Source organism: Vipera ursinii, assembly GCF_947247035.1.
Source record: "Vipera ursinii genome assembly, chromosome: 2".
Classification (NCBI taxonomy): Eukaryota; Metazoa; Chordata; class Lepidosauria; order Squamata; family Viperidae; genus Vipera; species Vipera ursinii.
Window position 1 is genome coordinate 135067212 of NC_139513.1, and position 72089 is coordinate 135139300.

At 41.2% G+C, this 72089-nt stretch overlaps 2 protein-coding genes across 8 annotated transcripts in view; one reads left to right on the forward strand and one right to left on the reverse strand.

The window, feature by feature from the left end:
• Nucleotides 1-1300: 1300 nt before the first annotated feature.
• Nucleotides 1301-32686, forward strand: CACNG1 (calcium voltage-gated channel auxiliary subunit gamma 1). The gene is made up of 4 exons (XM_083350877.1): nucleotides 1301-1709; nucleotides 24150-24224; nucleotides 31983-32120; nucleotides 32366-32686. The coding sequence occupies exons 1-4, from the start codon at nucleotides 1466-1468 to the stop codon at nucleotides 32590-32592; spliced, it is 684 nt and encodes a 227-aa protein (XP_083207003.1). The 5' UTR covers nucleotides 1301-1465; the 3' UTR covers nucleotides 32593-32686.
• Nucleotides 32687-45102: 12416 nt separating this feature from the next.
• Nucleotides 45103-72089, reverse strand: part of HELZ (helicase with zinc finger) — a 180531-nt gene continuing 153544 nt past the window's right edge. For all 7 annotated transcript variants that reach the window (XM_083355431.1, XM_083355429.1, XM_083355430.1 and 4 more), the window contains 5 exons: nucleotides 70748-71318; nucleotides 69648-69882; nucleotides 65246-65756; nucleotides 48576-48828; nucleotides 45103-48132 (listed from right to left, as the gene is read on the reverse strand). In XM_083355431.1, the coding sequence (XP_083211557.1) occupies nucleotides 47801-48132; nucleotides 48576-48828; nucleotides 65246-65756; nucleotides 69648-69882; nucleotides 70748-71318 (1902 nt within the window). In that variant the 3' untranslated portion in view covers nucleotides 45103-47800. The remainder of the gene's footprint in view (nucleotides 48133-48575; nucleotides 48829-65245; nucleotides 65757-69647; nucleotides 69883-70747; nucleotides 71319-72089) is intronic.

Consider the following 72089-nt stretch of genomic DNA (forward strand, 5'->3'; position numbering starts at 1 on the left):
CATGCAGTGAGAGTAGCTAAAGAGTAGTCTTTTAGAAATATTCTGCCAGATACCAGACCTAATTTAAAATTTTGCATTGTCAAGATGGGTTCAGTAACCACCTCTGACCTTTCTTTCTACCAATGTGAAAAAAGACTAATATTATTCTGTGTGTTCAAGGAGTAAAGACAGATTTTTATAAGATACATGCATGTGTACATGTTTGTTTGTGTGTCCTTTTTTTGGGAGATCTCTTAATTTTTTTCTCTTTTTTGTTCTGTTTTAAGTTACTTTGTTTATCTATATAATAAAGCAATAAAGATAACATATAAATAAGCCTATTTGTTTCTTTATATATTTTTATTGGAGCAAAAATTGTGCAGTAGTCTTCCTTATATTCATCTGTTTCCCAGTGATCTGCTGACGAGCAAACATCTGGCCTACATATTTCCCAATCAGCATGAAGTCACACTGTGCTGGTCAAATGTTGTTCATCTTGTGCCCTTTTTTCCAGAATTCTAAAAAACATTTTCACAGGAACATTTAATTCACTCATTCATCAATAGTTTCTGCAGTCTTGGTACATTTCCTTTTGTGCAGCACAACAATGACAGCATTATAGGTCAGTGTTTTCCAACCTTAGCCATTTTAAGCTGTGTGGACTTGGGAAACGCGATTCTAGGTGCTGACTTAGAAACCAGGAGGTTGCCAGTTCTAGGCCTCGCTTGGGCATGAAAGCCAGTGGATGAAATCCATTCGCTCTCCCTTCCCTTCCCAGTTCCTGTAAGCAAAGTATTATTCAGTAAGAAAAATCAGCTATGTTAAAAAGTTCTTTTGATGGCACAATGTACTGGGACGAGACAAAAAAACTAAGCAGTAACTGATGAATTCCTAATGTTCATTCCGGCTCCTTGCCCCTCTGTGAGCAGCCAAAACAGACGGCTTGTATCCGAAAGCAACCACACATACAAGCCAACATTTAAGTCTAGAAAGATAACTCAGCTTTCCTTGATGAAATATTTGACTTAACTGGAGAGTAGGACAGACATTTCCAGTTCTACTGCTACAGCCAGATAGTATGCATGACTATGCTTGAAGAGTACGCACAAACCGCAGCGTCATGCAAACTGGGGTAGAGGGGGCTTGGTGAAGGAGTCGTTTCTTATACACAGTTCTGCTTCGTGTCTGATTTCGGAATGCCCTACCTACCCTGTCATTTGAGCAGCCCTGGTGACTCCACCCCTTCTATACATTAATAGCAGTTCCTCCATCCAAGCCAGTCCTGTCATCTGATAAATCCCAACAGGTGTACATGCAGCCGACTGCCCGTCTTCCCCCAGCCCCCAACCTCCTCTCCTCTGGGATGGCAGGGCTGACATTTGAACATGCTTAGCTACGCCAAGCCTTTCGGGAGACACCTCGCTGCTCCTTGCCAGAGGAGCAGAAGCAGCACCTAGCCCCTCTTTCTACCCTACGTTTTCCAGCCATGACCGAAGGCAAGGCTCTCAAAGTCCGAGTGACTTTTGCTATTATTTTGATAGGGGTTGCCTTGATGTTCACAGCAGTGGTGACCGATCACTGGGCTGTGCTGAGTCCTAAGGTGGAGGAATACAACACTACCTGTGAGACAGCTCACTTTGGGCTATGGCGGCTCTGTATCAAACGGATCTACGTTGAAGAAAACAAGATGGAGAAGGAACAGGGTTGTGGGCCCATAAGCCTGCCAGGAGGTACGTTAGTTGCTCTGATGCCTATGTAAGCACCTTGGCAGACTTGCTTTAGGCCATGCAGTTCAGCCACGATATTGCTTTCAGCTTAACTCCCTGGCCTGTTTGTTCTCACTTCTTTGAGGTTCTGTCTCTCTTGGCATAAATTATCCAGGCTACTTCCTGGTGGTTTTATAGAGGAGGGAAAAATGCATTAAAAGAAAACCAGAGAGAATGGGCAGTCACAGACCTAATAGATTATTGGCATTCAGCATCAAGAATGGGAATGTGATTGAGTGCAAAGAAAGGTTCTGGGAAAATATCTCCACGCTTCTCACGTAATTGATCAAGGTTTGAATAGTTCTGCACACTTAAAAGCCTAGATCAGGGGTGTCAAACTGCCGGCCTGCGGGCCGGATGCGTCACGAAGAAACCGCGCCCACCCCATTGCCGGCAATGGGGGAAAAGTCGCAATATGTTGTGACACGTCACATGATGTCGTGAGTTTGACACTCCTGGCCTAGACCCCCCCAAGGATCGAGTTTGAATCATATTGTGCATGGTTGATACATAGTTTAGGTTTTGATTATTTCCAAGAGTTGTGATGCCAGGAAAAGAGCTCACTGTCAAGCTACTCCTTTGTATGTTTTTACTGTTGGTTTGGCTTCAGGAAAAAAATGGGAATGGGGGGATCTTTTCCATTCCACTAGACTGCAAGAGAGGTGTCAAGGTAGAATAAATAAAGGCTACTGGAGTATGAATTCTGCATTGGGAATAGGACTACATAGATTAACCATACAGATAGTCATTGGTTTATGACCACAACCGAGACAGGGTGGTAAGTCAAGTTGGACATGATTTTATGACATTGGACAGTTTTTATAACGCTCGTTAAGTGAATCACCACAATGTGTGTTTTTTATTGGAAATCAGTAAACTCGGTCACAAATCATGATCATATGACCATAGGATGCTGCAACCAGTCATAAATGTGAACCAGGTGCCAAGCACTTGAATTGCAATCACATGACCCTGTAGGAGGGAGTGTTATGACAGTCGTAAGTGCAAGTACAGGTCGTAAGTCGCTTTTTGCAAGGCTGCTGTAACCTTGAACCATCTTTAAACAAATGGTCATAAGTCAAGGATTACTATATACTGCTGTGAAAAAAGAACTATGAAATTTTCTAGAGTTGAGAATAGGATTCTTTTGGGGGGGGTCCTTGACCCTGTAACCAGATTTACAGAGCCTTCAGAACAGATAACTCTCTTCAATAAAATAAGACCCAGGGTGATTGTATTTGCAGAATGAATAAGGCAACATAGGAAGGGGGTATCTATGCCCCTGTGTCTTTCTATATCTATCTAACATCTAGATCATCTATCTATCTATCTATCTATCTATCTATCTATCTATCTATCTATCTATCTATCTATCTATCTATCTCTATCATCTATCTATCTCTGTCATCTATCTATCATCTATATCAGACATGTCAAACTCGTGACATCACACAACATATCAGAACTTTTTCCCCATTGCTGGCAATGGGGTGGACGCGATTTCGTCGTGACACATCCAGCCCGCGAGCCGGCAGTTTGACACCCCTGATCTATATTATCTATCTATCTATCATCTATCTATCTATCTATCTATCTATCTATCTATCTATCTATCTATCTATCTATCTATCTATCTATCATCTATCTCTTTCTATCATCTATATCTATCTATTATCTATCTATCTCTTTCTATCATCTATATCTATCTATCTATCTATCTATCTATCTATCTATCTATCTCTATCATCTATATCTATCTTCATCTATCTATCATCTATCTATTATCTATCTATCTGCTGCTCATGTAGTTTCAAAGCAATTGGGCAGCTTACAACATTAAAAGCAAAGAACCATTTAATAAGTAAAGGAGCCATTTACAGGTAGCCTGGAGGTCTGATGGCAAGGAACAGGATTCCGATTCCTTTCAACCTCTCATTAGGCAGGTGAGACCCCCCCCCTGCCCCCAGCTAGCTTTTCTGCCTTGCAATAGCTGAGGCCAACTGCAGCCCTCCATTAAGCTCTGCTCCTGCCGAAGGACCCCTACCATCTGTCACAGGCATTCAGAAGGGAAGGCATCCTGGTGACTCACTAGTGCAGGGTCAGGAATTCTGGGAGTTGAAGTCCACGAGTCATAAAAGAGCCGAGGTTGCCGACCCCTGCACTAGTGCTTCCAGCAGCCCCAGCATCTTGCTAGGAAGAGCCTTCCTGCAGAGGGATGTGTTGGAAAGGACTTCCAAAGGAACAGCATCTGCCAGGGGTCCCAAAGCTAAGAGGCTCCAGCCTCCCAGGGGCCTCTCATGCTGCCATGTCCTGTCCTGAGGTGAACATCTCAGAGGGAAGTAGGGATGGGTGAGATCTCCCAGATTGTTTTCACATTTTTGCCAAGGGAAGGGAAGGGAGAGAGAGGGAAGAAGCAATTAGACAACTTGTGCTATTTCTGGTTCTTTTAATGGTTGGGGAGAAAACCTGATATCTGAGAGACCACTTATCTCCAACTGGTGCTTCCCGCCCAGTACATTCCAGCAGAGTGAATGTACTCCAAGTCCCCTCCATTGGACATTGCCATCTGGTGCCAACTGAGGAGGTGCAGCCCCTCCCCCCCACCCTCTGGAACAGCATCCCCCTAGAGATAAAGAGGGCACGCCCCTCCTCTCTCCCGGAGTGCCAGAAGGCCTTGAAAATCTGGCTTTGGTCCTAGCCTGGACCTGATGTTTATTATTTGTGCCATGGCCCTTCTTCTGTTTTGTCATTTTTGTTGTCCATTCAATTATTTAAATCTGGGCTTTCTGCGTGATTCAATGTTTTTACCTATAGCTTTGCATAGGTAAAATGTTTCCTATAGCTTTGCATACCACCCAGAGTCCACTGGAACTGGGCGGCCAATACATTTAAAATAATAAGTGTTAACAAGTGCATTTTCATTCACTACAATGTGCTGTGCCTGTCCAAACGTCTTCAAGTAAAAGAAATACTGGGGTGGGGTGTTGTTGCTGTTTTTGAATGTGGGTTTATCCAGCATTATGCTCAATGCCGTGACAATGTTGACGCAGGTCTTTTACAAGTAGCTCCTGACTTAACGACCATAACTGGAGCCAAAATTTCTGTTGCTAAATGAAAGAGTTGTTAAGCGCGTTTTGCCCCATTTGACAACCTTTCTTGTCACCGTGGTTAAATGACGCGCTGCAGTTGTTCAGTTAATAACCCAGTTGTTAAGTGAGCCTGGCTTCCCATTGTCAGAAAGTTGCAAAAGCTGATCCCGTGACCCCCAGGAGATTTCAACCATCAAAAATATGAGTCAGTGAATTTTGATCACATTGCAACAGAGAAGGCCCCAACGGTCATAAGTGTAAAAAACAGTCATAAGTTAATTTTTTAGTGCCGTTGTAACTAAATGAGAGGCTGTAAGTGGAGGACTACCTATATTATGCATTCTTCTTATTTTCAAGAAAAATCTCTTGCACTGTGCAACCTCATCGCCTATCTTCATATGTCATGTTCTTTTCCTTTCAAAGTATAATTCTACCATCCAGTGATTGCAAGGGTGCGACTTCACATATTAGTCCGTGGCATAGCCCTATTTTCCCATCAAGGGAAATTGCCTTTTCTTAACATGCTTATCTTTCTCCTAGCCAGAACATTTAGATCCACACTCAACTTTTTCCAGTACCATCCCTTCATCAATGCTTTTGCAGTGAAAACATCTTCCTTCTCACTCTCTCTGCTGGTGGACCATAGGTAGTCCTCCATTTATGACTAAAATTGGGACTGGGATTTCCATAAGTCAGGGCGGTCACAAAATGATTTATCACATGACCAGACCTGATTTTACAACAAATTTTAACTGAGGTTATTAAGCAAATTACACAATCGTTATGAGAACCCTTAAGCAGTCATTAAGCAAATCCCCCAATTGTCCTTGATTGTTGGAAGCAATTGCTGGAGAAGTTGCAGATCACAGTCACGTGAATACAAGATGCTGCAACTGTCTTTGCCCTCTGCAACCTTCATCTGGGGACAGCTTTGTATGAATGTGCAGTTAAGTAAGTCTGGACCACTGCATTGCATTGCACAGACAGCCTGGGGAACTGCAACCGTAGGAGTCTGGTCCACAGCTCTTTGCCCGGCAAGGCAATAGCTAGGGCGCTTCTCCAGGAAGCCTCACAGAACATAAAAAGAATAAAAATACTATGTACAAGCTTCTTGTGGGCAGGAGGAGCAGAACACCCACAGTGGCTCCAGTCCCAATTTGACCTAGCAAACACCCAAAACTGGCAGAACCCGAGACACTTTCTTAATGAGTCCAGACTATAAATATATGTCGATAAGGAGCCTGAAGTGCAGATGCCTTTGCAGAAATTGGTGTTTAGTTTCTCTGGGTATGGACGGTGTTGCTCAGCTGTCGAAGGAGTCTAAGAGTTGCTGAGCAGAACTCAAGACCTGACTACTTCAACTAGTCAGTGAAGCAGGCAAGAGGGAAAATTCTGTTTTAAAACGGGAAACGCTATGGTTGTTTTTATTTATTTGTATCTTGCCCTTATTAGTTTTATAAACACCTCAAAGCACCAAACATATCCAAGATTACCTTCCTCCTCCTATTTTCCCCACAACAACAATCCTGTGAGGTGGGCTGGACTGAGAGAGTGAGTAGCCCAAAATCACCCAGCCGGTTTTCATACCTAAGGCAGGATGAATAATTCACCGTCTCCTGGTTTCTAATCTGGTGCTTTAACCACTAGACCAAACCAGCTGTAGATAACTTTAAACTGTCATAAATACAGATTGGGAAAGAGTAATTGTTGTGTAGTGGGTTCTTGAAGGCATTGACCAGACCAATCTAATGCAACGTGTTTTATTGCAAGAATAACAGAACTGAACTCAACCAACAGACTGACAGATATTTATACATGCCACCACTAGGCGGTGACCAATCAGATTTAAAGCTTGTTTTCCCGCTCAAATATAAACTTCAGTTTCCCTCCAAAACAGTTTTGTTTTTTTTTTGAGACACATTTTTTTTGGGAGACACATTTAAACAAAAACACATTAATGGTCAATATTAATACTTAACAGTAATCATTATCAGTTTATGGCAGAAAACAGGGGTTATAAGCTGTTTTGTAGTGAGGGATAAGTGAGAAAACGGTCTTAGTCCAACAAAAGTTGATCTAGCTCTCTTATTATTATCTTTACAGATAGTTCTCAACTTACGACCACAATTGAGCCCCAAATTTCTGTTGCTAAGCAAGGCAGTTGTTAAGTGAATATTTCCCCCATTTTACCACCTTTTTTGCCATAGTTGTTAAGCAAATCACTGCAGTTGTTAAGTGAATCATGGGGGTCATTAAGCAAATCTGGCTTCCCAGATTGACTTTGCTTGTCAGGCTGGGAAAGTGACAAATGGTAATCAATTGTATGACCCTGGACAGTGCAGCTGTCATAAATATATGCCAGTTGCCAAGCCCCCAAATTTTGATCATGTGACAATGGCAAGCGTCCAAATTTTGATCACGTGACCATGGGGATGCTGCAACAGTCGTAAGTGTGAGAAACAGTCATAAGTCACTTTTTCCAGGGCTGTTGTAACTTTGAATGGTCACTAAATGAATGGTTGTAAGTCGAGGACTACCTGTACTGACCATACAATGTGGGAGATTTCTCTAGCCTTACTTGAGGCTGAACTGATGAGGTCTGCTTTGCTAGTACTCCTACCAGTATCCAAATATCCGACTTGAAGGGATCATCTCATACAGTACTTCTTCCTCCCTCCTCTCTTAAGGGAGTAATAAGCAGTCCTGAGAAAAAACCCAAGAAATTCACTAAGACTGGGACACACACACACCCCAACCCCTGGGTCAGGGACTGGCACCGTCCGCAGCCTGCCTGGGCCGCACAAGTGAGTGAAGTCCCATCCACGTATGCCCAGGTTGCAGGCAGCATACAAAACCACGCACCTTCGGTTTGTGAAAAAAATGCTTTTCACGGAACCGATCCCTGGCTCCCAAAAGGTTGGGGGCTGTTGAACTAAGGTATTTCCCACGGTCTGAAGGAAGACCACTGTATATTCTCATAGATCAGAATGGAAACTGACGATGCAAATCTGGGTTCTGTTGCCTGTAGCACCCACTCGCCAACCTAGCCCCTTGCCTGGAAATCTACCAGCCTATCAATCAATCATTCCGTTGCATGTAAAGAATTCTTTCTACCCCACTGAAGGATTCTTTGGTTATTTATTATGATTCATAATATTAACACTGAGTTGAAGCACATAACATCACTTTCAGATCTCAAGAGATTGAAAGCTCTCGCCACGATGTGGTAATTATTAATTGCACAAAAAGGCAAAGACGGCTGCAAGAAAAGATTTTTTATCAAAGCCGAGGAAATAAATTGAGCAGCAATGACTGAAGCTGAATGAATCTATAAATCAAGGTGGAGACGGCAGCCCCATCATCTTGCAACAAGAACCACAAAGGCAACCTCTGAAGAGGTTTCACAACAAACACCTGGGTACCTGGAATTCTGTGGCAGCCTATATGGCGGGGGGGCAGGAACGTTTTAATTATTTTCTAACACAGCTTGGAGAGAACCGCAGGAGTTCCTATTTATCTTTCAGAGCACTGCCTTTTCCCATTCCAAGCGCCTGTGATTATCAAGAGAAAGCAAGTCTAAAGACACATTGAACGCTTGCCATTTGTTAGCAGGAAAGCGAGCAGATGATTGCAAAGCTTTCAGCCCTTTAATTTAATTTTGCGAAGCACTAAGTGTCTTGAGAGCACTATAAAAATAATAAAAGATAATTGCGGTGAGCAACAAATTGCAGGATCTGCCATTCTGAAGAAATGTGAGAATTTCCAAAGAGTCTTGGATGACAGGAATCCGAGAAAAACAGCCAGTGTTGTTATTTACAATCCATTTTACTAAAATCCCAAGAATGCCCATCAAATCATTCTCTAAGCATGCTCATTGACCCTGCACTCTCCTCCCTCAGCAAACCAATGTTTGTTAGGGGCCATCAATTCTAGTCATGCTTCTCATAGTTAACTCACCTTCTCTATAATTGCCTCTTTGTTTATTGAGCAGATTTGAAAGGCAACGGAGACCCGTGAATCTCTTTTCTTGACACATTGCCCCACCCAAATGCAAGTACATGCTGAGATACAACAAAGGCACAAAATACACTCCAGCTGCACTGTTAGGAATCTGGTTTATGAGCTTTAAATTCAGCCATTGATTTGATAAGGAAGTAGATTGGCATTATCACTCAGTGAGGATGCTTAACATAGAAAGTGTGCACAAGAAAAGATGGATGCATGGTTGATGCATGGATGCATGGAATAAATAGATTGATAAATAAGAAGATAGATAGATAGATGATAGATAGATAGAGAGATAGATAGATAGATAGATAGATAGATAGATAGATAGATAATAGACAGATAGATGATAGGTAGGTAGATGAAGAAAGAAAAGAAAAGAAAAGAAAGAAAGAAAGAAAGAAAGAAAGAAAGAAAGAAAGAAAGAAAGAAAGAAAGAAAGAAAAAGAAGAGAAGAAGAAAGGAAGGAAGGAAGGAAGGAAGGAAGAAGAAAGAAAGAAAGAAAGAAAGAAAGAAAGAAAGAAAGAAAGAAAGAAAGAATAAAGAAGACTGTAAACAACACCTCAGCCCTGAGAAAGGAGGAACGCTGAAAAAGAGACTCAAAACAACTCCACCATGATCCTGTATCATACATGTCACTAACAACTGAAGTGATTCACTTAACAACTCTGGCAAGAAAGATCTTTGAATGGGACAAGGTCACTTAACAACTGTCTTGCTTAGCAATGGAAATTTTGGATTGAAATGTGGTCGTAAGTCAAGGATTCCTGTATGCTCAATAACAGGAAGTAGAATATTCCATAGGAAGAAAATAAGCCTTTAAAAAATAGAGTAACAATTAAATAATCATTAAGGGGCAATGCAATGGATACTTACAACTTTGCCAGTGTGTTGTCTATTTTTCCCAGGTCAAAAAAATAATTCCAGGTCAACCAGTTAACAAATATCCATTCTTTATTTCCTTTTCAATCAATTCATATTTATTAAAAATAAATCCCCTTGACACAGGGATATTCTTTATCGTGAACTTACACAAGTATTATCTCTACATAAGGAAAAGAGGGTTTGTGCTTTCCAAATTAAAACTTTAACCTGAAAAAAGTTTCATTGTCCCTAAATCCACATAACAAAAAAGGAATACAGTTTCATTTATTTGAACGTGGTCATACTGTCCAGGCTCACGTGCCTTCCGTCTCCTTTGGAGAGCAGATATGCTTGACTTCCAGCTCTTTTATAGCATTAAAAAAAGAAAAGAAAAGAAATTGGGTTAAGAATTAGAATGTAAACTGGTATTTCATGAGACGGTGCTGGCAGGTTTTCAGAAGAGGGCTTGTGTTTCACGTTTGTACTGGACCCAAAGTACTGCTTGGCCTCTAATTTGAGCAAAGGAAATGAACTTGCCGATTATGATTTTTGCCAGTTGAATGTATTATTTTTTCCTGAAGTTCAACTCTTCAGAAAATATAGCTTCAGATACATAATCATTAAATTAATTTCCCTTCCCTTAAGCTTATATATATTTGCATAAAGTAGAGCTGACATTGATTTGCAAATCATTACATTGTTTTAATAAGATAAGCAAAGTATAAAGTCATGTCATGATTTGCCTTGACTTTTGCAGGCAAGCAAGGGATGAAATCCAAATAGCTATTTCCAGCCTTGGTATGTCTACCCTCACTTGGCAATAAACCACCCTGTGTTCAGTGGTGCTTATAAAGAGAAAAGTATGATGCAGCCTTAGGCTTACACAAGGCCAGCCCTCTATTTGCTCTGTCTGTCCTGCATACACAAACCTACCACAGCCGTACCATATCATAAATCAAATTCAAAAGCAGCTTATTAGGAGATGCAGGGCACCCTCTATCATCTACCATCCAACTCTCTATGTCTGTCTGTCCGTCCGTCCGTCCGTCCGTCCATCTGTCCGTCTATCTGTCTATCTGTCTGTCTGTCTGTCTGTCTGTCTGTCTGTCTGTATATCTATCTATCTATCTATCTATCTATCTATCTATCTATCTATCTATCTATCTATCTATCTATCTATCGTTGAAGCAAAAATCTTCATCAGGGTCCAGTCCAAGTCAGGAATAAACAACATGGTGACTGCTTTAGAAAGAAGGTTGTTGTTTATTGAAGAGGAGAGCCAGACAGAAAGATGACTCTGGGAGAAAAGAGAGAGAGCACTTATAGGGAGTGGGTTTTTATACACTCTGGGGCTCTTGAGGTTGTTTCCTGTTCCTGTTTGAGGCTTTGTATTTCCTGTGTCATGTACTTTGACCTGAGTCTGAGTGTGCCCCTTTGGCATCTGTGGGTTGATCCTGTTATGTCCTGTCTTAGAATTTGGGTGGGGTATGTAGATTTTAAGGTTCTTTGTTTTCCTAAGCTTTAGCTGGAGGGCTACAACTTTCCTGAATGGATTGGTACATCTGCATTTCTACAGAGCTGGTTTCTGCTTGGGGGAGGGAGATTTGGGGCTATTAAGAAAAACTGTGCTTTTCTGCCTCTTTAAATTCCTTTGAGGAACTATAATATTCTGCCCTTTTAATATTTCCTTCTTTGGGGGAGGGGGCTGACTTATCTATCTATCTATCTATCTATCTATCTATCTATCTATCTATCTATCTATCTATCTAATCACCTATCAACTATTATCTAACTAATTTATCCTCTCCTGGCAGCTCCTGACTTCACAGATCTAAGTAATCTTCTTTGAATTCCAGCTGTAACATTTTTCCTACTATCCCCATGTCTGACAAGCCATGTTCCACTGTTACATCATCACTAGCATTGTCATTCAATGAATTCTGGAAGACATAGATGCTGCATCATCCAACAGGTAGCACAGGCATGGTTCCTCCTAGGACAGCTCTCCCAAGACTTTCTGTTGCCTTCCTGAGGCAAAAGCCAGGATGCTCCTCTTCCCACTTCAAATGCAGCTGCAGCCAGAGCTGGATCTAACATCAGCCCTACAATGAGGAGAGAAAGAGGTTGCAGGAATGTTCAAGGAAAGCTGTGTTCCCTAGCAGATGGGCCAGCCAGAGGGAGCCACAAGAAGAGTCTTCACTGGTACCATCTCCTCCTGTGGATGAAGTTGGCTGCCTAAGGTGGAACAAATATGCTTTATGTTCAGAAATTCAAATCGCCAGGATGTTTTGCGAACAGTGACCGTTCAGCCACTTAGATCAGCTGAACCACTGGAGATTAAATGATTGTAACTCTGCTTAATATTGCATTAGCAAATTTTTAGCATCTTTCCAAATTTCAAACTGGAGTTGTCTTTAGGAGCATAAATTTGTATTTCATCCATTGCATTCATCTGACAGGTTATTTGGGATGTGGGATACCCCAGTGATGTGTGTTGTGTTTGAGGTGGTAGCTGATAGTGCTTCAGCCTTTTCTTATGGTATTTCTTTCAGATTAAAACTCCAGTTGGCTTTACTTGATTGACACATGTGTACAATGCTAACCTGACAAGATGTCAGGCTTTGCTTGATTGACACATGTATAGAACGCTAACCTGTCATGATGCCAGTCTGGAATAGACAGGCTCATACAGTCATAGAGTATCAAGTGTTAATACTGCACAACAGGAGTCTGAAGAAAGGCCTGTCAGAACTAAATAGAGAGGATTTCATTACCTTGTCCCTGTCAAAAAGCTGGGCAACATACAAGATTTTAGAGTGAAATAGATTGGACTGGATTGGGCTAAGCTGGGCTAGGCTAGACTAGACTAGATTAGAATGATGGGACACAACTTTTAAATAATCAAAGCAGGGGTAAGGAGGATAACTTTAATATGATTCAAAGTTTTGGTTTTTATTAATAGTGAAGCTGAGAATATCCATCCCTCTGGTGGTTTATGGATTGATTTATTGAGGTAGTCATCTGCTTGAGGTATATTAGTATGAATTGTGCAAATATTTGCAATTTATATTCAAACATAACCAGAGCTCTACTGGATCATACCCCGGCTCATGTAGTCCAGCAATCTATTCTCCCAGTGGCCAGCCAACGGCAGAAGGAAGCCCACGAGTCTCCCAGCAAATGGCCTTCAAAAGCAATGCCATCAAAGCTAATAAAAATCAATTCTCATGTCATCTATGAATTGCTGCAACCCTTTTTTAAAGCCAGCACTACATCCCTTGGTAGAAAATTCCAAATGTAAATATGAGTACTGTAATATATATATATATATATATATATATATATATATATATATATATATATATATATATATATATTTGTTCTCTGAGGTTTTCGCGGGTGCCTGTATGTGGATCCTTGGTTTTTCGGGTTTCTCCCCGCGTAGAACTAAAGGTGTAGGCGCAACGTTTCGACGAAATCCCATCCGTCATCATCAGGCTTGTGGTTTCTGCTTCCTTCTTCTGGGAGAAGTATGTGGCTGTTTGTTTTTCTTTTTTAAACTGCCAGAGGGGGTGTGTTCTGTGAGTGGAAGTGTGCTGATTGGGTGGGGATTATGTGTGTTCTGATTGGGTGGGAGTGTGTTTTGAATGGTGGGGGTGTTCTGATTGGGTGGTGGTGTGTTTTGAGTGGATGGGCTGGTCTCAGCTGCCAGCCTTAGACCTGAGCTGGTGAGTTGTGCTGTTTTTCCTACGCAACTGCCGAGATCAAAATTTAATCCCCACATCCTTCCTATTGAAATTCCACTCCAACTCTGCAGCCATCAAACGCATCCTGATGAGAACTGAACTGGCCCTAATCAGAAACGAACTCCACACAAAAAGATTCCTCCTGGACCGAATCAACAGAGACCTCCTCACACTTCACCTCAAACTCAGCAACAAGATCCACCCCACACTTTGGGACAAATTCAAACAAATTGCTGTCTGGAGAGCTGAAACAGAGACTGCCTACAAAACAGACACACACACCAATAAACTCCAAAGACTAAAGGAACGCCAGAAACAAACCCCTCCTCTCCCACAGCAACACATGAAACAAACTGTGCACAACATCTCAGATAGGATTCTCACCAAAGCCGAAACCAACGTCCTGTCTAAAGGATTTAATTTTGCAGTCGCTCCCAAACACATTCCCACGGAAACCATTATATGCGGAGTCGAATCCAGCCTGACCAAAATCAACCCTGATGACGCCAACAAAATCAGACTCGAAGTTACCAACATCCTCTGCACCAGCAAACCACCCAAAAGCAACTTACCCAAAGAGGAACAGACAGCACTACTTAACCTAAAAAAAGACACCAGCATAATCATTCTGCCAGCAGACAAAGGCAACGCCACGGTGGTAATGAACTCATCTGACTACCATACCAAATTATCCAACCTACTCCGAGACTCCACATACAAACTCATCAAGACAGACCCCACCACCTACCTGGAAAAAACCACAAAATCCAAAATAAAAGCCACCCCCATCAGTGAAGAGATCCAGAAAACAATCATTCCCAGAGAAAAATCATCCAGATGTCCCAAGCTCTATGGTCTGCCCAAGATACACAAAGAAGGAACCCCTCTCAGACCCATAGTCAGCTCCATAGGCTCACCTCTACAAAATCTAGCCAAATTTCTTGCCAAACAACTACAGCCTTACGCAAATTCCATCACCTCACACGTACAAGATTCATTCCAATTCATAGAGATCATAAGTAAACTAAAGTTACAGCCCTGTGACCTACTTGTTAGCTTCGATGTCGTATCCCTCTTCACCCAAGTGCCAATCAAAGAAGCCTTGACAGCTATCCTAAATAAATACAACCCCCCAAAACACATCCTAGATCTGACCAACCACTGCCTATCTAACACATACTTCATCTACAATGGACAAAGATACAAACAAATGGAAGGAGCACCCATGGGATCACCCCTTTCACCTGTCATCGCAAACCTCTACATGGAACACTTTGAAACCCTCGCTCTAGAAAAATCCAACCACAAACCCAAACTCTGGCTCAGATACGTAGATGACACCTTCGTAATCTGGCCACATGGCAAAGAAAAACTGGATGACTTCCTCACACACCTCAATAGCCTACACCCCAAAATACAATTCACCATGGAAACAGAAGCTAACAACCAACTTCCCTTCCTTGATGTTTTAGTCTACAAGAAATCCGACGGCTCCCTAGGACACACTATCTACCATAAAAAAAACGCACACAAACCGCTATCTGAATGCACTCTCACACCACCACCCAGCACAGATCAACTCCGTAGCCAAGACACTCATCTCCAGAACAAAACAACTAGCTGACAAACAACACCTAAAAACCGAACTACACAACCTCACTAATGTACTAACAGCCAATGGATTCCAAAGAAACATGATTACCAACTTAATCCGAAGAGAGACACCCACAAAAACCCAAGACAGAGAACAAGAAAAAGGCAAAGCCCTCCTCCCATACTTAAAAGGGACCACAGACAGAATCAGCAAAGTCCTCCAAAAACACAACATCAAAACAGCATTCTACACAGACAGAAAAGTATCCACCATCCTAAGAAACCCCAAGGACATAATTGGGTTAGAAAACCAAGGAGTATATGAAATCCCATGCACCACCTGCCCCACCACATACATCGGACAGACCAACAGAAGAATAAGTGCACGCATTGAAGAGCACAAAAACTCACTCAGAAAGGGAGAACAAACTTCATCCCTGGTCCAACACTTTGAAGCCACGGGACATGAAATTGATTTTAAAAAAACCAAAACTATCGCCAAAATTGAACATTTTAACAACAGAATAATCAGAGAAGCCATTGAGATAGAAAAACGCCCCCACAGCATGAACAAACGAGATGATACCTCTCGCCTACCATCTATTTGGAAACCTGCCTTGATTGACAGACGAGTCCCAACCACCAAGAATGATACCAGACCCAAACTCATGATAACATCACATGACATCACCACCACACAACTATTCAAAAAGCAAATCCGAACCCACAATGATAAAGAGGCACAACCACAAAACAGAAACCTAACTACAGCTGCAACATCAGCCACTTTAAACCCCTCCAAACCACATAATAAGCAAACTGACACCCACTATAAAAACATGGCACCACCACAAACACGAAGGCAAACAAAAACAGCACAACTCACCAGCTCAGGTCTAAGGCTGGCAGCTGAGACCAGCCCATCCACTCAAAACACACCACCACCCAATCAGAACACCCCCACCATTCAAAACACACTCCCACCCAATCAGAACACACATAATCCCCACCCAATCAGCACACTTCCACTCACAGAACACACCCCCTCTGGCAGTTTAAAAAAGAAAAACAAACAGCCACATACTTCTCCCAGAAGAAGGAAGCAGAAACCACAAGCCTGATGATGACGGATGGGATTTCGTCGAAACGTTGCGCCTACACCTTTAGTTCTACGCGGGGAGAAACCCGAAAAACCAAGGATCCATATATATATATATATATATATATATATATATATATATATATATATATATATATATATATATATATATATATATATATATATATATATATATATATATATATATTACAGTACTCATATTTACATTTGGAATATATATATATATATATCCTTCCATCTGTTCTGATTTTTCCAAGATTTAATTTCCTTTGGATCTAGTCTATTGGGAAAGGGAAAATAGCTTCTCCTTGTGAGGCGTCCTTGGTGCTCTCTGAGCTTGCCTGTTTTCTTGCAGATGTTTCATTAAACAAACTAGATAACTAGGTTACCTAATTTCAGTAAAGAAACCTCTGCAAGAAAACAAGCAAGCTCAGAGAGCACCAAGGACCCTTCATTTCAACCCTGAGCTACAAATACTCTCTTTTATTAGCTTCTCTTTATCTACTTTATCTATAAAAAGGTAAAGGCTCCCCCACACATGCGTGCTAGTCGTTTCCTACTCTAGGGGGCGGTGCTCATCTCCGTTTCAAAGCCAAAGAGCCAGCGCTTGTCCGAGGATGTCTCCGTGGTCATGTGGCTGGCATGACTAGACACCAAAGGCACACGGAACGCTGTTACCTTCCCACCGGAGTGGTCCCTATTTTTCTAGTTGCATTTTTACGTGCTTTCGAACTGCTAGGTTGGCAGAAGCTGGGACGAGTAACAGGCGCTCACTCTGTTACGCGGCACTAGGCTTTATCTATACTATACATAATTTTGTACACCTCAAAATTATGTAGCCTTAGCATTTCCCTCTTTTATTATGATTGTGGTGGTTGTGCTATTTTACTGTATTACTCTTTTTCCTGGCCTTTGAGCATAAGCTTCTGTCCATACATTATAGTATTGATTGCATAGCAGTAATTGTTTAATTAAGAAATGCTCTAATTCTGATAGCCCAATCATACCTCCTTATCAAGAGTTGACAATCTTACAAGCAGGGCTTTTTTTGTCATAGAACGCTCAGAACTGAGTTCCGGCACCTTTTTTGGATGGAACCTTGTAGGGTAGGCAAGGCGGGTTGTATGACATGTGTGAGTTCCAGCACCTTTTTCTTTTACAAAAAAAGCACTGCTTACAAGTAAGAAATCTTGGCCAGTAGTAAACAAAAAGCTGGGTTTACCCAGCTCTTTAGGTTCAAATCTGGTCAGTTTAGCATTAGGCTCTATCTAACAAGATGCAGTTCAGTGTTAGAAATGTAAGGTCCTGCACCTCGGCAAGAAAAATCAAATGCAGGTATAGAATAGGCAGGACCTGACTCAGCAGTAGTAACTGTGAGAGGGATCTAGGTGTCCTACTGGACCATCACTTAAGGATGAGCCAGCAGTGTGCTGCAGCTGCCAAAAAAGCCAATGCAATCCTAGGCTGCATCAACAGAGGGAAAGCATCAAAATCCTGAGAAGTGATAGTACCGCTTTATGCTGAACTAGCGAGGCCACAGTTGGAATACTACATCCAGTTCTGGTCACCACAATACAAAAAAAGATGCTGAGATCCTAGAAAGAGTGCAGAAAAGAACAACTGACAAGTCATAAAAGAGCCAAGGTTGCCTACTCATGGTCTAGCCCAGGGGTCAGCAACCTGAAACAGTGAAAGAGCCACTCGGAACCGGTTCCCTCACAAAAGGAAAAACTGGGAGCCGCAAAAAATATGTGCGCATGTGCATACATGCGCGCATGCACAGAACAGGGTTTGACTGAAGAGTGGAGCCAAGGTGAGATATGCACCTGCCCTGCATATTTGAATTGATTGGTTGAACTTTTTTTTATTTATTTTTATTTTTATTTTAATTCCATTTATATCCCGCCCTTCTCCGAAGACTCAGGGCGGCTTACAAGCTTAGCAGTAGCCTTCATTCTATGTATATGCCTGCTTATTAGGGCTTTCACACACACCCCAGCGGCATTATTACAAAGTCAGCTTATTGCCCTCAACAGTCTGGGTCCTCATTTTACCTACCTCGGAAGGATGGAAGGCTGAGTCAACCTTGAGCCTGGTGGGATGCGAACCTGCACTAATTGCAGGCAGCTGGTGTTACTTAAGGAGGCATTAGCCCACTGCTCCACCAAGGTTTTTTAGTCCCACTTTTTTTTTTTGGACTGCACATGGCAGAGGACTGAGAGCCGCAGGAGACGGCTGAAAGAGCTGCATGCGGCTCCAGAACAGCGGGTTGCAGACCTGTGGTCTAGCCTAATGAAGAGAATAATTAAGGGTAACGCGATAGCTATCTTCTAACACTTGAGGGGCAATCACAGAAATGAGGGGGTTGACTTATTCTCCATAACTCCCATTGCTTCTTGCAGTACAGGAAGCAAAGGTTGGAAGCTCATCACAGGGAATGGAGCTAAGGAGAAACTTCCTGACAGTGAGAGCAATTAATCAATGGAACCCTTGCCTCCTAGAGTTTTGGGTGCTCATCTCTGGAGGTATTCAAGAAAGGATAAGGTCTCCGGCCATGAGCAGTGGTTTGGATTAGAAGACCTCCAAGGCCCTTCCAGCCCTATGATTCTATGATTCAGTCCAGTCCTGTGACCACACGGTGGCAGGATGGTGGGCAAGGCTGGGCAATTGGATTCATTCAGTAAATTAAACCAATGTGCTGTATAATTCCAACCTTGAATATGATCACATTTGTTTTTTGGGGGAAAAAATAAAATCTGTTTGGGAGAATGGCAATAAAATATATAAAATAAAACATCTGTTGCACTTGTATTTTCAGCAAAGGCATCATGGACAACCTCTACCGCTTCCTGTCTTTAGCCAGAGGAGGTATTTTGTGAAAAGTTATCTCTCTTCCTCAGCAAAGCCAGCTCGTTTCCCCAGCCCACCTCCCATGAAGAGTCGCCCAAATATTCCTGCAGGCTGTGCAGTCACAAGCACACACTCTAATATTTAACTCCCACATACACACCTGATAAGATTGCAATGATAGGTGATCATTGTCTGCTTTTAATGTATTTCTGCACTTTATTTCTTTTGGCCCACAGTCAAATAAAACAATCATCACTACTGCATATTGAGAAAAACAACACCGAAGAACACAATTTCCACAGATGATATCAGTACAAATGCACTGTCCTTTGTTTTGCAATGTAAGTTCATAAAGAGGAGCTTCAGGGAGCAGTAGAATAATAGACACAAATCTCCTTTGATTTCTCTGCCAAACGGCTCAGTCACACATTTTCTGGGGAGTGGATGGAAAGTGATGAGGTCTCTTAAATGAGATCGCCCAGTTCCAATCGTTCTGACATTAAGCAGGAAGCTGTTTTCCTAGATCATGTTTTAATGTTTTCCCCGCTGCCAAATGCTTAGGCTGAACAATACGAATAGCTTAATTTGCCTTTCCTCCCTGTTTTTGCATCCTCATACCAAAATAAGGGTGGGCAGAGCAGGGCCATTAATATGGTCTTCTGGGGTGACAGTGTTACCTCTTCCACTGGTCCTCCTGATTTAATGAAATCCCTGTTGGCTAATAGCTGACAACTACAGGGTCCTCTGTGGGCAGAAGCCAAGCACTCTGACTTCTGCTCTGAACAGGCTATGGGGATCTGCAGGGAATGGGGCTTTGAAGAACTAAATCTTTTGCTGCCCAGTGCAGGATCCATGAGCTCTCTTCCAATGGAAGTCAGAAGTGAGGACTTCATGGTCATGAAGCTTTTTAGGAAAGCACAGGCACAGTAACAAGGATAAACCTTAACCCCCTCCATCTGCCCCACCAGTGGGCACTTCTCTTCACCGACTGAGTCTCTCAAGCTGAACGGTGTCAATTTCCCTCCATCTGGCTGTGAGGTGGGAAGGTCATGCAAGTTTGTGAAACTGCTTGACTGATCATTGTAGCTTTCGCTCTGAGTAAAACTAAGGAGTGGCTTTTTTATATGCAATCCACGATGGGGCTCAATTTCCTGTCAACAGTTTGGCCTGAAGTATTGGGCACGAAAGTTGCTGCTACTGCCTCCATTATGAGCTCATATAGATAGACCTCATTTAGTGACCACAATTGGGATCATTAACTCAGTTGTTAAGTGAGGTTGTTGCTAAACGAAACCACAACTGTGCTTAGGATATTAGTACAGCTTTCCTTTGTTTTTCAGACCTGCAAAGGTCATAAATGAGAGTTATTTTTTTCATCACCATTGCAACTGCAGTCACTGTACAAGGCAGTTGCCAAATGAGGACTAGCTCTAATGGTACATAGAATGTCCTTAGGAGACAGAAGGAACAGCTGCAGCCTAGACAACCATCTGACAAATGAAATCTGAGCCCAAAGAAATGGGGCAGAGAAGCCATCTCAGAAGGGACCCTTCCTAGATTTGGGAAGATTAAAAGAGATGTGAGAGATACTTTCAGACTTGCAGGAGTCTGAAAGTATTGGTCAGAAAGTATTAGCCTTTTGAGATAGGACTAGAGAAGAAGTGAAACTATGAGGACTAGCTTTATGTTTATTCTAAGGTTATATTGACAGAATCAACAGGATCGAAATCAACAGAATTAAAAACAGAATTAACAAAACAAAAATATGTTGGGCATATTTTTTCTACTTTATTCTGGGGAGGAAGTTGAAAGGCAAAAACAGAAGCTTAAAATTTTGCAGAGCATTCCTTAATAACCCCTACTCATGCCCCTTGGATGGCTTGAAGAGCAAACTGGTTGCCTTAAATTTCTGCAATTCATAAAGCCACAATTTTACCCTTTAACTACTTTGAAAGTACTAAGGAGAAACACGACTCTGAAAAAGTTAGTTGACCATGTCCTAAGGTGCTTTTTCCAGAAGGCATGTGAACTTTCTTCATTTTTTTTCCCTTCGAAAACATTTTGCTTCTCACCCAAGAAACTTCTTCAGTTCATGGTTCTTGCATGAGAAGCAAAATATTTTCGAAGAAAAAAAACTTAGCAAGTCCACTTGCCTTTTGGAAAAAGCATCTTTGGGACAACCATGACCTGGATGTTTGAGAATCCCCGTAGGCATTCACGTCATAATTCATTATGCTATATTATTAACTGCATCCTCCCTAGCCCTCAAGCAGAGGTAAGGGAGGAAATACATCTCTCAGGATGAAAAAGTGGGTCTCCGCTAATTACAGTTTATTCAGTAATCTGTAAATAACCAAACCATGATTTAGTATGCTGGATGAACAGGAAGCCAGCTGAGCAATTCCCACCCAAAGCATACATTAATCTACGTAATGTACATGTAACGTGTAAAAAAAGAACTGGGGAATATTAGAAGTATAAATAGCATTTTAAAGGAAGTTTCAATTAATAGAATTGAAAATCAGATTTTATACCTGTTTTCGTCTCTAACTTCCACTTCCTAAATCAGCACATCTTCTTTTTAGTACCTTATGGTGCATTTGTGAGCCTCAGTGTTGCTGCTAAATATCCTGCAAAGACTGGGTGTTAAGCTGAGAGCATCAAGGTGAAGACATCAAATCTTGTACGGCCAGAAGAAAAATACATTTAACAAGATCATAGACTTGTTATAGGCATCAGGTAGAGAGCAATAGTGCTAGGAGAATCTGCCAATTTTTCTCCCCTGTATACTGTGGATGGAAATAGAAGGTCTATTCTGGATAAAAGATGACACACCTGTCTCAACTGGAAAGATAAGTCCTGGAACAGGCAAGGGAAGGAGATTGAGATGACATCAGCACGAGGAAGACATCTGTCAAACTCCTTGCTCAGTCACTCCAAGGGAATATCCTAGAAAAGCTCATCAGCAATCACACAAAACTGCTCATGTGTTACACAATAAAAGCAGTTCATGCAAACCAGTGAAATTAACCCAAATGGAAGCCTGATGGCAATGTATTGGCTGGGGTGATGTCGTGAGAATGGCACTGTGGAGTCCAAGTTCACCTCTATGCTCAGACGCAGCGGTTCACAAGGTTGGAGGTCATCTCTTCCAACTTCCACCAGAACATTTGTAATAGATGAGCAACAACCTTCTGGATATCATTTCAATATTCCAGTATTTGAGGGGCTGCCACAAAGATGAGGGGGTCACATTATTCTCCAAAGCACCAGAGGGCAGGACAAGAAACAATGGTTGGAAAGTGATCAAAGAGAGAAGCAACCTGGAATTAAGGAGGAATTTCCTGACAATGAGGACAATCAACCAGTGGAACAGCTTGCCTCCAGAAATCATGGGTGCTCCATCACTGGAGATTTTTAAGAAGAGACTAAACAGTCACATGTCTGGGATGGTATAGGTTCTCTTGCTTGAGCAGGGGGCTGGACTAGAAGACCTCCAAGGTCCCTCCCAGCTCTATTCTATTCAACTTTAGCTGTTGGGCAACTCCCAGCCTGTTCCATTGGCTGGCAGTGTATACAGTCAAAAATCTCCTCCTGACCTCCAGTTGTAAACTACTTTCTTGTAGTTTTAACACACTGGCAAAAATAACAACAACCAGAAGTCTGGTAACACCATATCTGGCGAAAACACATTTAATTAAAAGACATGAGTTGCAACTCACTGCATCAGACGCCCAGGGAGGCTAGACCAGGGGTGGGCAACCTCGGCTCTTTTATGACTCATTGAAGTCCATGAGTCATAAAAGAGCCAAGGTTGCCTACCCCTGGGCTAGACTGACGTAGGCTTTAAATTGGATTGAATGGAGAGAGGAGGGGGGGGAGAGGTTGGTTATGCAGATTCAGGTATAATGTGATTACAAGGACTTGATCAATTAATACATGTAATCTGTTAAAACCCATTGTGCTTGTTGAGATTTTCTGAGATTGCCTGAAGCTTTGGCATTGTTGAGTGAGGTCAACAACATCTCACTTTACTGACACTCTTAAAAACCCCACTTTTCCAAAATGTTCATTTTGAGGTCTGAAGTCAAGTGTCCTGGGAGGGTGAAATGTTTTGATATTTTGATATCCTTGTTTTGACTCCTGGTGTCAATGTTTGTGTTCGCTAATTCTTTTATACAAAGTTTGTCATATTTCTTCCATATAGACATTACTAGAAGATGAACCCAAAGATGAGGGTAAAATTTATGTTGCCAAGCAAGACAGTTGCTAAGTGAGTTTGGCCCCCATTTTCTTGCCACAGTCGTTAAGTGAAACATTCAGTTAACTTAGTAACACGGTTGTTAAGTGAATCTGGCTTCCCCATTGACTTTGCTTGTCAGAAGGTCGCAAAAAGTGATCACATGACCCCGGGACACTGCAACCGTCATAAACACATGCCAGTTGCCAAGCGACAAACTTTGATGACATGTGGGGGATGCTGCAATTGTCCTTGTGAAAAATCAACATAAGTCATTTTTTTCAATGTCCTAACTTTGAACAGTCACTAAATGAATGGTTATAAGTCAATGACTACCCGTAATTGCCTTAAATGCACAGGTTAGTACTAGCCATGGATTACATGCTACGATCTTGTAGGCATGGCTGAAAGATAGAAGAAATGAGAAATCTGTGCCAAAAATAAAGGTTCCAATTTTTAAAATTTTGATACATTTAAAGAAATGGAGAATCTCATTGCTCTAGGCCTGAATGTATAGGTGGAATATGTAAGGCCTCAGATCCCACCCACCTCATTGACATATTGGACATTTGAGAAAGGATGTGCAGAGTAAGTTGCCTGTCATAGTGTTTATTTGAAGCAATAGATAATTTTCATTAATAAAAAGTCAGCTTTTAAAACAAAAGAAAAGCAGCAAACAAATGAAACCTCTTTAAAATTGCACCACCCTATATTATTTTCTGCCATGTGTATCATTAGTCCCAGTGGGACTGAATTCTAAATAAAAATATATGGGATTACTCTGCATATTTCCTGTATCCTTGTCTGTTTCAGGATTCAATAAAAATGAAAAGAATTGATTTGGACAAAAAGTATTAATTTTTTTTCATTTTCTTCCTCTCTCCTCCTTCCTTCCAGAATACAACTGTTCCTATTTCACACACTTTGTCTCAGGAGAAAGTACTGACATCTTTCAAGTATCAACACAACGAGGTAAGAAGAATTGGTAAGCAGGCAACCTCTGCATCCAGTTCTGGTCACCACATTACAAAAAAGATGTGGAGCCTTGCAAAGTGGTAAGATGATTAAGGGCCTGGAGACAAAAACATATGAAGAATGGTTGCAGAAATTGGGTATGACTAGTGTAGAGAAAAGAAGGATTAGGGGTGACAATTCAGCAGTATTTTGGTATTTGAGGGCAGTGCCACAAAGAAGAGGGGGTCAGCTTATTCTCCAAAGCACCAGCGGTCAGGACAAGAGACAATGGATGGAAACTAATCAAGGAGAGAAGTAACCTGGAATTAAGGAGAAACTTCCTAACAGTGAGGACAACTAACCTGTGGAATAGCTGGCCTTCAGAAGTTGTGGGTGCTCCACCACTGGAGGTTTTTAAGAAAAGACTGGGCAGGCACCTCTCTGAAATGGTATAGGGTCTCCTGCTTGAGCAGAGGGTTGGACTAGAAGACCACCAAGATCCCTTCCAGCTGTATTCTGATTGATTGAAACTCTGCATTACAACAGTAATACATCTTATGCCAAAATATATCCAGTTCATCAGATTGGGATCCAGCTCCAAACAAAGATGGGATAGTTAAACTGGCTATGGAGGAAGGATATCTAAGGGTACAGATGAAAGAGATGAAGAATCATATCACATACTTATGGAAAGATGAACCTGAAGTCAGCCCCGTCAACTTTGGAGGAATATATTGAGTAGTGTTCCTTATCATAGTATCCTCCACTTGCGTTGGCACCAACACTGAGAATTCTTATGGAATACAGGACAGAATACAAAATAACAGTGTTGGAAGGGACCTTGGAAGTCTTCTAGTCCAATCCTCTGCTCAATCAGGAGTCCCTATGACATTCTGGACAAATAGCTTCTTCTTAAAAACCTCCAGTGATATAGCACCCTCAACTTCCGGAGGCAACGTTTTCCACCAATTGATTTCAATTTTTCAGTTCTAATACATCAGATGGAGTAGTGGGCAAACTTACACCTACATGTGTCAATGGAGATTCTCAGTCATCCAGGTCATGTTTGTTCCAAAGGTGGATTTTCAAAAGACAACTGGACTTTGTTTTCCCTGGAAGACATTTTGTTTCTCATCCAAAAGCTTCTTGGATGGGAAGAACTGAAGAAGCTTCTTGAATGGGAAGCAAAATGTCTTCAAAGGAAAAACACAGTCCATCTGGCTTTTGAAAAAGCACCTTAGGGTTACACCCACATAAGAATTTCTTGCTTGACAGGCTTTCTGGGTAGTGAAAATCTCAGACCTGACAAGCATTTCCATTTGTTCTAAGAAAAGATCACACTTAAAGAATTTGCCAAGGTTCTTCCTCTTTATTCAGAATAAATGAGTGACAGCCAGCCTTTGGCTGCTTTCAGCATGGGAGAAGAGCCTTTAGGTTTCTCTCATTAGAAAAACTTTTCCTAGACTCATATTCGTAAGTGAACTTTTTCAGTAGTACCGCTGGATGTGACCCAATGCTTCATTACAGCATTGCGAAGTTGAAATAGCTTTATTGCAATTGTGCAGTGAATGTGCTTTAACTATCCCTCTGGGTTAATTGTTTCTGGAGTGATATTTTTAAACAGATTAACTTACTATATCTGTGGGGGGGGAAAGGTAGGTATGTCGTACATCCTTGTTTTTAGTCTTAAGAATGATTTAACAGATGGCTCCTACGACAAGAGTCTAGTTGGAATTTATTAATGCAGAGGTCTCCAAAGTTGGCAACTTTAAGACTTGTGAACATCAACTCCCAGAATTGCTATGCTGACTGGGGGATTTTGAGAGTCAAAGTCTGCAAGTCTGGAAGTTGCCAAGAGTGGAGACTCTTGTATTAATCAATGAGCTCCTTGCAAGTGTTGATGTAGGAGATGATCAGACTGAGCCCGAAGAAGGGGGGGGGTCAAATGCATCATCAGTCACTTCATACCTACATCCAACCCACTTGAATTCTGTTGACTCTTATCTAGTGCCAATTTGCTTTGACTCTCTGTTACTAGTTCAGATCCTTGTAGAGAGCTTAAGCTTGCAATAAATCTTTTTATATTCATTTTGAGCTGCCTGGACTTCTGATTTCTTGCTCTTGACAGTTATTTTGCAATGGAGAGCTGAATCATGAAATGATGAAATTGAGAAGATGTATCCAAGCCCTGCTCTCAGCATCCCCATGTGTCTGGCTGACATTAAAGAGCAAAGTGTTGGTTAATGTGGTGGGCAGGAGGCAGTTTCAACCTTATCTGGATCTGGACCCCTGCTGGGACAGAACAGGGAATACCAGCAAGCACATTTTCTTCTAGAATGTACCATGCTTTCTAAATGTCTTTGAAACCATTCTGCTGAGTCCACAAACATCTCTAATAAAGAGGTAGAAAAATTAGAGAGCAGCTGGATTGCTATGAGCTTTTTCTCCTCCCTAATTTAGCTTGCGTTCTGTGGCAGATGATTCTAGAAATGAAACAGTAGATGACAGGACCATTTACATCTGATTCATCTACAGGAGGAAAAAGCAAACTATTATCCAATTTAATTTTGTACGCTAAAACTATTTGTTTTATGCTGTAAGGAAATTAGCAATCTCATCCTTGTTCACTGTATTATTTTCTTGCAGTTCAAGAGTCTCCTTCAGATGTATTTTCAAGTCTGTATGTTCAGTAGACCGCTAGCCTTTATAAGCTTGCTATTAAGGTATTCCTCAACTTACAATCACGATTAAGCCCAACATTTCTGTTGTTAAGTGAGACATTTGTTGAGTTTTGCCCCCATTTTACAACCTGTCTTTTCACAGTTGTTAAGTGAATCACCACAGTTGGTAAGCTGTTAAGTGAAACTGGCATCCCCATTGGCTTTGCTTGTCAAAGTCCAAAGGCTGCAAAAAAAGGATCACATGACCTTGGGACACAGCAATGGTCATAACTATGAGTCAGTTGCCAAGCATCTGAATTTTGATCACACAATCATGGGGATGCTACAAAGGTCGTAAGTGTGAAAAACATTTTCCAGTGCCATTGTAACTGAACGGTCACTAAATGAATTGTTGTAAGTCAGGGACACCCTGTATGAAAATGAGAGCCAGTTTGGTTCAGTGATTAAGACACCAGCCTAGAAACCAGGAGACTTCGACCTTAGGCACGAAGCCAGTTTGGGTAATTCTGGGCCAATCATTCTCTGCCCCAGGAAGCAGGCAAGGGCAAGCCACTTCCCAAAAACCCTTGCCAAGAAAACTGCAGGGATAGAAAAGACTGGTGGACTTATAGTCAAATAATATATTTTAATTTTGTTGATCCTATCCTTAAGTCTAAGGAGGAGTTAGAATCAGAAGGACATGTCTGCCATTGGTTTACATACTTACAATCTAGAGAAAGATTTAAATCAGACAAAAAGAGTTACGGGTTTGATTTTGTGAAAAATGAATTGGAAATCCTACTGTACGGTAACAATGAACGTATTTGTTCTGTACCAGCCTGCTACCGGCCCTGCAGAAAAAGCAGGGACAACCCCTTTACAAACTGCAAGAGGCTGGAATTAAGCCTGCCACATTTATTAACATAAAACAGAGCAAACAAGACACCAACCATGAAACAGGAACTAATCAAGCGGTTGCCTTCAGCAAACCAGCCCTCCCACGCATTCCCCTTTTATACAGTTCAGGGCATGGCTTCTCTCTGCCTTCTTCCGAGGTGCCCCATTGCCTTCCTCTGTTTACTCCTGATTGACTGCCTCCTGCGTCGGGCGTCCTTGAACAGGGCCAGCTGTGGGTCATCTTCATCCACGCTGTCAGGCTCACACAGCTGGGTCTCTGTGGTGACCAAGTGGGAGGGGCCTGGCTGAGGGCTCTCATCAGCAAGATCTTCAACCCCCTCAGCAAGCTCTTCAACACCCCCCTCCTCCTCTGAGTCGTCCGACCCAACTGCCGAACCCACAGGCTGACCCTGAATCACAACAGTATTATTGCAGAGGTCTATAAACTAAAATCATGAGAAAGGCAGGGCTAGATGAATCAAAAGTTGGAATTAAGATTGCCGGAAGAAACATCAACAACCTAAGATATGCAGATGATACCACTCTAATGGCAGAAAGTGAAGAGGAACTAAAGAGCCTCTTGTTGCGAGTGAAGAAGGAGAGTGCAAAACTTGGGTTGAAACTAAACATTAAGAAAACCAAGATCATGGCATCTGGCCCTCTCAATTCCTGGCAAATAGATGGGGAAGAAATGGAGGTAGTGACAGATTTTATTTTCCTGGGCTCCAAGATCACTGCAGATGGGGACTGTAGCCAAGAAATTAAAAGACGCTTGCTCCTGGGGAGGAAAGCCATGGCAAATCTAGACAGCACACTAAAAAGCAGAGACATCACCCTGTCAACAAAAGTGCGTATAGTCAAGGCTATGGTCTTCCCAGTTGCAATGTATGGCAGTGAAAGCTGGACCATAAGAAAGGCTGAGCGCCAAAGAATTGAAGCCTTTGAACTATGGTGCTGGAGAAGACTCCTGCGAGTCCCTTGGACTGCAAGGCGATCAAACCGGTCAGTCCTAGAGGAGATCAACCCTGACTGCTCTTTAGAAGGCCAGATCCTGAAGCTAAAACTCAAATACTTTGGCCATCTAATGAGAAGGAAGGTCTCCCTGGAGAAGAGCCTAATGCTGGGAAAGATTGAGGGCAATAGAAGAAGGGGACGACAGAGAATGAGGTGGCTGGATGGAGTCACTGAAGCAGTAGGCATGAGCTTAAATGGACTCCAGAAGATGGTAGAGGACAGGAAGGCCTGGAGGAACATTGTCCATAGGGTCGCGATGGGTCGGACACGACTTCGCAACTAACAATAATAACAACATAAACTGTTATTGAATTTGAATTTGGAGAATGAATAGGTAAAGCACTACATGATTCAGTGTGCATGGAAGTTTGGATATAATGTAATGCTTGAACTATGGGAGACTATGTGGACAAAAGGTTTAAAATTTACACTAAATTATAATTTAAAAGACATTTTTTATAAGATGATGTATCACTGGTATTTAACATCAGATAAGTTGTCCAGAATGTATAAAAGTATTTCAAATAAGTGTTGGAAATGCAAAAATAAAGAAAGGACCTTTTATCACTTATGGTGGACATGTGACATAGCAAAGAAATATTGGAATAGGATTCACGTCTTAATACAGAAGATTCTCAAAGTGAATACGAAGATAAAACCAGAAAATTTTCTTTGGGGTTTAATGGAAAAAGACTTGGTAAAAATTTGGAACTTTGATGCTATGTATGTTGATGGCAGCAAAATTACTTTATGCAAAAAACGGAAGGACACTTTGATTCCCACAATAGATGAATAGCTGCAAAGTTGTTGGAGATAGCAGAGATGGTTAAACTGCTTTGATTAAAGCAGGGCTTTTCAACCAGTGGTACGGGTACCACCTGTGGTACAATGGCACCTGGCAAGTGGTACATGAACATCCTAGAAAAGTGGTATTGGGGGAGGGGAAGGAGCTGAACCGGTGGCAGCACCGCACATGCCTGAGCGAGAGACGGCTGGAGCTGCAGGGCTGTCAGGGCTCAGCGGAAGCGCCATGATCAGCGCTTCTTCGGGGCTGTCAGGGCTCAGTGGAAGTGCCAGGATCAGCGCCGGACTCCAGCTGGAGCCCAGCGCTGATACTGGCACGTCTGCTGAGCCCAGAAGAAGCGCTGATCAGGTGGAATGTTGCAGCATCACCAGGGTCTTGTGATTTACATTCAGATGTTTGGCAATCAATTCATATTTATGATGGTCAGAGTATCCCAGGGTCATGTGAAGTGACCAAAACCTGCTGCAACAACCCAGCAGAGGGGGGGAATAAAAACCAAACACCCCCCACCCCACCCCTGCTGCCAATCCTCAACAGAAATGCTCACAACAATGAAAACCTCAGACAGGAGGAAGAGTGTCGCCGGGCGGGCGTGCAGGTGTCTTGCTCAGCTGTGGTTTGGGGGGCACTTTTTTCAGTGCCATTGAAACTTTGAACAGTCACTAAATGAGCTGTTGTAAGTCAAGGACTACCTGTACTTAATCAATTTTTTTCTTTTCTTTTTTTTGGGTCAAGTTTTTGATACCTTGCTAGGCAACTGGTGGTATTCGGATGTTGCCATATCCTAAAAGTGGTACAATGGGTGAAAAGGTTGAAAATCCCTGGATTAAAGACAAAAACACAACTACTTTTGTTTGTACTTGGAAGCCACTTTTGGACTTTGTGCTCGAGATGGAAAAAAAATGAAACTTTGATTTTGGTTTTTACCAATTAGATAGGTTTGTTGTTGTAAAAATGGCTAGTTCATACTATTATGTAAAAGTAAAAAGTTGAGTTTTAATGTTATTATCTTATTCTATTGCACCAAAGGGAGTCGGATGTCAATGCCTTTTCTTTCTTTTCCCCCTTTTTCCTATACTTTCCACTTCCTTTTTCCCCCCCCTATCTTTCCTATTATTTTCTTTTGTATTTTTGTATCTTATACTAATACTAATACTAATACTAATAATACTAATAATACTAATACTAATAATAATAATAATAATAATAATAATAATAATAATAATAATAATAATAAAAAATAATAAAAGTAAATAAGAAAACTGCAGGATTTGCCCTGGTAATCTCCCAAAGATACAACACGCTTTGTTGAAGTAATCTATTTGATCATAATGATTGGCTATTTTTATTTTTATTTTTTATTATTTTAATTCCATTTATATCCTGCCCTTCTCCGAAGACTCAGGGCGGCTTACAAGCTTAGCAGTAGCCTTCATTCTATGTATATGCCTGCTTATTAGGGCTTTCACACACACCCCCAAGCGGCATTATTACAAAGTCAGCTTAATTGCCCCCAACAATCTGGGTCCTCATTTTACCTACCTCGGAAGGATGGAAGGCTGAGTCAACCTTGAGCCTGGTGGGATGCGAACCTGCACTAATTGCAGGCAGCTGGTGTTACTTAAGGAGGCATTAGCCCACTGCTCCACCAAGGCTCATTTTTTTATTGTTCACTTCAGAGAAAATCTTGTGAATGCACCAAAGGAAAGAAAGAAAGAAGAAAATGTACAAAACTTCTCAAAAGCATTAAAAAAATGCCCCAAAGTATTTTTAACATATATCCCTGCATGTCATATTAGTTTCTCAGAAAACAAATTAATGTGTATTCTGGAGCTGATTATGATTTTTTTTCTAGACTAGAAGATCAAACAGTGAAGAAGGGAAGTATGTTACCTACTGAATCAGGAACACTACAATTACATTCATAGAGTCACTATCCTGCCATCTGCATTTTTAGTGCTGAATTGTTTCCTTGACTCCCATCATGCATTGCACAGTTAGCTTATGCTTCTCCTATTTCTGAAGCCCTTCCCTTCTGATTGCCCAGAACGATATATTGCTCTTATGGCAGAAGTCCACAAGGATGTCCACAGTATCAAGAAGACAGCCGGAAGACAGCCAGTGGCACAGATAAAAACCAGGTGGAGCTTTGACTGATGTGACCACCATCTTGACTTTTCAGACTGTCCTCTATGGACAACCCTTTGATAGCTGACAGTAGGTTCATGCTTATGTGTTGCTTTCCCACTGCGATTAGAAGAGTTGTCAATGACTGTTTCCTTTTGATAGAATCCTTGGTGCTCTTTGATCTTGTTTTCTTGCAGGCATTTCATTACCAAACTAGGCAACATCATCAGTGCTTTTCTTTTTTCTTTCCTTTCCCCCCCCCTGCCTTTTCAGAATACAGCATTTCTGCAGCTGCCATTGCCATCTTCAGCATGGGCTTTTCCATCATCGGAACCATTTGTGTCCTCTTATCCTTCCGGAAGAAGATGGATTACCTCCTGAGGCCAGCTGCCATGTTCTATACGTTTGCAGGTGGGAAGGTAGAAATAGGAACATCAGCTTTACTGCATGGGCCACATTTAGGCAGGACGGGAAGAAGGGAGATGGTGGGAGAGCAACATGACTGAAAGAAAGATGGGGTTGATGCAAATAGCTTTGCCAGTCTAATCCAGAAGTCTAGGAATATCTAGTGATTGACCTGGAATTCAGTTCAGCGTAAAACTGGGGAGGAACAAGTCAGTGGCCCTGCTCACTGCTTTCTTTTCCCTTCTCTCCAGGCCTATGTATTATCATATCTGTGGAAGTTATGAGACAATCGGTCAAAAAGATGGTTGTGAGCGATGACACAGACTGGATAGAGTACTACTACTCCTGGTCCTTCGCCTGTGCCTGTGCCTCTTTCGTCTTGCTGTTCCTCTGTGGAGTGGCGCTTTTGCTCATCTCCTTGCCTCGCATGCCACAGAACCCATGGGAGACTTGCATGGACGCCGAGCCAGAGCATTAAGTCTTGTCAGCTCATGTTGCCACTTCAGCCATATCATATCCCTCCTGTTCCTCAATGATATATGTGTGTGTGTGTGGTGTGTGTGTGTGTGTGTGTGTGTAGAGAGAGAGAGAGAGAGAGTGAGAGAGAGAGAGAGAGAGAGAGAGAGAGAGAGAGAGAGAGAGAGAGAGAGAGAAATGTCACTGAATAGAAATATAAACTTAAGAAAGAGAGAAATTTTGTCTAAATAGAAATTGGGGTCATCCTTTTAGGAACAAATAGCCTGGTGCCCTGATGTTTGGGGTTATAGCTCCATTAATCCTTCATGCTTGGTAATGTCAACAGAGGCCACAGGATATGTAATCCAAAATATCTGGGGGACTCCTGCCCCCATTTGATTAACACTAGGAATGACAAAAGAAAAAAAACACCCTAAATCATGTTTTGTCAGTGTAGAATTTTTTTCTCCATCTGTAAATAATCTTACCACCAACTTGGAGGCACTCCTAATATTATTAAGCACGTTACAAAAATAGATTCTAAAAAAGGATGTTGGATAACACAAAGAAGAAGAATATCTAAGGCATATGCTTAGAGTCAACACTGATGACTTTTATTATACTTCTTATATGTCAGCTAGTAATTTGTTGAGCAGGTATGATTGGAGAATGGCAGAGACAAGGAAATTGAATAATAATAATGATTCTGAAAACCAAATCACATTATGCAGAGAGAAGCCAGCAAGGGATCCGCTGCAAGCATCAGCTAATATTTTTAACTAGTCTCTCCCCCCACCACACACACACACACCATCCCCGGCCCTCCCATCACAGTCCAGACGTTTTTGACCACAATTCCCAGCTGATCCCACCAGCTGGCTTTAGTGGCTAATTGGGGAACATTAATCTACATCTTCAAGGGTTCTAGAACAGCAGCAGTCACATTCCATGAACAGCAAACATGATTTTAGCAGAGGAAATAAACAAAAGCTTTACAGCCGGAGGAAGACACAATATGTACATTTGAGTATTTCATAGCATTTGGAGCCTGGTTAGCATTTGTAGAGGTCAAGAAGCCATTAAACAGGTTGGGTGCAGCAGGTAAGAAGCTATAAACACTTCAGATCAGGTGGCAGAAGCACTAGAAGACAAGGACTAAATTCTGAGACACCTGTCTCAGGTAGTGCCTGGAAATAAGCTTTCTAGTCTCAAAGATAATATTGCGGTTGCTTTTGTAACAAGTTAGAACTGAATAATTTAACTGTGTAATACAGATTCAATTTGCAATTTAAAAATTACTAAACAAAGTATAATAAACCAGACAGCATTATGTCACATTTTTAATATCAATAGAGTATACAGTATGTGTGTATATGTGTATATGTATATATGTATATATATATATATATGTATATATATGTGTGTGTGTGTGTGTGTGTACACAAACACACACACACACATATATATATATTTCTGAGGTTTTCGCGGGTGTTTGTATATAGATCTTTGGTCATTCGGGTTTTTCCCCACGTAGAATTGGAGGTATCAGGGCAACGTTTCGACAAAATCTCATCCGTCATCCTCAGGCTGGTGACTTCAGCTTCGTTCTTCTGGGAGAAGTGTGTGATAGTGGCTGTTTTTTCTTCTTTTTTAAACTGCCAGAGGGGGTGTGTTCTGTGGGTGGAGGCTTGGCTGTGTTCTGATGGGGTGGAGGTGTGATCTATTGGGTGGGGGGTTAGCTGTGTTCTGACTGGGTGGGAGTGTGTTTTGAATGGTGTGTGTGTTCTGATTGGGTGGGGATGTGTTTTGAGTGGATGGGCTGGTCTCAGCTGCCAGCCTTAGACCTGAACTGGTGAGTTGTGCTGCTTTTGTTCGGCTCCGTGTTTGTGGTGGTGCCATGTTTTTATAGTGGGTGTCAGTTTGCTTATTGTGTGGTTTGGAGGGGTTTAAAGTGGCTAATGTTGCAGCTGTAGTTAGGTTTCTGTTTTGTGGTCGTGTGTCGTTATCGTTGTGGGTTCGGATTTGCTTTTTGAATTTATATATATATATATATATATATATATATATATATATATATATATATATATATATATATATATATATATATATATATATATATATATATATATACACACACCTCAATTGGACACAGTCTTTGAGGTGGTGATGGGGGGGAGGGGTCTGACCAAAATGAAATAAAGTGGAGCAATTATTCCTGTGATTTGAAAACTATAGTTCTGTTGATGCAGCCTAAAATTGCATTTGGTATTATTGCAGCTACATCATGTGGCTGGCTCATATTCACTTTAAAATCAATTATTATTCTGCAATCTTTTTCCACCCACAGACATAATTAACAACACGAGTATCCCTGATCCAACAGTTGTGCATATGGTTTTTGGTTTTAAAGCTAAGAATTATTTTCCTTTCAGTGAGCTGCTACACCGTAGTGCCCTCTTTCTTTGAAGTCATAAGTCCCCATCTTTTCTCATCAGTTGGCATGTGACCATTCATCCTCCCTATCTTTCGACATTTCTTTAGTCTGCCATTAGGCTTGCCATCTGTTGCAAAAAAAAATAATAATGCCAGTTACTCTGGCAAGGAACCACACCCATAAGCATGCAACTCACAGTTCCAGACTCCCTTTTTTCACTTTTGCTTCTTAAAGCCTAATCCATTGAAAGGCTTTTATTTCTTCTTGTTCCCATCCCAGGATGTTAGATTAGCTAAGTATAAAATGCCTGATGCAGAAACAAAAAGAAGTTGTTGGGGATTCCCCCTCACTCACATGAAATCTTAAAAGTAAATTCCTTTTATTATTCCCCTCATTCTTTGAGTTTATTCCAGGAAGCGGAGCTGCCTTACCGTTCTCATGGTCTTTGCTTATTCAGCAGAAAGCAGTCACTCAACCACCCACAATGGACAATGGACAGCTCTTAAAGGAGACAATCTTTTTATCCCTCCTAACATCACACTCAGGACACACTCTGGTCATTCTCCTCCCTTCTCTTCATCTCCTGTGGAAAATTCCTGTTAACCGTACCTCTACAGACAGTCCTCAACGTACGACCACAGTTGAGCCAAAAAATTATGTTGCTAAGTGAATGTTCAGTGAATTTTGCCCCATTTTATGACATTTCTTGCGACAATTGTTAAAAGAATCAATACAGTTGTTAAGGTAGTAACACGGTTGTTAAGTGAATCTGGCTTCCCCATGGACTTTGCTTGTCCAGGTGATCATATGATACCCGGACAATGCAACCATCATAAAAATCATGCTAGTTGCCAAGTGTCTAAATTTTGATCACATGATCATCAATGCATGATCACATTCAACCATCGTACGCGTGAAAAACAGTCATAAGCCACTTTTTTCAGTGCGGTTATAACTTTGAATGGTCACTAAATGAACTGTTGTAAGTCGAGGACCACCTGTATTTGTACCTTTGGGCTGTCCAAAAATCATTGACCATGATTTCTCTGGTAGTTTTAAAAACCTGTAATTTCCTTTGTTATTTTCTCTGTTTGTTGGCATTCTTTGAGATACCTTTTCTCTTCCGTTTTTGCTTCCTTTTTAAAAAATAAAAAATAAAAAATTGAGACAGGGTTAATTTGGTGTGTGCCAAAGAAGAAATTAGCCAGCAGATTGCCCCAGGGGACATCTTAGGGACTCCAGATCTTTACCAGTCAGTTACAGCTTCCAAAATTTCTGCCAATATAACTCAGAAAGATTATATATTAGCCACCTGCCTTGAGTCATATCTCAAAAGGCAGATATTTCAATATTTACAGTTTTCTGCCTATTGCAATTATGTCATCAGCTCACACTCCCCCCAAAGTTGCTGAATGTGCCAATTACTCCTAATAGCATAGAAAATGCTTCCAAAGAAAATTCTCTTGTCAAGACAATACAGTAGGCAAAGATCATACAGAAAGGTATATTTGAGGAGAGAGAAACCAAGTTCATTCTATTTCCTTAAATATAAGGCCTTTAAAGAGAAATTATGTGGTAATGTAAACAATGAGACAAAATGAAATCCAGGATGGCAAAAATACAGAACACAACGAAACACAACTGAGCTGTAGAGTCCTTTGTGCTCTCTGAACTTGATTGTGTATCTTGCAGACATTAAATTACCAAACGAGCTAATATCATCTTTGAATGTCATCTTTACTGCTAGCATTGATGATGTTACCTTGTTTGGTAATGAAACGTCTGTAAGGAAGCAACCAAGCTGAGATAGGACTAAACATACCACAGTTGATCCCTGAGCTACAAATATTCTCTTCTATCGGTAAACTGAGCTGAACGTACAGATCTGTCCAAGTGTTTCAGGTATTATTTATTAAAGAGCTCTAATTTTCCACAACCTCTATATTGTCCAGTTCATCTCCCTAATACACTCATTCCTTCCTCCTCCCTGCATTGGGTTAGCCCTGATTTACTTTACCTTTACACAGTAAATATAAAATCTGGTTGCCCTTAATGGGGCAGCAAATGATCTTACTTGGCAAGATAACCTTTCCCCAAGCCTCAGGAGTGCTATTCCAATCTTTAGCGTTGTTGATAAAAGAGGAAATTTTCATGGGAAACAAAATGCTTCAGCAGTAGATTTCACACATACAAATCTATTTATTTATTTATTTTTATTTATTTATTTTAATTCCATTTATATCCCGCCCTTCTCCGAAGACTCAAGGTGGCTTACAAGCTTAGCAGTAGCCTTCATTCTATGTCTATGCCTGCTTATTAGGGCTTTCATACACCCCCCAAGCGGCATTATTACAAAGTCAGCTTAATTGCCCCCAACAATCTGGGTCCTCATTTTACCTACCTCGGAAGGATGGAAGGCTGAGTCAACCTTGAGCCTGGTGGGACTCGAACCTGCACTAATTGCAGGCAGCTGGTGTTACTTAAGGAGGCATTAGCCCACTGCTCCACCAAGGCTCTTATATGATATAATAGCTTGGCTTTTAAAGGAATCATTCTTTTCCCATGGAATTGCATCTTCCTTTAGAGATCCTGGGTCATCTATCAAAACCTGAAGAGAAGCTGAAAGAAGAATTTAGCTATTGACAAATACTATGCAAATACCATACCTCGACTTACCACCACAGTTGGAAGTGGAATTTTTTGCTGCTAAGTGATCATTACATGAGTCATGTGACCATGTTTGATTTTACTTTTTTTTGCCACGTTTTTAAGCGAATCTGGCTTCCCCTATTGACTTTGCTTGTCAAAAGCCAACTGAGAAGATCACAAATTGTGATCATGTGACTGTGGGAATTTTTCAGCACTGTCCTAACCAGTCATTAAATAAAAGGCCATTAGTTGAGGATTTCAGTTTCCCTCATCAGTTTAGATCAACAAACGTCCTTGCTGGACTGCTGGGTGGAGCTAATAGACGCTGTAGACCAGGGGTTTTCAACCTTTTCACAGATTGTACCACTTTTAGGACATGACAGTATTTGAGTACCACCAGTGCTTAGCAAGGTGTCCAAAACATGATGACTAAAAAAAAAGGGGGGGGGGAATTTGGGATTTTACTGATTAGATTCATTTGTTGTTATAGAAATGGCTAGTTTATAATATTATGGAAAAGTAAAAAGTTGAGGTTCAGTGTTAATGCTTCCTTCTACTGCAACAGAGGAAGTCTGTTCTTTTTCCCTTCTCTCCCTCACTTTCCCTCTTTTTCCTCCCCACTGTGTCCTATTTGCTTTTTTATTTTTGTATTTTATTCTATAATCTAATAAAATATTACAAACTGTAGAAACAAAGGAAAAAAAAAGTACCAGTTTTAATTTCTTCAGTGGCTGTTCCTTTGCTGAATCACACTTTCCCAAAGCACCAGAAGGCAAGACAAGAAACAATGGATGGAAACTAATCAAGGAGAGAAGCAACCTGACCGTTAAGAACAATTAATCAGTGGAACAACCTGCCTCCAGAAGCTGTGAAAGCAGTGAATGCTCCAACGCTGGAAGTTTTTCAGAAGAGACAGGACAACCATTTGTCTGGAAAGGAAGCAGGGAGTTGGACTAGGACACAGGTCTGCAACCTGCGGCTCCTAGTCCTCTGCCATGTGCAGTCCCCCCAAAAAAGTGGGATAAAAAAGTTCAACCAATCAATTCAAATATGCAGGGTAGGTGCATATCTCACTTTGGCTCCACTCTTCAGTCAAACCCTGTTCTGCACATGCGCGCATGTATGCACATGCGCACACATTTTTTGCGGCTCCCAGTTTCTCCTTTTGTGAGGGAACCGGTTCCGAGTGGCTCTTTCACTGTTTCAGGTTGCTGACCCCTGGACTAGGAGATCTATCAAGGTCCCTTCCAACTCTGTTATTCTGTTATTTCATTTAAATATCAGTTATAAGAATCTGCACAGTAGTTATTAATTTTGTAACAAATACAGGGTCTCTGGGAGCATACCTGGAGAAAAAGAGTATTTGATGGCAGAATCCAGTCAGATAAATTATGCACTCCAGCCACATGAGTAGAAATGAATACCAGTGGGACTGCATTTTCATTTCCAGCATGTATATAAATGATGACACATTTCAGGGACTTTGAAGCCAGGATTTTAATAGGTGTTTTTAACACAATATTTCCTTAACGGAGTAAAGTCAGAGAATGAAAAATAGATAGGTTTGATGCCTTGAAGATCAAAAGGCAGGAATGAAAATGTGTGTGTGTGTGTGTATTCATATTTTATAAGAAACCAACCCAACTGTGGCAAGTGGTTTATGGATGGGGCTTTCTCTGCCGTCAGTCACTGTGTGCGTGATGGTGCTGCAGTTCCAGAAACTCCTGCCCTAGTTCTGCCAGCTACAATTGGCCAACACACCTGAAGAGCTCCAGGAAGTCATATTGACTAAATATAACTGAGTTGACTGCTGTTAAATGTAGCCTAGCCTTCCCTATAGCAAAAAGGAAACACAAAAATGATTTTTTAAAAAAATATGGATGCTTTGAATCAAGCCGGATCAGTTCACCAACACGAGGTATTTGTACTGGAAACATGATGCACTGAGAGATTTCAATATTATTTATTAAAAAGCTATTTTAATTATGAATACATTTTAAATGTAGCAGTAAGTTTGGTGCTACCATTTGAAAATGAAAAGTGCACTGGGACAATCATTACACTCGAAGATAGACATTGTTTAGACCTTTCCTCAATGCAGTTTACAATCACAAAAGTTGTTGAAGCATAAAGCACCTTTTGGGCTTCACATGAGTGACCACTAGGAGACAGCAGATGCAGTTTAAATCCCAAGCAATGATTCTTGGTGCTTTGCAACTTTTCTGAGCAACGAAACTGGAGCATTTTCTTTACCCCTAGAAGGGAATTTCTCTTTTCTTCTTAATTACGTAGAAGGCCATATTCCTTTCTAAAGAAAGATATGCGGGCCTCATTTGAAACACAACCATTTTGGCTATGTTCTTCAGGATGTTTCTTTGTCTCTCTGTGTAATGGATGTTAACATACAGGAAGGAGGTTTTTTTTTAAATATATATTTTAATCCTTCAATGTTTGTGTCTTGCTCAAAGTCCATTTCTCCCTTTCCCCCAACGTGCACACTTATGCACACTTTTGTCTTATTACAATTGCTTGGGTGCATATTTACATAAACCTAACAACTTGGCCATCCCTGCAAGAGCACATTTAGGGCCAGCCACACTGGGTTACCTGGCTGTGATCTGTGGATTAGTCTAAGAGGGAAACGGAGAAAGATCTGGGCCAAAGTAGAGGGAATCTGGATGAGAGCTTGAAGGACACTAAAGTTATGGATGGGTGGTTCTTTACGATCTTTTAAATTAAGCTAATTTGTCACAATTATGTAGTTATGTCCCAAAACATTGAGCAGAAGCCTGTAAAGATTTGCGTGAATGGCACAGCTACAACTTACTACGTAATACATGTTATGACCAACCAACCAAACAGCACCTGTCCTCCAGAGCTAGTTGGTAGTTCATTCCTGTGGCAATTTCTTTACTTTCCCTATCTTACTATGACACTGAGCAATACCAATACTCCCTGGATGGGTGCTGTGGCACTCTGATTAATAAATTTGTGTCAGCTTTTCTCCATACAAGATTTGAAATTCATATTCCCAAGATTTTCTATTCCGATTCTGTACTTGGCTCTTTCTCTGTTTATCTGTAAGTTGTTTATAAAATATTGCTTCTGTACAGGTTCTATACATCATCAACCACAATGTCTTTTTTCAGTTAGCCTCATCCAGTACAACATATCTTTTTAATTTATGATTACGAAAGTTCAAATCTTTTGGAGCCTGCATAAGCCCAAATTATTGCTTTAAAGCTTACTGATTGCTTAAACTGGGCCACAGACGTATACACAGGTTTTAAATGATTTGAAGTTTTAATTCTCAAATAGTTCTTTTATGGCAACTTCATACAGATTTATGACTTGGGCAATATAAATATTCTTTCATGCTGTTTAACCAATGCTTGCTCTTGACCTTTTGTGAAGTGGGAGCCCACCCATCATGGCTTAGCACAAAACGTAGTCAACCTTCCATGGGGTGTTTAACAAACATAATATTTCAACTTTAAGAGAAATGAGTAAATCTGATCTGGGTACAGGCCAAAACTGAAAATGCTGCACATGTTGACTAAGGGTTTATTGTCATTATTGAAGGTTGCGATTAGTGTGTGTTTGACTTAGCATTTGATTTAATGAGAATTGTATGTTGATACCAAGTTGCATTTAACGTGACCTAAAATTTAGTTAATACAAGGCTAGCACAAGTGCAAATGAGGTGAGGGATGTACAGTTGCGGTTTCAGATGTTGCGAATTTTCATGTGTGCAAAATGGAGAAAAAGAAGATTCCTTAAGTGGAAACAGTGCAAGTTTTAAAAAGAGGCTTAGATTACAGCAAAAAACTGATATAATTGAGCAACTTGAATGTGATCCTAGAAAGGTTAAAATAGGATATTGGATTTCCTGAATGTAAGTTCTTTGTTTTTGTTTTGCTTTTATATTGCTTTGTAAAACTACTCTGATTCTCTTAACCATAAATTTAAATAGTATCCTTTGCTGTAGTATTTCATTTGTTGTAGTATTTCATTAATACACATTATCTATTTTCGCCAAACTGGAACCAATTACCACATTTTTCACAGAAATATCACTTTGAACTGTGTGAATTTATATATAATGCAACTATTTTGTGGGATTCATTAACACCCACCTATGTTCAACCTTAGATAAAAATGTCTCTGTGTACTCAATAGTGGCAGACTGCAAGGGAGAAAAAAGTAGGGAGATTTTTGGAAGGGGAAAAATGTTGCTTTAAAAACATGCAAATAGATGTCTGCTAATATACCATATGGTGTTACATCACAATTGAGTCCAAGATTTCTGTGCACGAGACAGTTATGTGAGTTTTGCCTCATTTTATGACCTTTCTTACACAGTTGTTAAGTGAATAATTGCAGTTGTTAAATTAGTAGTATAGTTGTTAAGTGAATCTGACTTCCCCATTGACTTTGCTTGTCAGGTCGCAAAAGTGATCATATGAGCCCGGGACACTGCAACTGTCATAAATATGAATCAGTTGCCAAGCATCTGAATTTTGATCATGTGATGATGGGGATATGGCAATGGTCATATGAAAAATGGTCATAAGTCACTTTTTTCAGTTCCGTTGTAACTTTGTTGTAAGTTGAGAACTACCTATATTTGGATATGCATGAAATAAACAAAAGGTCTATTTGGACAGGATGAGTAAGCAGGAATACGAATGGGATATGAGGCAAATATGCCGGCGGATAACACCCAGGGGGAGGGCCTTCTCTGTGGGTGCGCCTGCCCTTTGGAACCAGCTGCCCGTAGAGCTCAGGACTGCCCCTGACCTTCGCTCATTCTGACGGGACCTGAAGACTTGGCTCTTTGAGCTTTCTGGCCTGGACTGAGAGTATTAATTGGGGTTTTAATTGGATTTTAATTGGGGTTTTATATTTATTCAAGGTTTAAATGTAATTATTTTAACTGTTCTTAATTTTTGTACTTGTTGTATTGTTATTTTAAAAACCTTGTGAACCGCCCTGAGTCCTACGGGAGAAGGGCGGTATATAAGTCTAATAAAGATAAAGATAAATCTAATATTCTCTCTATGTATTGCTCCAATCTGCCCGCAGTTATTTTTCCTTCCTAATTATCACTTGGATCAAAATGCAAAGTAACTCTACTAAACCTGCAGCATTGCGCCGGATAACCTTTTTCCCCCCCACCAGGTCTCTAATGCAAACATACTGTCTTATGCATTCACTTTTAGGATTAAAACGGTTAACACAAATTGTAACAAATTCACATTTTATCAAATTAAAATATTTCTGGGGTCTTCAAGATCAGGAGCGTGTTGCAGTACAAATGCTCGAGCTGCAAGTCTACAGGAAGAATACATTTCTTCGGCAAATATTGCAATTCCATATACTGACAAACGTATCAAGCCATACCGGCTCTGGCAAGCTTAGGGTGCAATAAAGTTAAGTTTGGCTGATGCGTTGACATTGATTCTCTCCTTAGAGGAAAGGTGGGCAATCTGTGGACGTGCAAATCCTACATACTTCCCTTGTAGTCCCCCCCCCCCCGGCAGCAGCTGAATGATGGAATAATTTCCACTGGAAATAAATAAAACAAAATGTAGTAAGGAATTAATAGACTTAATGTACTTTTTTTAAAATCCCATTTATATCCCGCCCTTCTCCGAAGACTCAGGGCGGCTTACAATCTAAAGCACAAATCAATGTGCTTAGCAATAGCCTTCATTCTATGTATATGCCTGCTTATTAGGGCTTTCGCCCCCCCCCCAAGCGGCATTATTACAAAGTCAGCTTATTGCCCCCAACAATCTGGGTCCTCATTTTACCTACCTCGGAAGGACGGAAGGCTGAGTCAACCTTGAGCCTGGTGGGATGCGAACCTGCACTAATTGCAGGCAGCTGGTGTTACTTAAGGAGGCATTAGCCCACTGCTCCACCAAGGCTTTGAAACACACACACAGAGAACAAAAGAGGAAGGGAAAGAAAAATGATAAAATTGCCTCCAGTGACATTTCCACTTTAAAACTTATGGTTCTTATTGGGCAAAACCAAGGGCAATTCTATTTTACAAAACTGTTGCCTACAGCTATGCCCTTGAAAATTCAGGTTCTTGCTTTTTAACATAAACTGGCTTGGATCAATATCGTTCTCAAATGAATTCCCAAAACACCGTATATACTTGTGTATAAACCCATCTGCAAATAAGCCAATCCTCTTTTTTTTTAATAAGTATACTATTAAATATATGTGAGCTGTGGACCAGCCAACTCTGGAAATTTTCATATATTTTAATTCTCAGGGTTGTTTTATCCACGGGTAACCCACAGATCAATTTTTCATGGCATTTGGTGAAAAATTTGATGATCACAAATGGAGTTATCTGGAAGTATACCATATATGAGATATACAGGTACTTTAAAAAGTAATATTACCATGCATCTTTGCAGATAAGCCCATCTGGATGAGGCAAACTGAATTTTTTGGATGTATTTTGGCACCTAAAGTTCTCAGCTTATTCATGAGTACAAATGATAAATACGTTCTCAAACCTACGACATTTTATTCCTCTTTGCCCTTTGACGTTCTAAATCCTCTTTACCTCTAATTTTGAAGCTTTATAATTCAGGGTGTCAGTTTTCACAAGCTCTAAAAGATATTTATTAATACCATTTCAAGAGTGCTTCAGCCTCAAAGGACACTGGGTAGTAAAACAACTAAAATTAAAATGGCATGCTTATCCTGGGTATCCTTGCACGCTTCCGCACTGTCACCCCCAACAAATACTGATCACTAGTCCTCAGAATGAATAGACACATAAGCATTCAGGAGCTAACATTGGGATCCCCTATAGAATAGGTAGGAATTCTCCCATGCCTGCAGCCCATGGTATGGGCCTTTAAATAGATGTCCTTTCACAAAAAAATAGAAGCCAGAGAACTGCCATCTACTGGTACTCTCAGTCAGTGGACTTTTAAACTACTACTTTTTCTACTTTACTTAAATTTTGTAGGGAAAATATATGTCCTGTTTTATATTGGAAAATAGACTTAAAGTCATTGAGACTACATTGACTGGAATGGATGTCAGATGCGTGCACACACACACACACACACACACACACACACACACACACTTCAGAGTTACAAATATATGTTGACAAATTGTCTTCAAGAACCATCTAATTTTTAAGCTTGAAGTCATGGTAAGCCATTGTCAGTTTTGTATTTTTGAATTTACAAGACTGGATGCTTCCTGCAAAATGAATCCTTCATGTAAAAGGCTATCAGCTCTTTTCTTTATATAGTACCAACATTAAGACAGTTACATTTTTTTAAACTTTGCTAATGTATTCTAAACTTCTGTGTGATATATGACATGCTCCTAAAGTAAATTTGTTCCCACAATGATAAAGTAATTATGAAATGAAATAATGAAGAAAACCTTCTTTGAGGTGGAAAAAAGGGTTTTATAAAAAATTATATAATTTGAATAATAAGAAGCAGAGACGTAAATATAGAATAGGTTGAACAATGTGCTCTTAATCATCAGGATAATCAGATGTTACAATAATTGATTACATGTATGCCTTTTATTATGGTAATGGTATAATCCACTAATCTGAAAAATCAAGGTCCATCATGGCTCAAATCAGAGAGAATGATGTGATCTGCTCTTAAAATAAAATATCTCCAATATTAGCATAACAAACTAGCAGTCTGAACACAGACTATGAGAATTTTTCTATGGCCCAGTACAAATGGGGACCAAACTGCAAAAATGTGGAGCTTTGGTGAACATTTTTTTTGAATTGCTAACACCAAAATACTGAGTGAAAACTCAGAAACCACCCTAATGCAGATCCACATATATGTCATAACGTGTTGCACTCCACAACCTATTAATTCCACATTAACTCTTGAGAAAAGTTATGATATAGATTAAATAGACTGAAGACTGCAACATCTTCCTAATTTCATTAACTCACAGATGAAAATTATTGACCAAGCAGTATTTATTTAGATTCAGTCCAGGTGAAGGAAATAATAAGACTATTAAGTGTGTGAATTTGAACTCGACACCAGAGTGCTAAATTGAAAGTGAATGTATTTGAGCTTTAAGCACCCAACTACTTATACCTTTCTACACGTTACTATTTATATTTCACTAAGTCAATTGTCCTCAGTGTTTATCAGTAATAATCAGGGCAGGACACACAATCAACAAAAATAACATAAGATATTTAAGTGGGGCTAATTAAATCCTGGTTTATGTCAATCCAGGACAAAAAAAATTCTAACTTCATGTAACATCCTGAATGTGTCCCTGGGGTACTAAATAAAATTGAGCAGAATCTTCTGCTTTCATTTTGTTTGGTTTTATAACAGCTTTATTTAGCTTTACCCATTTCTGAGCCCAGCAGCCATTAAAATATTGCAGCACATTAAGTTAGTATGCATATCTTTTATAGAAAGTTCCTTAGTTATTTGAAATCAATAAGAAAAAAGTGACACAGATTTCAGTCAAACCGAGATGTCACCATCACAACGTATAAAATCCAACAGGAATGAAGGGACTGAAACCAAAGCAAATATTAGATATGATACAGCAGCAAATACAGTAGCTCGACAAAGCAAAAACAAATATCCCTGTAAATGAAGCTCAGTTTTCAAACAGTTGTGGGAAGAAACTTTAAAACTATCGTATTTTTGAAAATATCACTTGTAACGGGAAATTAAAATAAATAGTTGATAAAAATTAATTGTCCCTGATCGAAGAGATCTTTTCAAGTGTAAAGGAGGCCATGCCTCCGTTGAAGTTAAAAAAGATTTCTTTCAAAAGTATGAACAGTGTACAAGACCAAAATCGTAAAGGTAAAGGTTACCCTAATTCTTCCCCCAAATTTTTAACATATTGCTGTACAGTCTTTTATAGATTTTTCTTTCAATATATAGTGGCAAAAGGCCTTGACAGAAGATACAAGAATATAAATAACCATGTCATTCATACTGCTTCCCCAAACCTTCCCCACAACTCTTCTTCCCCAAAGGCTGGGATTAATTTGGATACAGCTTTGGCAAACATAAAAATCCTCTTTAATGAAGTTCCTCAAACAAAACAGTTAGCAAAATATTTGAATATTTGTGGATAATGTCACATTTAAAGTAAACATCAAATCATGTACCAAAATCTTTTGATGGATAAAAAAGAAGAAAAATCCTTAAAATGGCACAATTCTTGTACCACTGGAAAAAACAGAGGGGAAGAAACATTTAACGTGCATAGTTGGGAGGGGGATTCAATTTTTTTTCCTAAATTTATTCAATTGGATTTTTTTTAAATAGCTATTCAACTACCAAGCACCCAATATAGCAATTTTTATCATTTCATGATTTCTGTTTAAAAATCTATTAAATTAATCCCTCCAACAAGCTGAATGACTAGCTTGTCAATAAAAAAACACACCATGAATTTTTCATCTTTCGGTTGACCACTAATTTTTGTTTAATTTCAAAAGAGTAGTATCTGGGTCTGCAGCAAAGGCCTTCACTTCATCCTAGAAAGGAAATTACTATAATCACATCATACAGATTCTAAAACTATAAAAGTCTTAGAATGCAGCATCCCTTCACAGAATTCTGATAAAACTGAATGTAAATATAAGATGCTGCATCTTTATTTTAAAAAAAAATAAACAATTTAAGCAGACATAACATACATTTGTACAATAACTGGCCATTTCTGGTACAGAAACCCAGCACAGTATGCTAAATGTTATTGAATAAATGTAAATGCTACTTACATTTTTAAATACAATTTAGACAACTTTTTTAATGTTTATATATTTTTTTAAAGTTGCACAGTTAACTTTTCAGCTGCTAGCTTTAATGCAACACATAGATAAAGTTACATAATTTTTAAAAGTTTTTTTTTCTAGGGATTTTTTTCCTCAAACTTCTGACCCACATCAAAAAGAAAGTAAAATAGTGGAATATAATTTAAAAAGAATTAGCTTCAAGTCTAGCAGCAAAGCCATTAAACCAAAATATATTTACTAATATAAACAGAAAGAAACGATGGTGCCTGCAGGTGCAGCCCCAGCTATCTTAAATCTACTCACAGAAATAAAAATTAAAATGTCTCTACAAAAATAGTCTGATTATTTAAAATAGGAGTAGAAGCCATTGCTACCTGATGAACTACCTAGGCTAAGTTCCTGAAACAGAGACAAGGGGTCGCTATTCTTTTTTGCCTGCTCAGGAGGGGGTCTGGGCTTGGGAGGAGCCCTCAGAGCACTTGCGTAGGACATGGCAGGTTTGTTCAACCCAGCACTGGGCTGGCTGTTGCTGTTGGATTCCACAATCTGCTTGTTGGGCATGAGGGGTGGGAACTGGCCCAGATGCTGGAGTACATTGTAGTTAAAAGAACTGGACAACGGGATGTTTTCAACCTTCATCTCTTCCTCAGGGGATTTGACAGTCTTCGGAGGAACTAGAAAAAAAAGTTCATCATCATCATCATCGTCATCGTCACTGCCATTTTAACTAATAAGGACCACAAACAGATTGGAAAGCTACTTTTCCAATATACAAAGATATACAAAGAGCATTACCCTAAAAGTTAAATAAAACCTGCAGGAATTTGTGAAAGGCTTCCGGTCCTGTAAGACATTTTAAATTGAAAGGATTTGGGCAATCTTTACAAGACCTATTGAAATTGTTCTTCACTTGGTTTTATAAAGATGGCCAAAGTGGTTTAAGAATATATTGCACTTTTAAGGCCAAGATTAAAAAAAAAAATCATTGGTGTATTCTGACCATGCACAATCAAGAACGAGCAAACAAGGATACACAGCACACACACCTCAAGATTTTGTGACTCCAACTCCCAGAATTCCTGAGTCAGCATCATGATTAAAAGTGCCACTCACTCACCTAACTGTTCTCTTGGTGGGATCGCTCTGTTGGATCCGTTGCATGGAATGTTCTGATATGGGGCTGATGAAGAAGAGTTGACCCACCATTCGGGGGGTGAATAATTGAAAGAGGATGGGTTACTCTGGTCCTGAAGCTCTTGACACTGTCCAACATTATCTGGAGGAGTATTTAAACCTTCAGAACAAGCCTGGGTTGAACTAGATGACATTCTTCTTTGGTACAATGGCCTGCCAGGTCCTCTTGGTTCATACTGCATAAAAAAAGACAATGTTAAAAGTCCCATCTGAGTGTCAGTATGCATATTCTGAAACTGTCCTCAAAATAAACATGTATATTTTACTTGGTGTGATTTTATTTACTAACACAAAGACATCCTATTCTTCACATTCACCATTCTGTTATGAGAATAGGGAGATAAATAAACACTGCACTCAGCTCTTTCATTTTTATATATCTGTGTAACAGGATTAAATCACTTTTTAAAATCATTTCAGATCCAGCCTTCTTTCAGAACAGTTAATTGTATATTACATGGCACTACTGACTTTTTCTCTTTATAAGTTCCTTTTGATTCCCAATTTTTTACTTTGAACTTTTAGTTATTGTATGTTGATTACATCTAAGCTTGTCTTATACAAAATTTCCTCTACAGGGCAATTATATGACTCATCTATACTGGTTTAACTCATCCTAATTTCTAGGTTGCCCTTAATAGCTAAAGGTAAAGGTTCCCCCGCACATGCGTGCTAGTCGTTTCCGACTCTAGGGGCCGGTGCTCATCTCCTGTTTCAAAGCCGAAGCGTTTGTCTCAGGACGTCTCCATGGTCATGTGGCCGGCATGACTAGACGTCAAAGGCGCACGGAACGCTGTTACCTTCCCACCGTAGTGGTCCCTATTTTTCTACTTGCATTTTTACGTGCTTTTGAACTGCTAGGTTGGCAGAAGCTGGGACGAGTAACAGGCGCTCACTGTTACGCGGCACTCGGGATTCGACCCGCCAAACTGCCGACCTTCTGATCGACAAGCTCAGCGTCCTAACCCACTGAGCCACCGCGGCCCTTAATACACAGTCTATATAAACTTGTTTTGCAATACATGTTATGTTTATACCAAGCCTTTTCTTTTCTTTTCTTTTTTGAACCATTGCTCTGTTCTACCAGAGATAAAGCAAATAAGATAAGGAAAGGAAAGGAAAGGAAGCAAATTTGAGGAGAGCATATTTGGAATCAGAAACTACAGATGTAATCTAGTCACAAAAAGCTCTCTGCATGTACTTAGAACCATATCTTATGCAAAATGCTATTTTTAAATTTAACTTTCTTGTGGATTACCCTGAATATTTTAATGGTTTACAGGTCAATACTTAATGAATACAACCAGGAATTAAGAAAATCCATCATTAATGCAAGTTTCACTTAAAAGAGCAACTACTCACAATTCATTATTTTAATTATTTGAACAAGACTATCAAAACTGCAAACACATTGAATAGAATATAACAGAAGAAGCTCAATTGATGCTGGTTATTTTTTTCTTTGTGAATGAGGTAAAAAATGAGAACATAGGTGTTTATTATTATTTAGAAAGACAAACAAGTATGGTTCTTCATTTTACGAATCATTTTTTCAATACACTTTGGTGGATTTTCCATAGGGAAAATACACCATTAACAGAATAGTGTTGGAATAGATGGAACCAGCAACAAACAAGATATTTATCTGAATAAATAGGCATTACTTTATAGTACATTAGAATTTCTCCTTACTCCAATGATTTAACAATAGTAGTAACAAAACAATTCTCCATCGTTATCACTAAATTACATGACTGAAAGGCAGTGCAGTGTATCCAGGATTGGATTGCTGGCGTTAGCGTGGAACTTCACTCACTTGCTGGGTTTAGAATTCCAAAATTTAAAGTTCTTTTGCACCAGGCTTAAATGAGTAGATTCAAGGGGGGAAAAATACTACAACATTTTAGGAAACAGACAATAGTTCTAATGTGTAGCCCTGCTTCTAATATAAAAAGCTTATTCCTAGTGCATTTCTCAGTTAGTATTCTCTCTTTTCCATTAAGCACCAAGTATTCCTGCAGCCTATTCAAGCACCGGTGGTACTAAAATTAGAATAAGACCTATTATGAATATTTTCAGTGGATCCATTTGGAAAGCAAATATCTTATGTATTTATATCCCCCAAGTTTTTTTAAACAAATAACTCAAAGTGGTAAACATGCTTAATATATCCGTCCTCCTCCTATTTTTCCCAGAAAAACAACCCTCCAAGGGAGGTTGTATTGAGAGAACAAGACTGAGCCAAAGTCACCCAGCTAGCTTTCATGCCTAATATGTACTGGTATTGGGCTTCAGAGTTTAGTGACCGAAATCTAGTAAAGATATTTTCTGACATTTTGTGGGACATTGTGGCTGGCCTTTTCACAGGCAAAGAGATCTTCTGCATAGACCAGGGGTCCCCAACCCCCAGGCCATGGACCAGGCCCGGGCCACGGCATGCCAGAAACTGATCCGCGCAAACAAAGCCCCTACCATGGGATGCAGGCAGCACATGAAACCATGCCTCCATGGTCCACAGAAAAACGTCTCTCCACGGAACCGGTCCCTGGTGTTCAAAAGGTTGGGGACCTCTGGCATAGACCACAGACACCTAAGCAGGGACTGACTGAACTCCTGCCTTTATAGCCAGGAATTTTGTCTTCCAATTGGTACAAGTTAGTGGGGTCTGGTCTCTGATTGGTTTTTTGTTTGTGCCTAGTCTGATTGGTAGTGTTGGTTCCTGACTGAACCAGTCATAATATAGCAGTTGCTTGCTATTTAAGCTGTACAGCACTTCCTTTCCTGGGATTGTAAAGTTTGTCTTTGTGGCAGAAGTTCAGGAAACTACTTCGAGTCTACTTACTTTTCTAATTTCACACTACTCTATGGGTCCCAATTCATTAAATTCCCATTTTAAACCAAATTCCCATGTTAACACACAGTTGGAACAGTTTTAAAACTATCCTACTCTCTATATTTTTCTCTAGAGGATTTGACTTATCTCAGCATGACAGAGTTAAGAGTTCCCAGACTAAGATGTCTGCCAACCAACAGATTTCCATTTATAAAATTTATTTGTCTCCATGCCCCTCCTTTTACAAGTCCCTTGCATAGGAGTGCTGGTGTAGAGAACACTCAATAGGACAACTTAAAAATGTACAGCAAATGCAGGATTCTAATTTCTAACAATTTAATTTCTATTTAAACACCAAGCCTTGTCTAATTCCATCCAAACAGTAATCTAATAGCAGGCTGAGAGAATATTTAGATATTCTCAAATGAAGAAGAGAAAACTTAGGCCATTTCTTTTCCTGATTAGCCTTACTTTTCACATGGTTTCCCCTTGTACAGTATAAAAAATGGCTCCTCCGTCTACCAATTACTGTCAGCTTCAGAAGGGGCTCATATGCCCTCAAGTCAGTGAAAATGCAACCTAGCTGAAACAGGTAGTCTGTATATATGCTATCTAGGAACAGAAAGCCCATCCATCTTGACTGGTTAACAGAAAGCCCATCCATCTTGGCTGGTAAGGGTCTTTTTCTACGCTTGCCCAGAGTTTCAATGAGGAGTTGATAAATGAGAAAGCAAGGAAGCTAACCTTGAGATAATAACAGCAGTGAATCTGCCTGGTTCATGGTTGAACAGAAAAATCAAAGAGGTTTGCTGATAGAAGGTCAAACTTCTTAATCAAGAAAAAGAATGTTGTGTTGTTTGTAATTCTTTCCTTTCTTTCAATTCATGGCAGCTGTCTCCCTTATAAATACTATTAAAAGCCTTGGAAAGGAACTACCCAAACTACCCAAATAAAAGGAAACTTTCTCCATTAGATTATGTTACATTTTGTTCATGCTATTGTAGCTTTAAAAAGAAGCACTGCTTGAAAGCACTCTTGGATTTCGGAAAAAAGAGAAACCTGTCTTCATGTTTTCTTCTCTTTTATTCCTCCCTGTTTTCCCCACTGTTAATTAAATGCATCCCTACTGGATGCATTTTTTTCCTGCTACTGAAGAGATTCTCTGAGATGCATGTTCAAATAAGACTGTGTACCCTATTTGAAATTCTTGGGTGCATTTCTCAATTGCCTATAACTCATAAGTACCATGCATCTTTACATCTAGCACAATTCTGAATTGCTGTTAATACCTCTCCCAACCACTAAAGCTCTGCTACTGTTGCTATAACATCCTCTCCTTTGTTTGCACAGTCCTACTATGATTAAAGCATGCCTGTGAACAAAAAATACAAGCATTCAAAGCTTGTATTAAAATACCATAAAGCAATAAGGACATAGCAAGGTAAACAGTGCCAAGGGTCTGCTAATTCTGGAATTTAAAAATAACAGTGCCATTGTCTTCTGCCCTGCCTGCAAGTGCTGCTAATTTTCTCAAAGAATAAATGTTTTCATAATGGAAGGCAAATACGTTGGGATCACTTTCGCTCCCATCAAAATCTGTTTAGATTAGTCCCTTCAGCTCACCCTCGGGTCTGGATATGGAACTGAGGCCATTGATCATTCTTATAGATCAGGGGTCCCCAACTCCCGATCCGTGGACCAGTACCGGGCCACCGCATTCCAGCAACCGGTCCACACAAACAACCAAAGACCCATCTGTGGGATGCACGCAGCACACAAAACCACACACTCTCCGGTCCATGGAAAAAACTTTCTCCACGGAACAGGTCCCTGATGCCCAAAAGATTGGGGACCTCTGTTATAGATTACATGGCCCTGGGCCAAGCTGGAGGAATACAACTTTCTTGGTCCTTCTTGATCTCTCAACTGCCTTCAATGCCATCAGTCATAGCATTTTCAGGGGCTGGAAGCAAGAGGCTCCCAGTGGTATCTGTCTGTTATCTCTGTTGGGAAAGTGCCAGCTAGGCTGGAAGGAGGGGACAAGCTTATGCAGCTTGCAGCTGAGCAATGACTCCAAGTTAGGCCCTCGCTTGACCCCTCCATCCAGCCTAGCTGGCATTTCCCCAATAATCTGCTTTTTCTTAGCTATCTCCTTTCTTTTGTTCTTCCATTTAAATATCATATTTTAAAATACAAAAGAAAAATGTCATCTACATTTTAAGATGGCCTTCTACCACCAATGGCTGTCCTATGCTGAAGACATGGCTTCCAAAAGTAGAGAAGGAGAAATAACTGACTGGTTTCTTGACATAAGATGGATTGTTATAACTGTGTTACTGAATAAAACAAAACAACACAGCAAATGTGTTAAGGGTTAACAGATATCATAAAATTGTTATCGGGACAGATATCCAGATTAGTTAAGCCATGCTATAGTCTAATATTTATAGTTCTGTAGTGGAATATGAGCAAAAGCTAATTAATTCAATTCTTTCCTCAGTTGCCTATTTAAATAATACATTTATTCGAAAACTTTTATCTTAATGGTCTAGATGAATAAAACAACAAAGCTTTGTCTTCCCCTTTAAAAAGTGACCTTTCAACAGATTCTGCTAAAAAAAAACACCAAAGAATTTTGAATTTTAGAAGAAATGGAAAAAAAAGAAACCTGCAAAAGATCTGTAGCATTTCCATCACTATTTTCAGAGTCCCACTAAACATAAATCAAAGATTTTACTAGATGTTCATTCAAATGTCTGTCATACAGTAATTCTTGGGTCTTTGGTTGTGTTTTTGAAAAACATAAAATTAATAGGGTTTACAATAGTTATTTTGCTCCTTTGCCCAGTTTACTGCCAACTTTTCTTTCCCATTTTTGGCAAATGCTGGATACCCCACTGAGGAATGCAAAAACAGAGATCTAAGATTCATATATAAGCAGCTATAATTCAGTTTTGGCTCCTGGTGACTACGTGGACAGGTTTTCTTGGCTATATTTTCAGAATTGTTGTTGGTGCCTTCCTAAGACTGAGAAGGAGTGACTGGCCCTTGAAAAGATTATTTAATAAATCAAATCAAATCATTCAGAAGTATATCTAAAATCATTACTTTAAAAAGAAATAAAATTAGATTGCTAAAGTTGGATTTTCAGTATCTCAAAATAACTTGGCCATCTGGTAAATGGCATAAAAAGCCATAATACCTGATACTCAACCAGCTCCGGTGAAGCAGCAGCAACAACAACAAGAAGATTCTAAGCTGCTATTAAACTAAATACTAATAATAATACTAATAATAATACTAATAATAATACTAATAATAATACTAATACTAATACTAATACTAATACTAATACTAATAATAATAATAATAATAATAATAATAATAATAATAATGTTGGAAGGGACCTTGGAAGTCATCTAGTCCACCCCCCTGCTCAGCTAGGAAATCCTATACCATTTCAGACAAATGGCTGTCCAGTCTCTTCTTAAAAACTTCCAGTGTTGGAGCATTCACCGCTTCTGGAAGCAGGTTGTTCCACTGGTTAATTGTTCTAACTGTCAGGAAGTTTCTCCTTAGTTCTAGGTTGCTTCTCTCCTTGATCAGTTTCCATCCGTTGCTTCTTGTCCTGCCTTCAGGCACTTTGAAAAATAGCTTGACTCCCCCTTCTTTTTGGCAACCCTTGAGATATTGGAACGCTGCTATCATGTCCCCCCTTGTCTTTCTCTTCATTAAACTAGACACACACAATTCCAGCAGCCTTTCCTTGTATGTTTTAGCCTCCAGTCCCCCAATCATCTTTGTTGCTCTTCTCTGTACCCTTTCTAGAGTCTCAACATCTTTTTTACCTCGTGGTGACCAAAAGTGGATGCAGTATTCCAAGTGTGGCCTTACCAAGTATTCCAAGTGTGGCCTTACCATTGTAAAGTGGTATTAATACTTAACGTGATCTTGATTCTATCCCTCTGTTAATGCAGCCTAGCACTGTGTTGGCTTTTTTGGCGGCTGCAGCACACTGCTGGCTCATATTTAAGTGATTGTCCACTAGGACTCCAAGATCTCTCTCACAGTTACTACTTTTGAGCAAGGTACCCCCTATACTATACCTGTACATTTGGTTTTTCTTGGCTATATATAGAACCTTACTTTTTTCACCACTGAATTTCATTTTGTTAGATAGCGCCCAGTGTTCAAATCTATCCAGATCCTCTTGTATCTTAAGCCTGACTTCTGGAGTGTTGGCTATTCCTGCCAGCTTGGTGTCATCTGCAAATTTGATGAGTTCCCCATCTATCCCCTCATCCAAATCATTGATGAAGATGTTGGGCACTGGGCCCAGAACAGAGCCCTGCGGCACCCCGCTACATACTTCCCTCCATGTAGATGCGGTTCCATTGAGAACCACATGCTGAGTATGGCCGGTCAGCCAGCTACGAATCCATCTGGTGGTGATGCTGTCTAACCCACATTTTTCTATCTTATCAAGTAGTAGGTTGTGATCTACTTTATCAAATGCCTTACTGAAGTCCAAGTAAATTATATCCACAGCATTCCTCTGATCCACTAATTTTGTCACTTGGTCAAAGAATGCAATAAGATTTGTTTGGCATGATCTGTTTTTGACAAACCCATGTTGGCTTTCAGTAATGACTTTGTTTGCCTCCAGGTGCTCGCTGATTCATTTTTTGATTATCTTTTCCAGAATCTTCCCAGGTATTGAGGCCAGGCTGATAGGTCTGCAATATCCTGGATCCATTTTTTTCCCTTTTTTGAAGATGGGAACTACATCAGCTCTTTTCCAGTCCTCTGGTAGTTCCCCAGTGCTCCAGGATCTTTGAAAAATATAGTTCAGTGGTTCAGAGATCACATCTGCCAGTTCCTTGAGAACTTTGGGGTGTAATACATCTGGTCCTGCTGATTTGAACTTGTCTAGGCTGGACAGGTGGTCACTTACCATTTCTTGCCTATCTTAACTTGTGTTTCTATTCTGTTGGCACTATTTTTGATAGGTTGGTCTGTTTTTTCCCTTTGTGTAAAGACAGATGCAAAAAATGAGTTAAATAGTTCTGCTTTCTTCCATTGCTTGTCACCTTCTTGCCACTTTCACCCACTAATGGACCAATCATTTCCTTCATTTTTTTCTTGTTTTTTACATGTTGAAAGAAGGTTTTTTTTGTTATTTTTGACTTTGGTCGCAAGCCTTAGTTCATTTTGAGCCTTAGCTGTCCTCACTTCATCTTTGAAGGCTCGGGCTATTTGCTGATATTCTGACTTAGTTATTTGCCCCTCTTTTCACTTTCTATACTTGTCCTTTTTATCTTTCAATTTATCAGCCATGCTGGTTTCTTTTGAGAGCTGTTATTTTTCCTCTTTGTTGGTATTGTGCTAGAGTGGGCTTTTATTATCTCACTTTTCAAAATTTCCCAAGCTTCTTGAGTTGTTTTCCCCTTGAGGATTCTCATCCATGGAATCCTTCCCAAGCCCTCTCTAAGTTTATTGAAATTAGCTCTCTTAAAGTCCAAGACTCTAGTTTGACTGTGTTCTATTGCTTGTGCTTCCATAACGTTGAATTCCAATATTGCATGATCACTTCCTCCCAAGGTTCCTGTGGCTTCAACACCTTCTATCATTTCATCTCTGTTAGTGAGAATTAGATCCAAAATGGTCAATCCCCTGGTTCCCTTCTCTATTTTTTGAGTGACAAAGTTGTCTGCTAGGTTTTTCAGGAATCTTTTTGATCTTCCACTTGGTGCAGTTTGTCTCCCAGTTGATGTCAGGGTAGTTAAAGTCCCCCATTACTATTGTGATGTGCTTCCTACATACCTTAAGTTAGCTGACTAGCAAAAAGTTCATCTATTTCCTCTGTTTGGTTGGGCAGCCTATAGTATACACCTATGGCAATGTCATTCCCCCCCTTTTATATTGACCCAAATGCATTCAAGACAGTTTTCATCATTGTTGTGCTCTATTTCTGTAGAGATGTAGTTATTTCTTATATAGAGAGCTCCACCTCCTATTTTATTTGGTCTGTATCTTTAAAATAATTTAAATCCCTCTTGCTGTGTGTTCCATTTGTGGGTTTCATTCCACCATGTTTCCGTAATGGCAACAATATCATATCTGCCCTCATTAACCTGAATTTCTAGTTCACCCTATTTGCTGTTCATACTCTGTGCATTGGTCTAGAGACATTTGAGTCCTTTATGACTGACTCTGTGTTTACTTTCTACATAACCCGTGTGGTGCCAGAGTTCCCCTATTGTCTTACCACCTATTTGGTTAGTGCACTTTGTGTGGCACTCGCTATTAGAAGCTTCATTTTGCTTGACAGCAAGGTTAATATTCTTGTCCACACACACATATATGTTACATGCACTGATAGCCCTATAATTTTTAGATTGCCGGGGACAGGGATGATCTTAAACTAAGACAAAACGGTAGGAGAAAAGGGAAAGAGAGAAACATAAATCAGAAGAATAAAAAAGACAGAAGAAGAGAAAAAGCGAAGAGGGATCTGCAAAGCAGAGAGGAGAATCAGCTGTGGGGCAGAGAGGAAAGCCAACTGAGGGCAGCACAACAACAGGCAGAGAGGAGAAACAGGAGAGCTGTGAAATAGTGGAGAAGGGAGGAGAGAAGAGGAGAGCTTACTGTAAACCATCCAGGCAGCCCTGTTTGCTGAAGGAAGCAGAACACTAGCACGACAGATCAGCAAACAAGAGCCACATGGCTGTGGAGCTGTTGGTGGGGGTGGTGGAACACTGCAGCACAGTAGACCAGGGTCTACAGACAACAGCAGACAAAGTGCTATTGATGGTGGTAGACCAGGACCCACAGCCAGCAGCAAACCAGGTGCTGCAGATTGTGGTAGACCAGGATCTACAGACAGCAGCAGACCCAAGTGCTATGGATAGTGGTAGACTAGGGTCTGCAGATGGCAAAAACCAGTAAGAGGGATTTTCAAACAACAAACTCATGGAACAGGTGACTGATATTATTGTGATATGCAATACAATACAATATTATTGTGATATGCAATACAATGTATGTGCTTATGCCCAAAGAACACCCAAACTATACATGCATTAGATGTAAACTATGTAAACCAGACATGTCAAACACAAGGCCCCGGGGCCGGATGCGGCCCACAGTGTGGTTTCATGTGGCCCACGAACCCATCCTGGAAACAGTGAGGGAACGGCCCCCACTGCCTTGGCCCTGGCCCAGGCTGGCCAGAAGCCAATGTACAATTTTGTGGTGGCCATCTATGCTGAAACACATTCAGTCTTAGCTCCACAAGGCCGTCTGGAAACAGCGAGGGTCCAGCCCCTGCTGCGCCGGCCCTGCCCACTGGGTGCACGCTGGGGAGGTATCACCCTTTGTGAGGAATGAAGAAATGCACCATTGCCTGGAAGTGGCCAGCACATGGCCCTCACTACTTCGAACAGGCTAGGGGCTGGGCAGCATTGCGCTTCTCTTTAGATTCATGCCACCCGGCGGAGCCTCACCGCACTGTGAGGAGAGCACTCCGCTGCCTGCCAAAACCGGGCAGGCTAGGGGCTGGGCAGCACTGCGCAGGTAACATCGACTCTCATGCTGTTCATGGCATCCCCTCCCCCAGAGCCCACCAAGCCGGATATGTGAAGTAGGCGAGGGCCATGTGCTGGCCACTTCCAGGCAATGGTGCATTTCTTCATTCCTCACGAAGGATGCCACTTCCCCAGCTGCGTTTCTTGCCTGTTTTTCTCCCCCCCTCATCTCAAATATTTTCCCACCACAGACAGACAGACAGACAGAGACAGAGACAGAGAGACAGGAAGGAAGGAAGGAAGGAAGGAAGGAAGGAAGGAAGGAAGGAAGGAAGGAAGGAAGGAAGGAAGGAAGGAAGGAAGGAAGGAAGGAAGGAAGTCCTGCCTTAGTCCTTCCCTGCTGCACTTTCATCATCCCCTTGCCCCTTCCTCCTGGCCTATCCTGGGGGGGTCTCCCATCCTATTGCTAAGGAAGTTTTGGATACAAAGCCAGGTCTCCACACATGGAGAAGGAGTGGGCCTCCCTCTTGACTTTGCCCTCATACCCATCATGAGCAATCTGGCTAAGGAGAGCAAGCACAGCAGCAGCAGCCTTGAGGTAAGTGCAGCTGGGTGCCCCCTTGGGGAATTGGGGCTGGGCTTAGTGCCACGGGTGCTTGAGGGTTGGGCTGGGCATTTGACCTCCGTGCCACCGTCCAGGGCCCCCCCACATGGCCTGAGAGGAACAGTGAGGCTCCTCCAGTGGACCATGCCTTGGCACTTGCCCTGGTCCCATCTCCTTCTGCCAGAGACCCTCAATCTATCCTACTCCTGCCCAGGCCCCCATAGGTACCCTTGACACGAATGATGTAGAGCTGGCCATGCCCACCCAGTAGGCCACACGCACTCCAGCCATGCCCACCCAGTAGGCCACGCCCACCCTGGCCACACCCACCTGGCCCCCTGAGGGCAACCACAATGCTGATACAGCCCTCAATGAAATTGAGTTTGACACCCCTGATGTAAACTACTGAAGGAAAAAGTAACGAACCTAGAGGCAACTCTAGCCACGCCCCAATCTATGAAAGAAAGCTATACCCAAACTCAACCAATTAATGAACAAATAACTCCCAGATGATTTGACCCTACTGATAAAGCCTTGGAGGAAGACAAGTGAAGGTATGTCACAAACAGAAGGAAACACAATACTCAAAGAAAGAAGCAGCATATAACTAACAAACCCCTTCTGCCCAATCCAATTCAACCAGAAATAGCCCCACTAAAACTGAGCAATCAATTTCTCCCATTAGATGGGAGAAGAAATAGATGAACTCTTTGCCAACCAGCTAACAAATGTATGTAGGAAGCACACCACAGTAGTAATGGGAGACTTCAACTATCCAGATATCAACTGGGAGTCAAACTCTGCAGCCAGTGGGAGATCAAACAGATTCCTAACCAACCTAGCCGACAACTTTCTCACCCAAAAGGTGGAAGGAGGGAATTAGACATAAATCCATACTGGACTTAATTCTATCTAATAGAGAAGAAGTGGTAGAGGGAGTTGAAGTTGCAAGAACCTTGGGCAAAAGTGACCATGTCATACTGGAATTTAATATAACGCAAACACTAACAACAGAAAACAATCCAACCACTGTCTTGAACTTCAAAAGAGCTAACTTTAACAAACTCAGAAAGAACCTAGGAAAGATCCCATGGATGAAAATCCAAAAGAGGAAAACAATCGAAGAAGCATGCGAAACTCTGAAAAATGCGACAATAAAAGCCCAGACCAGCACAATACCACTGAAAAAGAAAAACAAGAAATTCAAGAAACCAGCATGGCTGCACAAAGATCTCTCTGACAAACAGAAAGACAAAAAGGACAAATACAAAAAATGGAAAGAAGGGCACATAACTAAGGCCGATTATCAGCAGACAGCCAGAACATGCAAAGATTAAGTTAGGAAAGGAAAGGGTCAGAACGAACAAAGACTTGCAACAGAAATCATGGATAATAAAAAAAGTTTCTTCCAACATATTAACAAGAAAAAAGTCAAGGAAACTGTAGGTCCACTAGAGAGAAGATGGCAAGGAAACAACAGGCAACAGGGAGAAAGCAGAGCTGCTTAACTCATACTTTGCATGTCTTCAAACAAAAAGAAACTATAGCCCAACATACAAAAAAAAAACTACTGCAAAAGACAAATTAGAAACAAAAACTAAAATAAGCAAGAAAATGGTAAGAGAACACCTATCCGACCTTGACAAATATAAATCACTGGGGCCCGACAGATTACCTCCCAGAATTCTGAAGGAGCTGGCAGATATTATGTCAGAACCATTGCACCACATCTTTCAAAAATCCTGGAGCACCGGGGAAGTACCTGAGGATTGGAAAAGGGCTGATGTGGTTCCCATCTTCAAGAAGGGGGGGAAAAACGGACCCAGGAAACTACAGACCAATCAGTTTAACACCAATACCTGGGAAGATCCTAGAAAAGATAATCAAAAAACAGATCTGCGAACAACTAGAAGCAAAGTTACAACTACCGTATATACTTGAGTATAAGCCGACTCGAGTATAAGCCGAGACCCCCAATTTCACCCCCAAAAACTGGAAAAAGTTATTGACTCGAGTATAAGCCGATCCGCCGTTCTGCAAGCCTCTGCCGCCAGCAGAGGCTCGATCCGCCATTTTGCAAGCCTGAATACACAGGAATACCCTGTGTGGCCGCGGCTCGTCGGCAGGTCTCCGTTCCTCCTGCCGACCTTTGGGGAGGTTTGGGCGCCTCCCCAAACCTCCCCAAACCTCGGCAGGTCTCCGTTCCTCCGCGCAGACCTGCCGACGTTTCGGGAGGTTTGGGCGCCTCCCCAAACGTCCCCAAACCTCGGCAGGTCTCCGTTCCTCCGCGCAGACCTGCCGACCTTTGGGGAGGTTTGGGCGCCTCCCCAAACGTCCCCAAACCTCGGCAGGTCTCCGTTCCTGTTTGGGGAGGTTTGGGCGCCTCCCCAAACCTCCCCAAACCTCGGCAGGTCTCCGTTCCTGTTTGGGGAGGTTTGGGCGCCTCCCCAAACCTCCCCAAACCTCGGCAGGTCTCCGTTCCTCCGCGCAGACCTGCCGACCTTTGGGGAGGTTTGGGCGCCTCCCCAAACGTCCCCAAACCTCGGCAGGTCTCCGTTCCTGTTTGGGGAGGTTTGGGCGCTTCCCCAAACCTCCCCAAACCTCGGCAGGTCTCCGTTCCTCCGCGCAGACCTGCCGACGTTTGGGGAGGTTTGGGCGCCTCCCCAAACCTCCCCAAACCTCGGCAGGTCTCCGTTCCTCCGCGCAGACCTGCCGACCTTTGGGGAGGTTTGGGCGCCTCCCCAAACCTCCCCAAACCTCGGCAGGTCTCCGTTCTTCCTGCCGACCTTTGGGGAGGTTTGGGCGCCTCCCCAAACCTCCCCAAACCTCGGCAGGTCTGCGCGGAGGAACGGAGACCTGCCGAGGTTTGGGGAGGTTTGGGGAGGCGCCCAAACCTCCCCAAACAGGAACGGAGACCTGCCGAGGTTTGGGGAGGTTTGGGGAGGCGCCCAAACCTCCCCAAACAGGAACGGAGACCTGCCGAGGTTTGGGGATGTTTGGGGAGGCGCCCAAACCTCCCCAAAGGTCGGCAGGTCTGCGCGGAGGAACGGAGACCTGCCGAGGTTTGGGGACGTTTGGGGAGGCGCCCAAACCTTCCCAAACGTCGGCAGGTCTGCGCGGAGGAACGGAGACCTGCCGAGGTTTGGGGAGGCGCCCAAACCTCCCCAAAGGTCGGCAGGAGGAACGGAGACCTGCCGAGGTTTGGGGAGGTTTGGGGAGGCGCCCAAACCTCCCCAAAGGTCGGCAGGTGGAACGGAGACCTGCCGAGGTTTGGGGAGGTTTGGGGAGGCGCCCAAACCTCCCCAAAGGTCGGTAGGAGGAACGGAGACCTGCCGAGGTTTGGGGAGGTTTGGGGAGGCGCCCAAACCTCCCCAAACGTCGGCAGGTCTGCGCGGAGGAACGGAGACCTGCCGAGGTTTGGGGAGGCGCCCAAACCTCCCCAAACGTCGGCAAGTCTCCGTTCCTCCGCGCCCTGCCTGCCTGCTTCTTTCCGCTGCGGAAAGAAGCAGGCAGGCAAGGCGCGGAGTTTGGGGAGGTGCGCGCGCACCTCCCCAAACCTCCCCAAACTTCAGCAGGTCTCGGACGGTGGTGGCTTGGGAGAGGTGCGGGCGATCCCGGAAGCACCAAAGCCTCGGCCGCGCACAAGTCCTCGGTAAGTTTTTTTTGTTGACTGGAGTATAAGCCGAAGTGGAATTTTTCAGCCCAAAAAGTGGGCTGAAAAATTCGGCTTATACTCAAGTATATACGGTAATACCCAGCACGAGTTTGTTAAAAACAGATCATGCCAAACCAATCTTATTTCATTCTTCAACAAAGTGAGTAAACTAATAGCCCAGCGAAATACTGTGACTAGTATACTTAGATTTCAGTAAGGCATTTGATAAAATAGACCACAACCTACTCCTTGGTAAGCTAGAAAAAGGTGAAATAGACAACATCACCACCAGATGGATCTATAGCTGGCTGGCAAACAATACTCAACAAGTAGTCCTCAATGGCACTACATCCATATGGAGAGAAGTAAGCAGTGGGGTACCACAAGGTTCCTTCTTAGGCCCAATACTCTTCAATATCTTCATCAATAACTAAGATGAGGGAATTGAAGAAGAACTCATCAGTTTTGCAGATGACACCAAACTGGCAGGAGTAGCCAAACCCCAGAAGAAAAACTCAGGATCCAAAATGATCTTGACAAACTTGAACAATGGGCCCTATCCAACAAAATGAGTTTCAATTTGGAAAAAAAGCAAAGTTTTACATTTAGGTAGGAAAAATCAAAGGTACAAGTACAGATTGGGCAAGACCTGGCTTAAAAACAGTCCTAGTGGACGATCATTTAACCATGAACCAGCAGTATGCAGCAAGCAGCAGACTAAAAAGCTAACAAAATCTTGGGTTGTACAAACAGAGGCACAGAATCAGGATCACATGCGAGGTATTAGTACTACTTTATAAAACCCTAGTACGACCACAGCTGGAATACTGCAGCCAATTTTGGTCACCATGCTACAAAAAAGATGTTGAGACCTTGGAAAAAATTCAGAGAAGAGCAACTAAGATGATCCAAGGCCTGGAGACTAAAACATACGAAGAATGGCTGCAGGACTTGGGTTTGGCTAGTCTAACAAAAAGAAGAAACAGGGGAGACATGATAGAGGGCATCAAACTATTCTCCAAAGCACCAGAGGGCAGAACAAGAAACAATGGTTGGAAACTGATCAAAGAGAGAAGCAAGCTGGAATTAAGGAGGAATTTCCTGACAGTGAGGACAATTAACCAGTGGAACAGCTTGCCTCCAGAAATCATGGGTGCTCCATCACTGGAGACTCTTAAGAAGAGACTAAACAGTCACGTGTCTGAGACGGTATAGATTCTCCTGCTTGAGCAGAGAGCTGGACTAGAAGACCTCCAAGGTCCCTTCCAGCTCTATTCTATTCTAACAAGGACATATGGAACCTTACCCAAAATCATCACCAGAATGACCAGTCCCATTTTCCCCAGCTTGTATATGCTATCATTAAGCAGAACTCCTCACTACAGGTAGTCCTTGACTTTTGACTAGTTTAGCCCAATATTTTCATTGCTCAGCAAAACATTTTAAGTGAATTTTGCCCCATTTTACGACCTTTCTTGCCACAGTTGTTAAGTGAATCACTGCAGTTTTTACGTTAGTAACATGTTTATTTCATAAGTCTGGCTTCCCCATTGACTTTGCTTGTTAGCCGGTAGCAAAATGTGATCATCTGATCCCAGGACAAACAATGCAACACACATAATAAATACAGGCCAGTTGCCAAGCGACTGAATTTTGATCATGTGACCATGGGGAGGCTATAATCGTCATGAGAAAAATGGTCATGTCAGTTTTTTCAGTGCCGCTGTAACTTTGAAGTTACTAAACAAATGTCTATATGGCTTTTTTTTTCAACACTACAAAATGACTTGCCACTGCCTTCTTTTGAAACACTGTAACTTCCCAGTCTAGCCTATAGCCTTGGCACTTCCTGGTGGTGCCCATCCAAGTATCAAACAGGTCCAACTCCACTTAGCTTTTTTCCCCCAACACAGTTAAGATTAGCTTGGCACCAGGGCAAAAGACACAAGTATACAAAACCCCACAGACTACATACCTCTTCTAAGCTATGCAGAGAAGAAGCAGATACTGCTCGTGAAGCGAGGGGGTGAAATGGTTCCTGACCAACTGCGTGCTGATGATTCGGTATTTGTATAAAAGGGTTCGGTTGTGATCTATGAGGCAATGGAGGTATACCATAATGAAAGCCTTGCCCCATGAGGTGACTCTGGTGTAAATTAGCATAGGTCCATGATCCATCTGGCTGCAGGTATTTCAAGGGAGCTGGGGTCAGGTGTTCAGATGGCACTGAGAAAGGGGGATTGTACATTTGAGGCAAATGCTGCTGAAATGCTGGATTGTTAGAGATTTCAAGGTCTCTACTCTCAGAGAAATTAGGAAAGTGGCCACTGTGGTTTGAGTTGCACGTAGGAGAGAGGAGTGCTGGTGGACTTCTGGGCTGCACTTGTCTATATTGCAAAAGTCTTGATTGAGGTGGCGGCATTTCAACGAGGTCCCTGTTTTCAGTTTGATCACGGTGGGAGAGCTCTCGAAGCAAATCCTGGAATCTGGATTAATAGATAATGATTGCACAAGTGAGATAAAATGCCCTCCAATTAACAAGTAATATTACAAGAAGGACAACACACACATTCTTTTAAAGTGCAGTTATCCAGGCAACTGGGTTGTGCATAAACTTCAGCGAAGGTAGATATCGTCACAGTGAAATTATCAATGGGTTTTTAAATTACAAATGTCAACAAAGAGGGATGTGTGTGTGTGTGTGTGTGTGTATGTGTGTACTCATTAAAAAAATATTAGCATCTGTAAATATAGTAAATGATCAACCAGAAATGTAAGCAACAAAAAATAAAACACAACAAATCAACAGATACCAAAACCTAGATTTAACCATCCAAATGGGATATTAGTGCTAAATACCAATTAAATCACAAAATGTCATTTGTGGCTATTTACATCATTTGTGTAATGATAGCATTATGCCAATAACATAAATTGAAGTTAACAATTAAAATTAACATAAATTTAACTCCCTTACCCAGACTTATTTGGGAATCTGCTGAATCCACTAAATGAGGTTTCATTAGATCAAAATTTTCACTCTACATGTGTGATATACACATGATGGCAAAAACAAACAAACAAGCAAACAAAAAACCCCCCAGCATTTTAAGGAAAATAAAATATTCCATCACTGTAGGTGTATTTGTTGTTAGCTGCGAAGTCATGTCCGACTCATCGCAACCCCATGGACAACGTTCCTCCAGGCCTTCCTGTCCTCTACCATCTTCTGGAGTCCATTTAAGCTCACGCCTACTGCTTCAGTGACTCCATCCAGCCACCTCATTCTCTGTCGTCCCCTTCTTCTCTTGCCCTCAATCTTTCCCAGCATTAGGCTCTTCTCCAGTGAGTCCTTCCTTCTCATTAGGTGGCCAAAATATTTGAGTTTTAGCTTCAGGATCTGGCCTTCTAAAGAGCAGTCAGGGTTGATCTCCTCTAGGACTGACCGGTTTGATCGCCTTGCAGTCCAAGGGACTCGCAGGAGTCTTCTCCAGCACCATAGTTCAAAGGCCTCAATTCTTTGGCGCTCAGCCTTTCTTATGGTCCAACTTTCACAGCCATACATTGAAACTGGGAAGACCACAGCCTTGGCTATACGCACTTCTGTTGACAGGGTGATATCTCTGCTTTTTAGTGTGCTGTCTAGATTTGCCATGGCTTTCCTCCCCAGGAGCAAGCGTCTTTTAATTTCTTGGCTACAGTCCCCATCTGCGGTGATCTTGGAGCCCAGGAAAATAAAATCTGTCACTACCTCCATTTCTTCCCCATCTATTTGCCAGGAATAGAGAGGGCCAGATGCCATGATCTTGGTTTTCTTAATGTTAAGTTTCAACCCAAGTTTTGCACTCTCCTTCTTCAGCCGCAACAAGAGGCTCTTTAGTTCTTCTTCACTTTCTGCCATTAGAGTGGTATCATCTGCATATCTTAGGTTGTTGATATTTCTTCCGGCAATCTTAATTCCAACTTTTGATTCCTCTAACCCTGCCTTTCTCATGATGTGCTCTGCATATAAGTTAAATAGGCAGGGCGACAGTATACAGCCTTGCCGGACTCCTTTCCCAATTTTGAACCAATCAGTGGTTCCGTGTCCAGTTCTCACTGTTGCTTCTTGGCCTGCATATAGGTTTCTCAAGAGACAAATAAGATGGTCTGGTACGCCCATCTCTTTAAGAACTTGCTACAGTTTGTTATGATCCACACAATCAAAGGCTTTAGCATAGTCAATGAAGCAGAAGTAGATGTTTTCTGGAACTCTCTAGCTTTCTCCATGATCCAGTGTATGTTGGCAATTTGATCTCTAGTTCCTCTGCCTCTTCGAAATCCTGCCTGTACTTCTGGTAGTTCTCGATCCACATACTGCTGGAGTCTAGCTTGTAAACATAACTTTACTAGCATGAGAAATGAGTGCAATGGTGCGGTAGCTTGAACGTTCTTTGGCACTGCCTTTCTTTGGAATTGGAATGTAAACTGATCTTTTCCAATCCTGTGGCCACTGTTGAGTTTTCCAAATTTGCTGGCAAATTGAGTGTAGCACTTTTACTGCATTGTCTTTTAAGATTTTGAATAGCTCAGCTGGAATACTGTCACCTCCACTAGCTTTGTTGTTGCTCAGCTTTTCTAAGGCCCACTTCACATTCTAGGATGTCTGGCTCGAGGTCAGTGACCACCTCATTGTGATTATCAGGGACATTAAGCTCGTTCTTGTATAGTTCTTCTGTGTAATTTTGCCACCTCTTCTTAATCTCTTCTGCCTCTGTTAGGTCCCTGCCATTTTGGTCCTTTATCATGCCCATTTTTGCATGAAACGTTCCCTTCATCTCTCCAATTTTCTTGAAAAGATCTCTGGTCCTCCCTATTCTATTGTTTTCTTCTATTTCTTTGCACTGTTCATTTAAGAAGGCATTCTTATCTCTTCTAGCTATTCTCTGGAATTCTGCATTCAATTGGGCGTATCTTTCTTTTTCTCCCTTGCCTTTCACTTCCCTCCTTTCCTCAGCTATTTGCAAAGCTTCCTCAGACAGCCATTTTGCCTTCTTGCATTTCTTTTTCTTTGGGATGGTTTTGGTTGCTACCTGTTCTACAATGTTGCGAACCTCTGTCCATAGTTCTTCAGGCACTCTGTCTCTCAGATCTAATTCCTTAAATCTATTTGTCACCTCTACTGTATATTCAACAGGGATATGATTTAATTCATACCTGAGTGGCCTAGTGCTTTCCCTACTTTCTTCAGTTTAAGCCTAAACTTTGCAATGAGAAGCTCATGGTCTGAGCCACAGTCAGCTCCTGGTCTTGTTTTTACTGACTGTATAGAGCTTCTCCATCTTTGGCTGCAGAGCACATAGTCGATCTGATTTCTGTGTTGACCATCTGGTGATGTCCATGTGTAAAGCCGTCTCTTGGGTTGTTGGAAAAGAGTGTTTTCTATGACCATCGTATTCTCTTGACAAAATTCTATCAGCCTGTGCCCTGCTTCATTTTGTACTCCAAGGCCAAACTTGCCTGTTATTCCGATTATCTTTTGGCTTCCTACTTTAGCATTCCAATCCCCCATGATGATAAGGACATCATTTTTGGTGTTAGTTCTATAAGATGCTGTAGGGCTTCATAGAACCGGTCAATTTCATCCTCTTCAGCACTGGTGGTTGGGGCATAGACTTGGACTACTGTGATATTGAATGGTTTGCCTTGGATTCGAACTGAGATCATTCTGTCATTTTGAGGATTGTATCCCAGTATTGCTTTTCCTACTCTTTTATTGACTATGAAGGCTACTCCATTTCTTCTGAGGGATTCTTGCCCGCAGTAGTATACCTGATGGTCATCTGAATTAAATTCACCCATTCCTGTCCATTTTAGTTTGCTGATACCTAAGATGTCGATGTTCAGTCTTGTCATCTCTTGTTTGACCACGTCCAGCTTTTCTTGATTCATGGATCTTACATTCCAGGTTCCTATGGAGAAAAAATCTTTACAGCATCGGACTTTCCTTTCACCACCAGACACATCCACAGCTGAGCGTCCTTTTGGCTTTGGCCCAGTTGCTTCATTCTTTCTGGTGCTACTAGTACTAGCCCTCTGCTCTTCCCCAGTAGCATATTGGATGCCTTCCGACCTGAGGGGCTCATCTTCCAGCGTCATATCGTTTTGCCTTTTGGTACTGTCCATGGGGTTTTCATGGCAAAGATACTGGAGTGGTTTGCCATTTCCTTCTCCAGTGGATCACGTTTTGTCAGAACTCTCTGCTATGATCTTTCCGTCTTGGGTGGCCCTGCACGGCATAGCTCATAGCTTCATTGAATTACGCAAGTCCCTTCGCCATGACAAGGCAGTAATCCATGAAGGGGCTAGGTGTATAATTTCTATCAAATGATAATTACCTTGAATATGTTGCCTCCGTTTCCTCTTCAATATTGTTGGCAAGTTTCCAGTTTGCCCTGACTGGCTGCTGATGCAGTCCCATTGACTGCTGAGAAAGGTGGGATAAATGAGGGTGGTGATGGTGAGGATAAGAAATATTGCCCTGACTGAGATAGGCATTATGCTCATTCCATTGCTGTAGTCTTGCTTGCTGTTGCCTTAAGGTTTCCAAAGCTAAATTTCCATGAATACGATCTATAAAACAGGAGGGGGGGGGAAACAAGAGAATAATTACCCAGTTTCTATATTTAAGAGCTTTTTTTGCATACACACATGCATAGACTATCGAGCATTAGCATTTCTTGCTAAAATTGTGCTATCCTCCCCAAAAAATGTTTCAGCAGCTAGGATCCATATATTTAAATAAAAACTTACTGTATATAATATCAGATTCATAAATAACATGAAAGGAACACACTATTATATTTTATTGCCCCTTTTTAAAATCCTGAAATGAATGTTAATCTTGAAAAGGTCGTACTCCTCAAATCCTCCAGCCATGTATCAGCTTTGGTGGCTTGATTTTTATTCCTTATTATATCTAAGGAAGATTAGCTACAATGATTTCATCCTTGTTTAACATCCTGGCTAATAAGCTGATACTAGACTGCAGCTCCATTTTAAGACACAATAAAGAAATAATGTAGCCAAAATCAAACCACTAAAACTTGCATAAGAAGGCACAACAGGCTTGGGAATAGGACATGAACACAATGCTCACGCCTAATTTTACTATAGTTTAGGTCCTAGGAAACCAAGATCATTACACCCAAAATAGCACATAGCCTGAGAATAGGCTAGTCAAGGAAGAATGCTTGCAGAAGTTACACAGTAGAAGGCTGTGGACTAAAAGACCTTCAGTTCTGTGAACAATGAAAAATAAACAGTGATTTTTGTTCAATCAGCAAAACATAAACTGAAAGGATTTCAATGTCATACAGTGGCTGTAAAATACCAAACATACAATATGCCAAAAACAATTCTTTGTATTACACACCTCATCTTCACCTAAGCAGACTGCCCCAATTTACACCCTTTAATTGTAGCCATGGTTACATACCTAATGGTTCTCCTACAGACATTCCTGGAGGATTCTCTTCAATGAAGTGGTTCAAATGGGATGGCATCATGAGGTTAGGCTGTGCAATGGGTCTCAGGGGGCTACTGACATCTTGCAGCACAGATGGAGGGAGCTGTTCTAAAACTGAAGTGTCTGTGCCAGGGGAATGAGGTCTATGTGGAACTGGATTTTTAAAGAAAGACTGGTTGGGGCCAGTTTGAAAGGCAGGAGAGAGCTGTGAAGATGGTGGTTGCGGCTGCTGATTTAAATGATTGTGTTGCTGGACTATCTGGCTCTGCGGAGGAGGCATTTGGTTATGTTGTTCGGACAAATGATTCTGTTGTTGACTTAAGAGGTTCTGTTGCTGTGGCATAGGATATGGCTGCCTTGAAATCTGGGCTAGATGCTGGAAGGGGCGGCTAGGAACAGCATACTGGCCTTGGGGAGGAGTAAGGTGAATGTTCAGCTGCCTGGAGTGAAGATTATCTTTGCGGTGAAATTTAGAATTAGGATAAGAAGAACTGGAACATGATTCGGGGCTTCTATTTTGGGAATTTGCTTCTAAGACAACCTGGAGGAAATTACACAAATTATTTGAGTTAAAAATCGTTTCATAATTAAAATACAACGAAATCCCCCTTAAGCAATGAAAGTACACAACAAATTATTTTAACACCAATTCAAGCATGTGATATATAAAGAAGGTGGGAAAAGCAAGATCCAGAATGAAGAAAAACTATTGTAAATCTTAGGTACATTTTCTCCTGTAACATATGCTTAAGTGAATATAAATGATGATGATAACTTTATTGTCACTTTGAATGTACACCAATCAGCATACATCAAAATGAAATTTCGTTGCATACAGCTCTCAAAGGGTAACCACCTCCGATATATACTTCTTGTTTGTGACCCGCTCAAATTTCAAATTTCACAAATCTGATATAAAATACAGGTGAAACTTGAAAAATTAGAATATCGTGCAAAAGTTCATTTATTTCAGTAATGCAACTTAAAAGGGGAAACTAATATATGAGATAGACTCATTACATGGAAAGCAAGTTAGTTCAAGCCGTGATTTGTCATAATTGTGATGATTATGGCGTACAGCTCATGAAAACCCCAAATCCACAATCTCAGTAAATTAGAATACTACATGCAATCAATAAAACAAGGAGTGTACATAGAACAATATCGGACCTCTGAAAAGTATAAGCATGCATATGTACTCAGTATTTGGTTTGGGCCCCTTTTGCAGCAATTACTGCCTCAATGCGGCGAGGCATGGAAGCTATCAGCCTGTGGCACTGATGAGGTGTTATGGAAGACCAGGATGCTTCAA

Bases quoted from the DNA above. Each gene is read 5' to 3' on its own strand.
- CACNG1 (XM_083350877.1), top strand. From the start codon at position 1,466: ATGACCGAAGGCAAGGCTCTCAAAGTCCGAGTGACTTTTGCTATTATT. The intron at 1,710-24,149 runs GTACGTTAGTTG...CCTTCCTTCCAG, and splicing joins GCCCATAAGCCTGCCAGGAG to AATACAACTGTTCCTATTTC. The intron at 24,225-31,982 runs GTAAGAAGAATT...CTGCCTTTTCAG, and splicing joins TCAAGTATCAACACAACGAG to AATACAGCATTTCTGCAGCT.